Source organism: Amblyomma americanum, chromosome 8 (genome assembly GCF_052857255.1).
Source record: "Amblyomma americanum isolate KBUSLIRL-KWMA chromosome 8, ASM5285725v1, whole genome shotgun sequence".
Classification (NCBI taxonomy): Eukaryota; Metazoa; Arthropoda; class Arachnida; order Ixodida; family Ixodidae; genus Amblyomma; species Amblyomma americanum.
Window position 1 is genome coordinate 5,733,889 of NC_135504.1, and position 71,467 is coordinate 5,805,355.

Genomic DNA, 71,467 nt, shown 5'->3' on the forward strand with positions numbered 1-71,467 from the left:
GAAGCTAATGAGTATGCTTTTGCATAACAGGCTTAAAGTAGACACTGCCACATATATTAGATTCAACCTCTCTACAGTAACGCGTCTTAAACATAAGCTCACACTAGAAGATTACTTCTACGCAAATAGTACGTTTATGTTTTCCTTTTTCTTCTTGCTGTGCGGGAGTGAAACACTTTAGACGAGTCAATAATTGCACGACCAACTAATGAAAAATTCATAAAAATTGCCTGCTAAAGTATGTTGTCCGCAAACAGTGAACTACTGCTCCTCTCTTTTCCTTAAGCTTTTCTTGTGACTTGTATTGTTTTCCATTTCTCATATAAAAATCTGAAACAATGATGCTGATTTTGCGTTACCTTTTCATTTCATGCTCAATGCATAGTAAGTTTGCCCCAATATTTTCCAGTGTCTTTTTTTTCCGCGTTCAACAGTAACTGCCTCCTCGACTGCTTGTCTGCAGTCACAATTCAACCCCACTTCTGCAAAAATCCCTAAAGGGATTAGCAGTATCGAGGAATAATTATGTCTCAAGCGCATTTTTTACATGAAAAGAACATATCATGAGGCTTTTGATATTGCCGCTGAATGGAATAAGCGTTTTTAACAAACAACAATTTATTATCTGTAGTTGGTGTGAACTTGATGTCTTACAGGAACGCTTATTTGTTTCTTTATTTTCGGCGTGCTGCAACACACCGAAAAACATAATCACCTAAGACTAACATACAGGGCTTTTTATGCAGCATTATTCCAATTCTTAGTATAGATGTTTCAGCGGCTGTGCTAGCATTTTCAGAATAAGGCCATTGTACTTAGAGGAACCTTTTCTCGGTGTTCTATTTTCACCTGCCGCGTACGTGAAAAAGACACCTCTCGAAAGTTAACAAGCCAACTGCGTAAATAAAATCTTCTGCTATTAGCTCATTATTACTTTTAGGCAACTAACACGAATTATAGATTTTCATATCGAGAATAATATTGACCCTGCAAGTTTTAAAATTGAGAACAAGGAGATGGTTGTGGACGTATAGGCTCGAGAACATTTGCCCTTTTACACGCGCGAAAAGAAAACTACAGGGCTACAGCACACAGCACAGAAAACTACAGCACACGTAGCCACGCCAAAAAAGATTGAGCAAGAGCTGAGCGTCACGTTGCATGCTAGAGAACGTCATACGTGCGCGGCTGAGAGCCACGTTCTAGTTGGCGTGCCTGCGCGTGCTCAACCCCATGTTTTCCTTTTTTCTTGTACGAGGCCAAGCATTTCGCACACGTCAGCATAAAAGAAGATCCCATTTTTCAAAAAATCAAATGTAGGAACGTTAATACCTGGGGCGAAGAGGAAATATCTAATTAGAAAGAAGTCTATCCCTATGACAGTTGAAAAGTTACCTATAGCACTTTTGTTTTGCCCTGCAGTGGGTGCAGTCAGGCTTATGATAATGACGATTCGTTATTTCTCCTGTCATCAATATTACTCTACCAGTACTGTGCACGCCTTTGTTTACGTATATATACCAGTGCCCTACCCACAACAAAGCACTATCTTCTCTGAAGACCGAAACTAACGCAGCACAGCTATTATGATGGCACTGGCACATTGCCTACTGGCTCTCATAATTTTTACTTCCGTCTCTGAGTAAGTAAAAAACTTCACATCTTAAGAGCTATGTCCTGCCAAGAGAAAAACGCGGTTATTATGCTGACGAGCCTCAGAATAATTGCTGGTGAATTTTAATCAAGCGCAAGTTATAAAATGCAACCGAAGCAGTTAACATTGGGAAAATATTCAAATCAACGTCGGCTCCAATGAACTTAAAGCGGGGCACAAACGAACCTTGGGCTCGTGCTCTCCGTATTCTTGCTCTAACTTTTCTAATACAGATACCACGCTGTGCCACACAAACGCGGTACCTCATACCACATCCGGGAAGGTGGCCTGAGCGTTTTAAGTCCGTTTATTTCGTCAATGTCACCGCAAACATTCATGTAACTGCCACTACGGCACCCATATTGATACAGAAAATATATGAGCCCAAAGAGGAGGGCTCCCCGCTCCACAAAAGTACCGCGGGCAACCCATATTGAGACATACATTATATTGAGACTAAGAAAAAATAAGAAAAATGTGTCGCGGGCCGCACCACTACGCATAACAGACTGAATAGAGATAGCGCTTCTTTGCAACACCATTCTCCACGTCTGTGGCAGTGGCAATGCATAAATATCTGTTCTCACAACTTTTTCCGTCACCCCGCTCAGCGTACTTCAGTATTGCATCGAAAGTGGTCGCGCAAACCACCGTGTCACTGCGTCGGCATGGCACCCAAAGCATCCGATTACCGACAAATGTCATCTTTGTCCTCGCTTTGCATTGCTGATTTAGTAGAGATGTCTTGGGACTTTGTGTACGCGAACTAGTTATTCGAATACATGGATGTTTCTTGAATAGGGGTGGCCGTAGGTTCCACCATGATCACCATTGGTTTTTCTCCTGATTAATTTATTTATATACACTAAACGTCGCACTCGTGTTTCATAAAGTAGTGGTAAGTATACGAAAATGTCCAATAAAAGTGAGTTTTACCCGAGGTGACGAAGAAACCCAGATATAAATGTTTCACATTCGGAGATGAAGATGTTGCAGCCTGGCAGGTAGTTCTGATCTTAGGTGGTACTTCGTACGAAATAATAACATTACTCATTATTTTTTCAACTTCAAATGCTTGCTTGTAATGGTTGTGAAAGCATAATTATACTTAATTGGTAGCAGGGAACTGAACTCGTTTCAGCGGCTCGTTTGCGCAGTATTTTTGTAATAAGTGGAAAGTGTTAAAAAATAAGGTCCCATGGAAATACTTGGAAGGAAGAAAGTTTCTTTTTTACCGTAGACAAGCTGAACGCAAATAGTTAGCCGAAATAAAACGAGCTGAACAATGTGAATACATGAGAGAGCATCAATGAGTGGCGTGCGATTAGGGTCCAATGCGGGGGCCGTTCGCATCAAAAGATTGCTTTATACGAGAAAACTAGCTTGAAAGAGAACAAAGGAAGGGAAAAGATACGGCGAAGAAAACCATGCATTCGATTACCATTGTCAGGTGTATTCTAGCGGCAGACGACGACGAAGAAGAGTTTGTACCTATGCCAAAATTCTAACGCGAAAGAAGACTACAACGATCTGTCCGCTTGGAGCTTTACGCAGCTATGTCGGCTGCCGTTATCTTTTCGTCTAAATGCCTGTAAATGTATTCTTGTCGCTACATATTTGGTGGAGGTGTCGTTTTCGCCAACACCTGCAGCAGAGGACGGAGCTCCACAGCGGACGCCAGCTTACCAACCTTGCCATGCTACAAAAAGTTCCGCTGCAAGCAGCGACGCCGGCAGTGTAATCTGTCGTTCTCATCCACTCCCGTAACTCTGGCACACTTTCCGGCGCAGATGCAGTCGACGTCGATTGGCTCAACATCACAAGCGTGTTAGTACGTGCACCGATGGGAGCTGACCCTCATGCTTGACAGAGTAGTATCATCCTATCTCAGAGGTACCGCCCGCAACCAAACACTTCGCTAACCGCTCGGAAACCCGCTCGGCCGACAACTTGCGCTAGGAGAGATATGGCTTCCCAACCCTCAAGTTCGACGAGCTCCTACGATTCGTAAGGCGGCCCTGGAAGGTTGATAGCAATTCTCGGCACTCGCGGGGCGAACCAGTGCTCGAGTAAAAATTCACGTGGAGCGCCAAATGAAGACATCGCCTTCAAGGGAACGCAGTCCGCGAGCTGTGGTCTCGCCAGACGAGTGGCACACCCACAGTCAGTACAATAACACCAGTTCATTCCGGACCAAAGCAACGCTTCAAATGGGGCACATCAAAGAACAACGGAGCCCAGCATGCGCTACACTCTCGGGACAGCGCAAGGCTAAGGCTACAAGAGAACACGCGCTACACCTGAGCGCGGCAGAACAAAAATACAGATTCTAAAGGGTAGTTACAAAGAAGTAGAGTACCGTGAGACGCGGACAAGACCAGGCGGCAGCGATGAGGGCTTGAAACGCTACATGAAATCTGGCTGCTTGCGTAGCAGCCATTGACGCGAAACACCTATTCCATGCATGCAGATGCCACTTCCATCCGCGCTCTTCGTCCCGGTACGGTGCCGCCCCGGCGTCCGTGTACTGCATCGCGCTGACTCGTGCTGACCGCCAAATCCACGGCCACGCTCCGGCAGCGCTTCCGCACGAATACCCCCGTGCGCTCTTATTAAGGATTCGCCGCAACGATTCTCGCACCTGGCGAGCAACTGTTCGGTCATGCGCAATTGCTGGCTGCCCACTCACCTAGATGACTGGAAAATAGCGCGCGCAGTTTAAATGCTAAAAAGAGGCCATGGAGCCCTATACCCTTTACACCACAAATTATGATAAAATACTTCAATCATGCAAATTTAGCCACGTGTTGAACGAAATCGCAGTCGGCGCGTTCGCCTTACAGTTAGCAACAAATTCTCGATGGTTGACAGCATCATAAAGGTGTGTTACCGCTTCGAGGACCATGAAAGCTGACATATTTGTCCGCAGTTCACCCGCTTTCCCAACACGGCAGCGATATCGTCAAGATCTTCAGCTGGCAATCCTCATCACCGCCTAAAAATATTACCCGCATCATCTCCCGGGGATTTCACGGGAGTTTCACGCCATATTATCTGCCCTCCTGCAGCCACGTGATGCTGACTATTAGATGCCTGCTATTTCCCTGATCCGAACCATATTCTGCCAAGATCTTGAAAATCTCTGTCTTCAGCATGTGATCCCCATGCATCTTTACAAATTGTGACTCCCGTCATTTCACCGATCTATAAAGGACGAACTCAGCAATTTTCCTCTCGGGGATGTGACACATTAGACTGGCGGACATCCGTTGATAGGCACATTTTTTCACGTTCTCGCGTTGGGCACACCATCCGCCGATATTGTAACCGCTGTTTCTGTTTTTACACGTCAAGTTATCTAAGCCGTCGTCACATCAAAGAACTGACCGGCAGTAGAGACGCGCTACGCGCTGCCGCTGGCATCCAGACTCCCCGCTTCTGCCCCTCACGGTTGGCTCTGCAATTCCAGTCCCGTTCGCCCCATCATCGTTTTACGTTTCCTGGCCCCTCAGACGCTACCAGACGGGAAAATATGGGCTGTCATGTCTGGAAATCAGGTTTCACTGCAAATTCCGGCTCAAAAATCCTCGCTTAGCTCTTCGCGGAAGCCGTATATTGCTCAGAATTCGAGGCTGGTGGTGTCCCTCTCACAGCCCTGGTCGCTACTATTGAGCAAGTAACCATAATCGCACCAAAGCCATCGCTTTAGAAAAGTACTGAACCCTGCCAAAGAAGGGATGGGCTATGCAGAGCCCGTGTGACGATCTCTGGCCGCCATACACGCGTTCTGTTCAGCGTCCTAGAGCAGCGCTCTCACAACGTCGTTGTCGGCCTTAACATTCTTTCTGACTAATCCGCACTCATCGACTACGCCAAATGTGTTGCTGATTGTGACCTTCCTATTCCTGCAGATTCGCCGCCTCCACTTGCACCTCGTGCTTCTACTGTCGAGTCTGTTTGTCTACCCCCCGAAGCCCCCACTTACGTCTTTACCGTCCACCGCATCATCTGTCAGCTATAATGACTGCATCGTCACTACAGCTCTAGTTGTGTCCGTCATCCGCAGCATTGCGCTTATCCATGCCATCGTCACGACGTCTGCAAACCGAGCGTACTAGTACCTTCCGGTCCTGAACTTTGCCTCGCTTGTTCAGCCTCTGCTGCTAGACATGATGCTCGCCAAGCTTTGCCTTGCCGCCGAATGTCACATCGGCTGTGGCCAGCCACGTCCTGACCTCTGCTCACCAACCCTTGCCTACCGTCACACCAAGTGAGGACTACGCCAAAATTATCGCTTTTCACCTGCCACCAATGCATATTCTAAGCCTGCGATGTCTTTTATCTTCTCTTATCGCGACAGCGTTAAAAACCCCGGGCATAAATCGCGGGCATAGCAAGCGCGAAATCAAGCGCATAGATCTGGCAAGTCGTCCCCAGAGAATGACCAAAAGGCAGGTGTGCCACCTAGGTCAGTTTACCATTGCGCTGCTTCACAATCTGCCCACAGGACCGTGAGCAAACTGCCCACTGGGGCAAGTGCCAGTTGTGTTTGACTGGTTGCTCGGGAATAGCAAACTAGGCTACAAAAGACCCACCGCCAAGACCAATGGCGCGTCGCTTAACCGTCATTAACCGTCGCTTAACTGCTTCGCCGACATTTCAAAGAAGCTTCGAACTCGAAAAAGCTGACTGCCTGCGTAACTCTCATTCGACCAAAAACGGAAGTGCGCATGAGCCGTTTAGAATACGCCTGATTCATAAACAGAAACCTTGAAAGAAAATTTTGAGACACTGTCTGCTCTCTACTTTTTGTCGTTCACAGCTATCTAGCTCCGTCATCTTTTCCTCTTTCCATATTGCATAAAATTTCATCCACAAGAAAAGTGTTGCAGCTTTGGTCCACCCCAGCCTACCCCCCTCCCCCTCCCTCCTCTGTTTTAAGAGTACGCCCCCCCCCCCCCCCCAAAAAAAAAAGCATCTGCTTATGTTTACGGCGATCACTCATGTAGTAACCCATACCTGAAACCATTGCGGGGTATTCCGAAATAAATAGGGCAGTGAGGGACGCCTCAGTGGAGGGTTCCGAAATAATATAAGCCACTTGAGGCACTGTAACAAGCGTTGGCGTGACACAGCTGACTGGCGTTTTTTGTATTTCGGCTCTTTGGAATAGCTGGGATCGAACCCACGACTTCATTAAGCAGCCAAACGCGAAAGATACCGAACCACGTCGGTAGGTGCAAATTAGGCGACGTCTTTCCACTAGATTACAAGAAATTTGGAGAGAGACGTAACATTTCTTTGAAACCTTCTTTTGTTGACATTCGAATATTTTCATGGTAAGAGCATTACACTTGATTAAAAGTACCGTGTAGAAACACGATGTCATCCCCTGTTGGTGGCGCAGCAGTCTTTCCTTTATCAGATTGTGGTCTCCTTACAATTTCAGAGCATCGCAAAATCAGCCGAAAGATTCCTGCGTTGGGGAGTTCGTAAGTATTATGTTTGCTTCTAAAAATGCAGGAACACAGGTAGCAAACGTATAGTCCATAAGTTTGATTCGAGGTTTTTTAAACACATACACGAACTGCAACTGGACGCTAAAAAACTTAGAAGCGGGGCAGTGATTGTTTCTTCTTTTTTTTTTTTGCTCTCTTTTTCGAGGTTTGTGTTTTAATGCAGTAGGTAAAGAAAAAATCTTTCCTTATGGTACAAATCAACTGCCCTATTTCCTTCACATGTCTTTATGTATATCCACTTCCCATATCTCCAAATTCACATTGTCTATTTTCTTGTATAATCCTTCATATTTAAATGTCTGTCTTAAGGCATTTCATGAGGGGTGCGTCGTTGCAGCGTGTCAATTAATTTTTTTTTTCAATAAATGGCTTGAAGTGAGCTGAAGTAAGTCTTTGTGACGGGCTAGTTGGTGCACGATTTTTTTAGAAAAGCTGTGCACTAAATGATCTGTGCTGGCGCACAGCATTTCTACAATAAGTGAGCTGTGTTACTTTGTTCAACGGCGTCTGCAGGAAGGCGATGCTAGCTCTTGGTCGTTTGTGAAAATAAAGAGTTTAGATGGAGTTGTTTGCGCATGTCTTGGGTACACCTTATTATCATTAGGGTGGTAAGAAAAGCAGTGGGCATATACATTTACGCAATTTTCAAGCACAGTGTAGTACTTTTCATGAAAACGAAATTGTCTGGCTGTTTTAGCCGTGAAACGATAGATGGAGGTTTAGATTCTGACTTGAGATTAGTGAGGTTCGAGCACAAGAAGTGCTCATAATGAATCTTGGAGCAAATTTTCGGATCGATTCAAGAGCGTGTGAAATATTTCGTTAATGAGGGCTCTGAACCGCCTACGCTTATTGAAACTTTGGAACAGATTTCTGTTAATAAGTAAACTGTTTAACAGTGAGAGATACTTGTCGCTGGTTATGGCGTAAGAATAAAGCACGCGATTGGCGTCGTTCGCAAAGTTGGAAATGTGCGCTGATTAAAGAAATAAGAAATTGTGGCACCAAGGTATTTAAAAGTTAAGTGTGGAGATTGCGTAACGAGAAATATAGGAGGCTATACACCGCAGCAGACACAGGACAGAGGGAGGTGGGAGGTGACGACACAGGGCGGTACCGTGCACACTGACCTTCGGGGTTCAAGGAACACATAAAAGAGCCTACGTCTGGGGACACGTAACTTTGGAGTGTAGATGTGTAGTCCAGCTCGTCCTGTGTCTGCTGCGGTGTATAGCCTCCTAATGACTCATCAATTGACCTACACATCTATCCTCCTAAGTTAAGAGAGATATATTATTCCAGCGAGTTATGGATTGTGCAGAAAAACGTAATTAGGGAAGTTTCTTAGCATTTCTTAACATGAACAATTAGCCCCACCACAATTCAATGTAGCCTTGGTCAGCTTGTAATTTTTGCTTGCCATTGTTATTTGTGGTAGGTCGATGAATTAAACTGTCATCAATCAGTATGAACAGCATTAATTTAAATTATATACAGTATAGGGCTGAGTGCTGCACCTGGTGGCGCACCTGATGCAACAGGGATGAAAAAATAGGAATGTTTATTGCATATAGTTGAGAGTGACCGCGCATTCTGTTGTTCCTTCTGGCTGTACTCGCGTTACTTGCGCTGATTTTTGAAAATAGATCTTTACCAATTCGCCCATCCCACCGAACATCAATTTAGTTAGATAAGTGCAAAGAACAAATATCCGCACTTCCGCGAATACTGTGCACAGAGCCGAACGAAGGCATTGTTCAGGTGCGCCTCAGCCCTAAGGAACACGTGGTCCAGGGATTTTACGCAACAGAAAAGGCGGTTTCATGTGGTCACGTTGTTAAGGTAAGCCTTGAAGCGAATTTATTTATGCGTATGGGTATGTGTGGAGTGGAAGTACTGCCCTTGTCATTTCTTCGCCCTATGGTACTGCACTATCGCATGTTATAGTTTGTGAATCTGTTATTTCAGCTCTTTGTTCTAGCCTGCTAGTGCAAAAAAACATGGCAAACACATTAGGAGGAATAATTGACTGAAACGTTTTCGCCGCTTTTTCGATTAGGCCCCCTGCGAAGGCAAGAACTCAGGAGTTCATGTGGTGAGGGATGCACCTGCAGATTTCCTGGCCGACAAGCCTTAGGAGATGGCTCAGATGCCAGTGGATGGCAATTCCATGGGCCACTTACGAATAAGCTTGCCTGCTTTAGAGAATAACCCTTGGAATCTCTTTTAAGGGGCTCTACTGAAAATGCCTAATAAAAGAGAATACCACAACAGCGTACCTTTCAATTATTTCTTCAGAACGTAAAGCGTCATTTCCAACACGATCCATTTCATAAGCAGAAGAAAAACAGAAGGCTTCAAGGCTACGCATACTAATGTCATTCAGTAGGGTTGTTCACAAGTTTTCTAACCTATTGCCGTAGTGCGGCTATACAGCAGGATTGTAGTACTTCGGTATGCACGAGTATTTGTACCGCCCCCGCAGGGTGAATCTGTAATATTCGGATGATGGTGAGTTATTACTCACTGGCCTCCACCCGAGCGCAGCCATACAACTATATACAAAGGAAAGCTATACAGGTTTCTCGGAAACTTCGCAGTTTAAGAAAAATTCGTCCTAGTCCAGGGTTCTAACCCGGGACCGCCGCTTCTCCGGAGCAGTCGCTCTACCAACAGAGCTAACCAGGGCAACAAGCTTCTGGTAGAGCGAGAGTGAATTGATCAATAACTCCTAGTGGGAACTGTGTTGGTCAAATGTTTAGGGGAATAAGGTGGATTCCCCTAAACATTTGATCAACCATGATGACGAGTTCCAGCCTAACAGCTTCGAAAAGAAATGTACGTTTGGCTCACCAGTGTTCTAGCCATGTGTGGCGCTTTTATTTGTCTGAGGAAAACAAGATGCTGGTGGCTCAAGCGACGCGGAGGAATTGGACCGTTGAGGACGTTCGTCGGAGATCATTCTACTCTGGCACCAGCCTCCCGCAGTCGCTACTCCCGGACTGACCCCACCGGTGGAAATCTGCAGTTGCTTTTACCTGCTTTCCGCTCTATCTTTCGCCTTTCTTTCTCCTTTCTGATAAATTCTCGGTATCCTCCTTCCTTCATGGTTTTCCCTATATTCCTGGCCCCTTGGGATAACCTTCCGTGGCTTTCTGTGATGAGTTGCAGATCTAGTACACATGGTCTGGACCTGCCCTTACTGTAACAACCCGAATAGAAATGCACAATCCTGGGAGACCTTATTACTCAACCACGAAGCAGAAGAGCAACACAAAGTCATCGGTCTCGCCCTGACCGCCGCCGAGTCCCAAGGGATTCCAGCTACGGTTAGGGAATGAACGGGGGTTTAGGATAAAAACTTCTACTCCGTCATTTTTGACGGGTGCGAATTAAAGTTATTTCTCTCTCTCTCTCTCTCTCTCTCTCTCTGTGTGTGTGTGTGACGTGTTACGACATATTTCGTGCTACTTTGCTCCTGACCAGAGTGAACTAGCGATGAGGCTACAATGCAATGTTTTCGAGCAAAAGCACTAATCGAAGAAACAGAGGAAATTACACGTAAAATGAAGATTTGGAACAAATGCAGCATCAGTGACGACAAGTCGTCCCTTTAGGTATATGGATCATATGCTTCTAGGGCTCACCATGTTCACTGTATACAGTTTTATCGTTATTTAATCCTGGCTACATACCTGAGGCTGCTTGCAGTGGTTACCATAATGCCACGAAAATCGCTTTTCATTGAAAAAAGAGCATGAATATCCTTATTAAACTGCTTGCTACACTACAGATCTAGACAATATTAAACATTACTGTTTCTGTGCTTAATTGTTGTGGTATAAAAAATTAGTTTAAGGATAATGAAAGAATTTGCTATTGGCATCACCTAGCTTTGTGGAAAAGTACTTATTAGGCACTCTAAAAATTATTCCTTTCATCTGTGTTCTTGCAGTAAACAAGTTCATTTTCTTAATGGAGACTTCCATATAGACGATATGACCCCCGCGAGTGCTTGCCTTCCTCGAGGGCTCGGAGGTCCTCCACTGGTATATCGGGCCTACTCTGCCGTCAACCTCGCGTCACATGCAGGCGACCTAGTGTGTGTGAATGCGCTGTGTATGTGAGCCTGCATCGGGACACACTGCCTCCTCTTTATCTCCCAAGACGGGCAGACTGATCAGATTCCCAGGTGTAGGGTAGCATAGCGGGCGCTGCCTAGTTAACCTCCCTGCCTTTCTGTCTTTCTCTCTGTCTATCTCTCTGGTGATTCAAGAATAAACTCAACCTTCGACGATCATAAAAGCCAGTGACTTCTCCACTCTAAAGCATTGCCACCGCTGGCAGCGCTTGCGGATGACGCTCTTCCTTAGTGGGATCCACTTGCCTCTGTACCGGCATCTGCCTGCAAAGGAACCACGATGTGCAAAAATGTACCTGGAGTACCTTTAGATTTATCGGCCACATTCAGTGTCTGGACTCAAGTGGAGCTAAACTAATAATCGTCTAAACCTAACCAAGTGCCACTGCCACCGCTATATAAGAATGGAATGTTTGGCTTCACTTTGAGCTTAAATGAGCTCATGACGAAAGTCATGCAACTGAACAGCACAGAAGGTTCTATCGCAGTAAAATTCTTCCCCTTTAAGCTAAATGATGTTTAGGTGCCATGCCTTTGAGATACCATGATGGAGCTGGGAACAACAGATATGCCCAGAAAGGAATATAAGATCAATATGTCGTCTTTTGCGCTGATAATAAAGTTGTCTTATACACTACAAGTCCGCATGTTATATGCCTTCTGCTGAAGCAACAAAAAGCCGGCCAGTCTGCCACTTCATTATCACGACGATATTAGCGTTGAAAAAAGTTCGTGTCTGAATTAAGCGCTTTTTTTTTTCAAACCTCATTCAAGAGAATCAATAGCGCGGGCACACCTGGCGATATGGAACTTGGCGAAAAATAAAGATATTCAGCGAGAGTCAAGGTTCGCCAGATCCACTCACCGTGTTTTGCCCGAACTGCTCCCCGTCCAACAGCTCCTTCCGTAATTTCCAGCAACAAACACGCCATGATAAAGGTGGCTACAAGAACTTCTACCATGTGTAGCATGTTGGCTTTGTAGAACCGTGTGTTTCTTTTTATTCGGGAAAGACGGTGAATAATACAATGTGCCAGTGGACGCGTAGTGCTTGCTCGTTGTTCTCCCTACTTTTCTTGAGCGGAAACCCTAAGATGTCTAGAGAACGCGAATCTCGCCTAAACTTACAAACAACACGTGCGCATGCGCTTTTGCTTTTATTGTAACCCGCACCGAGTGAACAGGTACCGCCCTAGACAATTGTCAACCCAAACAACAATTTCTGAGCCTAGAGCGTCGCATTGTCTCCGTGGCTGTTAACCGTTTTGACTGATGTCCTTTTCTGCCGAAGGCTCTACCTTACTTTCCGTTACTTTCCACTGCAGAGTTCTCTGCTAGAAACCAACACAATGGTACTGTCCTACATATGACGCATATTGGTAAATACATATTTTAGTGGTACAAAACACAGGAACGGCGTGTAGTACCAAGTCATGCAAGCTGAGCATAGAAAATAAATATCGCCGCTATGTTTTATCCATGGATACACAATATTGTGGTCGTTCGTGCAAACGACCTGTGTTTCAGCCATATTCGGCTGTTGGAATTTGAAATACCTTCAAAATGCGCTAGTTCATTGTAATCATTTTATGAAGTAAGTCTTAACCACTAATTGCGGGAACTGCTTCTAAGATTAGTAAAGGAATCGAGCCATTCATAAAAAGTTGTTGGTATCTACAGGTTTCCGTCTAAAATAAGCATTAAATTAGCGCTTATTGTATACACATTTTTTATGCCTTAAATTGAGCACTACTAGAGCTAGTGCATGCTTATAACTTCGATTTACGGCTACTCGCTGTTGCAACCTTGAAGGTTGCATGCAATTTTTGTTTGATGTAGAGTTTATGATGTGCAGAATGTAGCAGGACTGAGTGGAAGTTTATTCTTTGCTGCACACAAAAAAATTGCTGTCAGCCTGCCTAGAAAGGACTACATAGACAAATTGCAGTGGTTACAATAGTTTGCACTGCAGCATTTCTCCACTTCGAATACAACGCGACGTAAGACCTACTTTACTCTGCAACGAACAGCCGGCCTCTGCCGAAGCAGCTAAGACCATTTGTTGCCTCGCGGCACTAAACATGTAACAACCATTGACTGATCGCTCTTGCAGGATAAGTTGGAAGGAGATTGAAAGTCAGTCTATGCATTTCGCCCCAGAAAGACGAGATGGTTTCAGTGAAGCTACTTGTATAAAAATAAATGGCTCTTTCCATCCCCTCTCTTCGGCAATGTTTTGTTACTTTTTATTGAGTAGGAACGCTTCCTAAACATTCACCTGTCCTACAATACCAGGATGCTATTAAGTTTTGGAGCTGAATAGAACGTTCTGGAGTGTTTTGAGGCAGCAGCATTCAAATGAAGATGAGAGGTGCTGTCCCGGAGCCGAAGACAAAACGACCGTCTCGATTGCCAAAGATGTTCGATACGATGTTGTTATACTAGAGTAAGACATCATGTTGGGGGGAGGTCAGTTCATATATTCAGCGAATGTAAAGCTGCGCAAAAAAGACAGGACGTGAGGAGCACTTCCTGTACGTGTCGAAACACGATTCCTTCGTGATACATTCTATCAGCCCTAGAAGTCACTGCATGAGTGGTAACTTTCTTTTACTGCTTGAAGGCTTCTTTTGTGCATCGAGACAGCAGACGAGAAGCGAAGCGAGGAGGGAAGAAAGTCGTGCCTCTTCTTGAATACCTCCAGGCCACAAAGTAGAGTAAATTATTAAAAGGGGCTAAGCAAACGGGGCCATTCACATTTGGCGCAGAAGTTCGAAAGCTCGTTTTAGAAATCAGGAACACACAAATTTTTTTATATGTAGAGAGAGCATCATAGCATAAATCACTAGAACCCTATTCATAGCGTCACTGCATTAGCTATATCGAAGCCACTCATGGCGGCAGGTTAGCTTATTTGTCTTCTTTGGGTGCTTATATACCAGAGCGCTCGTAGCTAACCGCTGAAAATAATCAGCGGGCTTTCGTGACCCGACAGCGGTGCAGGCTTGAGTTACGCAAGGCAAAAGCTAAAGCCATGCCGGCATGCTTTAGACGCCGTTTGCGTCAGACTGCAAATACGTGTCAGTTGTTGGCGCTCTTGCTAGTTTTCCTTTTATAGAGGAGACTACCCGCATTGTGAATGTCTGCGATTTGGGACTCTCCGGCGGTTCTTTTTTTCTTTTCCGCTTCCATGGGTAGTGAATAAAAAGCGTTCAAAAGTGCCACTCAATAATAATGTAGTTATTTCCTGCGTTAGTTATTTCCTGCGTGTTATAGAACACCAAAATGCACCCTTAAGTTCAATGCCGCTCTTTGTGCAAGATTATCCAATAGACTTGCTTTGTTCCTGTGTTTTAGTACGAACTTGCTGTAGCTACGCAGTAATGTGCCTTTAATAAGTAAATTTGAAGTAGAAGTAAGATACAGTGTCAAAAGGCCAAAGGTATTTGTTAACAGCATGTATTTTCTGTAGTTTAAGCTAACGAGAAAAAATTCGAGATGAAGGCCAGGAACTACATGTCGGTGGTGAGCAGGTGAACTTGTTCCCAATTGACCATGGCCTATTCAGTGGATAGCCGAGCGATCGTATCCTATGCTGAATTTTTCATTTTCATATCGTGTCGCTCTTCTTTCTCCCTTGAACTTATTATTGCTGCTATCACATTAAAAAAAAAGCCTGCGCCAGGTATGACGCCGTTATCACGGGTGAAGATGGAATTAAACTATAGTTTCGTTTATAGCGTTTAACGTCCCAAGGCGACTCAGGCTATGAGCGACGCCGTAGTGAAGGACTTCGGATAACCTCGACCACCTGACGTTCTTTAACATGCACTGAAATCGTACAGAACACGTGCCTCTAGCATTTCGCCTACATCAAAATTCGAACACCGCGGTCGGTATTGAACCCGCACCTTTCGTGTCTGAGTCGAGCACCGTAACTACAGAGCGACTGCTGCGGTACACAAAATCGTTTATTACTTGTGTGAAAAATTCGAGACGGAATGCCAGAAAAAATGCCGTCCAAACAAGCAGACATCAAGAATACAACTCAGTTTCGGCTCATTCAAAGTAGTGTAAATGAGCCTGCTATGAAACGCAAAATCACAGCGGTAAAGAGAGGGGAAAAGAGCAGAATAGGTCAGGGAAGGAAGGAATAAAGGAAGTAATGAAGGAAGAGAAGGAATGAAGAAGGAAGGAATAAAACTTTTTATTGCCCGGTAACAAATGCGAGTCGTTGATATCCTAGCTGGAATCCAGAAGGCGAAATGGGCATGGGCATAGATTGTAATGCACAGAGAGCATGACCTTTCTTTTCTTATGGTAACGGAGCGGATAGAATCATGTACACGGGTGCACGAAATACGAATGTTTATGAGTATAAATTAGCCGCAGCTGGCACACGACGGGCGTATTTGGTGGTCCGTGAGACCGCCTTTCTCATACAGGGGACATACTTAGTTTCTGATCCACCTCTTAGATAGGTAACGTCAAGATCACAAGAGTCTATTGATAAAAGTTCAAAACTGCTCAAAAAGAAGAGGACGGGCGGTAAAGAAACGAACACGACACCACAGGTGCAGAATGCCTACTGTTTCTTCAAGGCAACAACCCAGGCAACAATTAGATTGTGTACTCTGTGATGCATCACCAGTGTAGATCATACTGCACGCTCTGATAGCCTTCTGATAGCATCATCCACATTTCTATTCTACACCTCCATCTACAGCCCACATTTCATTTCCAACTCACTTGTAAGCGGAATGATGCTTTTGCTATCGCCCATCATCAGATAAAAAAAATTGCGCCAATACCCTCAACAAAACAAAGTGACTAACCGCTTTCTATGTTGATTTTATTTATCTATACGCCATGCCCAACGACCGACCTTTAAGCTGCCACACTTGAGGAGCACCGAACTGCGCCACAAATCATTTAACGACCGACACGCAGCGAGATATGGCAGTCAATTTGTTGCGTTTAAAGCCGGTTATTTGTCCTGAATGGGCGGCGTTTCCTGCATCGCGTAACCGACTAAAGCGAGTTTGTGAACTGTTTTCTACTTCACATTCGTTACCCCTGCTGGATATATCATTTCCAGACAGTTCGTTTCGCTAGAGGAAGAGTATTTCGTGAATACGGCATGCATTAGAATAAAATGCGAACAGTCAGTTGTTGTCAGTGCCGAGAGAGCTTTGGGCTTGCTTTCACTTAGGAGCGGGCAGCGAAGCGTTGTAATAAAATAAGGAAATAAAACAAAGACGCATGTAAAAGCAATTTTTTTTTGTCGACTCCTACGCGACTGTGCGGATGCACCTTCATGTCCTGAACGCCGCGATAACGAGGCTTCTTCGTCCCGCATTGAACTATAAATAAATAAAGCTGGCAAAGCGGACCATAAAAATCCCAAACTGTTGAATTCATTCGGAATAGTCTGCATTTATCGCTCAGCCTCCTTTGCCGCACTTTGAAAGCAGGCAAAGATGTCCTTCGTTGGAGTTGCTGCTCCGTACATAAATTTAAGCACAAAGAAGCGAAAGCCCCGCACGGTAAGAAGCCGATCGCTGTCTTAAAATTCATACTGTATACATTTTGAGCCAAGTTGAGGGTTACTACAAAACAACGTGTCCCTAGCTACGCTGTAGGAGGCGCTTCACTTTGCCGTGATGCTGCCCAGCCTCATGATGTGCGTTGCCTCTGTCGCTGCTTTGGGTCAGCAAGACGAAAAGGAACTACGGACAGAGTGGGAAGCCTTTAAGGCCAAGCACGGTGAGTGTACGCCGCCGTGGTGGCAGTTTTTCTTAACAAACATTGCTTTGATATAGATTAGGCCTTTGAGCTTGTTGGCTTTGATGTAGACGTAATGAAGGGCAGAGCACATGACCGCAGAAAAGGGGCCTCTTGCTGTCTTTGCAACGCTTTGAATGGCCAAAGACTATCCTTCATAAGCTTGCCTAAAGCTAACACTTCTAAGCAGAAAGAAAATACTGATTACGATTTTCAAATAATCCACAAATATCGATATGCGCCAGCTGATATTAAACGCTGTTAAAGTTAGCGTGTCGACTTACTATGGAGAGTGGCTTTATAAAATTACGAAAACCACCTGAAAGCCAAGCATCATGCAAGGAGATGCTACCAAAAATTATCACCATCCCCCTGCCTCGAGGCTATTCTTAGTAATACGTCATTCCCTGTTTTACCAGGCAGAAACTACTTAGAAGGCCCAGAAGACGAGTTCAGATTCAAAATATTCGCTGAAAACAAGCGGTACATCGAAGAACACAACGAAAAATTTCACCGAGGCCAGAAATCCTACCGCCTCACTATGAATCACTTTGGAGACATGGTGAGTACCGGAAAGCCTGCCTCGTAAATGATTAGTCGTTACGGATCTGTAAATAACTAATGCAGAACTGTACGCAGCATGTTCGTTGTAAGCTGAATTTCAACAAAAAAACGTCCGACCGCAGCAGCGACTAAGCTACCATATCACTAGCTCTTAAGCGACAGCGAAAAAATAAGTGCAAGATCTTGTAAGAAAATGGTTTGACCAAATAGCGGCTTAATTACATGTTCCGAGTGATGCCTTGAGTTGGCGGTGAGAACGGTAAAACCCACTGTTGTGAGCCCTTGTATAGTTCACTAGGACATTTCCAAAACCGTCCTGTCCGTTGCAAGAACCCAAGAACCAAAGCGTAGGAATCATTCCAATATTGAAATACCATTAACAACTCAACATTACATTATTTGCAAACACTGTCGTAAGGCCATCAAGACGTAATGGCTGCACACTGCGGTCGCGTGTTCTCCGTTGATCCGTATGCGTGTCATCTGCGCCCCACAGTTCTGTCTTGTCAATACTAACTTGCGAGGCGAAAACCTGAAGGTCAAACCAAACGCTTTCAATTAAACTGAAGATAGCGCTGGGTTACCACGAATTTGGGATGACAACGGTTTAATTCAGTTCTGCCACAACGTGTCGCATGACAACAGACACATTGCTGTATTTTTTCCTGAACAATTTTTCCGCGGTAGTAACGAAACTTCGACCTGAGAACATCTTTATAACGCACCACTTGGCTACGGCGCGAGGTATACACGCGTCTTGGCGCATTACTTATAGCCCTATAAAACGAGGTGAGGCAAGCGTGTAGTGAATTTGTCAATTTTTGAAAATTTTCATGTTGGTTGAACAAACGTGGCATTTGACAAAGAAAACCACGTCATTGATCTATTTTAAACCGCTGGGAAAATAGGGTTTCCTGTAGATTTGGGCGTGGGCGAGGACGACACCATTCGCCTCGTCATGGCCCTGGCCATGAGTCGAATGTAATATGGCCTCCCATATCACAACGTTTATCGCACGGCCAAGAGCATAATCGTTATCCTTATGTGTAGCCTCTTTAAGACAGTTCTGGGCTTCCTCATGTGTACATGCACCTCTAGACTCCTTGTTCTCGGAGTTCACAACATGTTTTCGGAAATCCAGGATATTCTTCTGAACTCTCAACTGGACCCGTGTCCACATCAGCTAAGAGGGCAGGGCCATCCTTTCAAGAATCGGCGGACCGTAAGCCACCAAGATCTTGGCGCTGAACCGGATTCTCCCCATCGCTATCAGCTGCCGCCTTCACATGAACCACGAGTTGTAGGCCCCCCGCCGTCAGCCATGCCTTCGCAGCTTCCGTAGGCAATACTGTCAAAACACCATGGTCATGTATGTGGATGTGGCTTCCTATGCACAGCCCAAAAGATATGCTTGCACTGCTGTCAATCGCGCCGGCACCCTTTTTCTTGGAGCGTCCTTCAGGGCACTGGACTCGGCGGCCGCCGAAGCGATCGCCATAGCCATCACCATACAAATGAGCGACGCTCAACACCCGGCACGCACATTTTTGCAGACTCCCAAACCGCCTGCACAGCCTATAGGAGTGGTCGGGTCCTGCGCACGGCTCTCCGCGTTTTGGGCGGCCATCTCCAACATGATCAGGTCATCACCTGGGTCCCAGGACACGCCGGTCTCCATAGCAATATTAGGGTCGATGCCTTAACTCGATATTATAACTACTGAGTGGAGCACACTACCCCCTTTCCATCCATTTTTTCAACTACTAGAGACCCTCCACCTAAATCAGCGTTTCTACCCCCCTCCCCCGCCACATAAGCAACTTTCTGCGGTAGACTCCTAGCAACTAAGACTCATACAAACATTCACTCTCCACAATCTCCACCGCCTACACCACATTCACCCAGCATGATACGCAGATACATGTCCCTGGTGTGGTGATATTTCTATACTCACACTCTTAAATGGGCATGCAAAGCTAAACCCAACAACTTAAAGCCGCGCAACGCGGCTGTGGACCAATGTGAGGTGACGCCGTCCAGCGGCACCCTGGGAAACCCGGAGGCGCTATAGTAGGCATCGCTAAAGCATCGGTGGAGGATACTGGAGTCCTGCACTGAGGACCCCACCCACAATCCTCTCACAGATCTCCTGTCACGCAATAAATGTTTATTCTCTCTTCTTTCTTTTCATGCACTGAGCTCCACCAGCTGGTAAACATTGACTTTCGCTGGTATAAAACACGGCGCCGATTGTTGGCAAAAAAAAGTGTAACTGATTAGAACTGGTCTGCTGCGTCACACCATTCTTCTACTATTAGATATCATCCTTTATAACAACTGTGCTGCATAGCAACTATATATATATAGGTGATTATAGAAAACAGTAAGAAATTCTGCGCCTGCAGCCGTTCTTTTCTTGATGCTGAAGGTTCTTTCTACACTTTTTTTAACACTCATCTGCGCAGCACCATAACGAACGTATGGAGTCACACAAATGCGGCGTCTACACCGAAGTGGACGGACGTGCGGCAGAGTTTTTGGTGCCAGCGAACCTCAACATTAAAAAGCTCCCAAGAAGTGTGGACTGGCGCAAGAAAGGTTACGTGACGCCAGTCAAGCAGCAAGGCGGCTGCACCTCCTGCTGGGCATTCAGTGCAGTAAGCAGATCCTGTGCACCTTACTAACCCCGGAGGCTTAACAGACCAGAATGGTTGCTTGGCGGGCTAGTTGGTTCATATCTAACATGTGTTGCAGCGCGAACCACAAGAAGGGACGACGACAGACAGAGTGAAAAGAGCGCTGACTTCCAACTATTTATTTTCCTGATAGGCCACGCATTTATACACATTTGAACCTTCAGCAGGAAAGGGCAGGCAAAGCAATCAGCATGAAAGGCATAGGAAATTAGGACAATCACCATCGATCCAGAAACTTCAGCTCTTTCTTGGTTAGAACAACTGATGGCATGCTTACACACCGTGTTTTCGGCCCCACTCAAACTATCAGTTCTGTGCAAGAAGACTAACCCGTGCTACAGCAAAAAGGAAAAATCGTGCATGATTAGACACCAGAATCAGTTTGTCACTTGCGACGATGGTGTCGTATATCGCGTTCCGTTGTCCTGCGGACGCGAATACATTGGACAAACCGGCAGGTGCATAAATACCAGATTGAAAGAACACAACAAGAATGTAAATGATGGTGACCAGGGCCATCTTAGCACGCACTGTCGTAATTGTGGCAATGAGTCTGCACGTCGCCGCAGAAAACCTTGCGCGCCTGCGTTCCAAAAAAGCACAATCGTTGCTCGACACAATGATCAGTGTGTTAGGGAGATAATCGAGGCGGCAAGTATTGCTCGTGCAGAGGACAGGTGTGTAAGCATGCCATCAGTTGTTCTAACCAAGAAAGAGCTGAAGTTTCTGGATCGATGGTGATTGTCCTAATCTCCTATGCCTTTCATGCTGATTGCTTTGCCTGCCCTTTCCTGCTGAAGGTTCAAATGTGTATAAATGCGTGGCCTATCAGGAAAATAAATAGTTGGAAGTCAGCGCTCTTTTCACTCTGTCTGTCGTCGTCCCTTCTTGTGGTTCGCGCTGCAACACATGTTACTTAACAGACCCCTCGATAAGGGGTGCCTTAAATGCACTGCACTGACAGGCACATAACCTTGGTCTCCTGGAGCTTCATGACTCACGGCTCGAACTTATGTAATGGTCACTACGTAATGATAAGAGTCTGCCAAGTAAGTTATTTCAATGTGCTCCGTTCTCTACAAGAAAATAGAAGAGTTAAAAAAATGGTGATCTTAAAGCCACTGCCTAATCCATAATGCACTATGTACCCCCAAGACACCACCAAATTATTTGAAATAATTGTTTCATAGCCATCCAACGCAAATACTAAATTAAGTTGGAGAATTAGTTGATTTTAATTGCTCTCGACAGTAATATAAAAAGTACGAAACGCATATTTTAATTCGGAAAATGGCATTTTTGAACCGAATAGGTACTGAGACTCTTTCTTTATGCCATACCTCCGGCGCCCCTATATCCGCCTTCACGAAATCCAGCACGTGGCATACAGTATTTTCTTTCAGTAAATAATCAGTCCACGTCATCGAAATCATATTCCTTTGCTCTCATGTATTCAGCCATTTGTTTAGAATGTTCCATTATTTTTGCTTAGTGCTCAGCATATTAATTGTTAAACATCCTTATTTCGGTTTGCATACCAAAACCGGGGGAGAGCAGGCAAATGTATCAACATCTGACGAAGGCCCACCCACGCTGTAATAGGACTGCCATGAACTAATCACGCGCGCAACCTGGACACATTTCTTATTGTGTAAATAGTTTGTACATATTACTTCTCCCCTTATCCTCTCTTCCTGTCCCCTCACCTCTTTCATTTCATTTCTCCATTCTGCCTGCTGTCCTTTATTTCCGCTGCCCCAGCTCAGGTGCTTCAGTATCAATGGCAGATGCCGGGGCTGGCAAAAATCTTATCCTTCCTTTCTATTATTATTTGAATAAACCACTACTACTACTACAAAATAAATGCAAAAATCATCGCACGAATATATGCACTATACAAAATGAAAGAGATTATACGAGGTGAAATATGCACAGAAGTACACAATGGAAAACAGGCTGTGTATAATACGTATTTCCGGTAAATCAAATATAGAGGATATAAAAATATATTACTCTAAGAGAAAATAAAATACGCAAAAGTAATACGTATATGAATACAAGGCATCAGAGGGACAAACGTCTAGACAAAGTTGTCTTGAAAAAGAAAATTTGAAACTCAGAAAGTGTGGGTGAAGAGTTGTGCTTAGGTTTCTAAAAGTAATCTCACCATGCGCTTTTTAAATATATGATCCCTACAATTTTCGAGGGCTGAATTAAGATCTGTGTGTAGATATGTAATAAGCTAAATATGAGGTGTGTCAGTCCCTCAAAGCCATAGTTTGTACGAAAATTCGGGACGTTTTACTTCCTGTGACGTAGACTATATGATATTTCTTCAAAATGTTCGACGTGGTTGGCAATTGTTTTGTGTGAAAATTATTAATAATCAAGTTGAATTTTTAGGTTGATAATAATATATATCTTGAGCTTACATGATGCCCTACCTGCAGCCCACAGTAAGTAATATCCATATTAGTTCTCAGTATATCGAAAACGCAGTTACCCTCAGCACTGTGGTCCAACAAATTTCTCATGCATCGCGCCAAAATACACAAAACGCACGCACTTTCAAAAAGCTTGCCGCAAAGCGACCCCCACCACTGCACGTATTCGTCGAAATAGCCAAAATTTGTTGGGCCACATGGCCGAGGCTGTCTGCTTTTCCGGACTTGATGTGGATAGTACTTACAACAGGCTAAACCACTCTGAATTATTGAGGATACTAACAGTAATACTTAAAAAGTTGACTGTTCAGTATGCCTTCACCAGCGTACTAGTCACCTCTTTTACGTGCATTCTGAAGTGCTATACAATTGACAATATTTTAAAAATGCGCTCTTCTTACTGAAAACACTTTTAGTTCCAAATTCTAGAAAATCACAGATGAAACACAGGGTATAAATTAAGTGCAACGTGCGCCAGCATGCCGAAGGGAGGACTCGAAATCTTTCCCTGCTTGAAAAGCAACATGGACTAAGAGGCCGTGGCCAACTAGGCAAAAACGCTGACTTTGATCTTCTCAACAGGGTACAGAAACTGTCAGTAGAACGTTTTTCCCTCCATGGCGGTCAGGTATCCTCCAATGAGTGGTGGGTGTCAGAGCTCTACTTGGAAAGCGTTTCGTGCGATTCCGCCTCCTCATTTTGTAGAAAACTTTCACGGGAAGCAAAATAAGCCTTCCGAGTACGGTTCATTTCCTGGTGGTCCCATTTGAGAGGCATCCGATGGCATGAATTCAGAGCCATATATTATGTTGCGTACAGCTGTCACGCATTTTGCCCACGAACGTAGCGCAGGTGGAAAATATCTGCCAGGAAAAAAGAGTTGACGCTTATTTCTACCGCAAGAGAAAAGTTGCCAGGTAGCACTAAAGACTAGGCCACAAAGAACGAAGCTGTTTGCCAAGCGAACAAATCAAGCAAGTGCCTGTTCGCTTGAATCATACCAAGCAATTCTGGGCAAACGCATTTTCGAATGACAAACCATTTATTAACGCATTTTTTTCACATAATGTAAGATTTCGCAGTTACAATCAACATAACAATCAACGTAATACAATACAATCAACATCTGCAGATCACCCAACGGAGGTCTTGAATTTTTTTCTACTAACAATTTTGCTATCATCAAAATTGTTTCCGATTGCTATTCCATGGCAGTCTTAACTGTTCGATGTGACCAATGGAAACACTCTAAAAGAAAGATCTTGTTCCATATCAGAAGAATGGATCATGATCTTCTATATTACTGTAAGAGTATCTTGCAATTTTTCAATTTTCAGAATTTTTGTCCAGAATTGCTGGACATGATTGTTTTATTGGACAGCTTTAGAGTGAAGGACAGGGTGAGGTGAGGTGGGCACATTAGCTGCTCCACATGTATTTGCTTCCGCATCAGTTAAATTCAGATGAGTACATGATCACCTCTATGAGCACGAAAGTACAGCCAAGGAGAAGACGCTTGGAAGTCACCAAGATTATCATTTCTCAGCGTCTGGTATGAGCCTCTGTTTGAACAAAAAGTGTAGTCGCCAGTGATGTGATAAAATGCCGAAGATAAGCTTTCGATGCATATCATATTTGCATAGGCCGCAACGCATATATGAGCATCTATTTATTTCCTGTGTTTCAATTGGCCAATTTTATAAAGGTACCTGCGTTGCCAACCATGCGCAATTCGTGCAGCTTTCTTGAAATGTAACGTCGATTGCATCGAAACCGGCTGAACTTTTTATCCAGGTTGCATAACAAAACCGCTGAACAATCATGCTAAAAACTCGACCAGAGACAGGGTAGCATTCGGAAAGCACCCTTTTTGTTCAAGGGTTAATAGCGGTTCCCAAATGGCGCTGCTTTAATTCATATTACTCACCAGGTCATGGGCAGCACAGGAGTTCATTTAGGACTCTGTGGCTCTCGTGTTAACTTTCTGCATTAGAACAAATTTCCTAGAGTCTAATTTCTAACCAGAGCATCAGCATCGTCAGCCTCTAATTACACCCACTGCAGGGCAAAGGTCTCTCACAAGTCTATCCAATTAACCCTTTTCATTGCCAGTTGCGCCAACCGTATCCCCGCAAAGTTCTTAATCTCATCCGCCCACCTAACTTTCTTCCGCCCCTTGCTAGGCTTGCCTTCTCTTGGAATCCACTCCGTTACCCTTAAAGGTGTATCCAGACGAAGGACCACGCACCTGTTTTGGCCCGTGGACTAGCAGTCACGTGGGGTTTTGCTTCCGGCCTACGAGGTCCGCGCATGGTCCGCGGGCCGGATCGCGCGTGAAATGCGAGAGCATTTTTTTCTGCCGGCGGACCACTGACTTTTTAGCCCACTCGCACACATCAAGTCTGGCAACTACACCACACTGGTCTTTCCCGACTGAGTGCTCCCGGCAGTCGAAGCGACACCAGCGAAATTAGTTTTGCTTCCACTGTTAACATGTCACCATGGTCGGACGACAATACGTTTTACTTTTTAGCCTTAGTACAGCTTTATGGCTCGTTCATAATTGGGCATTCGGCGGCGAGAGCGAGCAAAATTAGTCGCAAAGTCGGCGCTCGCGACGTACACGGATATGGTTAGAAAAGAACAATTGACGCTGACTACGTGCCATAAGCGTATGCACTCTCATGTACGCTAAACGCAGGTATTTTCGGAACGTTGCAGCATTTCTCACATTTCCCACATTTAGTTCAGCGTATGCAAACACAGACGGAAGGATACGTTAAGTCTTGTGGCGCCAGCTAGTTGTTAGGACGGGTAACTATTTCTGTCAACAAACGTACGCTCCACTTAAGCCTAGAAGGGGCACAATCGTCACTCTAAATAAAAAAATAAAGCAAATATTTCACTCATACGTCTTCTTATAGGCGAGGTGAGACCAAGCGAGAAGTGAGTGCGCCATTTATTGCCAGTGAAAGCAACAAAAAAGGCCGTAACAACGATGAATACAGTCCGAAGCGAGCGGTCCTTCTTGGAAGCGCGCCGCCTTATTTGCCGCCGTGGGAATGCTACCTCCTCCTCACCGCGGCAGAAATCTGTCCCGTAGTGATCGAGCTTTCCGCTGGGTATTTAGGCGAAATCTCTGCCAGGGCCGCGGATTCCGCTAGTTCTCGCCGCCGAATGTCGAAGCGTGAGACGAGCATTGCTGCAGGCTTATCACAGAGGCTTGGCCCGCCTTGTCGTCTGCTCTTTTGGTCCGTCGTGTGGATGCTGTCGCCGGCCAGACCCGGCCGGGCAACGCGCGGTCGACCCCACGTGACCAGTCCGCGGGCCATTCCGTGGCCCACCATCTGGACACACCTTAAGGACCAGCGATTATCTTGTCTTCGCAGTACATGCCCTTCCCAAGCCAATTTCTTTCTCCTGATTTCGACTGTGATGTCATTAAACCGCGTTTGTTCCCTCATCCAAACGCGGTTTTATGACATCTTGCTCGAAACAAAGAGAAATGAATAAAAAAAACTACTAAAACTGGTTTTTGTTAAGACGAAGGCGTCAAAAATATGCGCAAACAAAAACATTACAAAATCGTTTTCTCTGAAACGAGTGGGCTGAATGATTACTTGCAACAACCACTCACCGTGAGACTGAGATGATGTGCGCATAACTAGCGCTGCAGAACTTATTTATGCCATTTTCACAAATTGTTTCTCTTTTCTCTAGACGGGATCTCTCGAAGGTCAGCATTTTCGGAAGACTGGTGAGCTCGTGTCGCTGAGCGAGCAAAACCTTGTCGACTGCGTTCACGAAAACTACAATGCCTGCTACTTGGGTAACGCCTGGACAGCCTTCCGATACATATGGGATAACGCAGGCGTCGATACCGAGGAGAGCTATCCGTACGTCGGAAGGGTAAGTACGCTTCTTGAAATTACCAAACAAAGTAAATGCCGCAAGACCATGGCATCCGCGGCCCTACATCGGCAGATAAAGCCCGCTCTGTTCAAGTCAGCTGTCAGTGAATTTTGTGCCCGCTAAACATTATTTACCACGAAGATACGTACTCTTGGCAGGAATGCACAATTACCATGCATTGTTCTAATTTTAGAAAGTTTGGAGGTAGTGTTCTGATCACCTATGAAAAGTTTCCCGCAGGTCATTATTACTAAGCCATTTCAGAAAGCAATCAGATGGCTCGTGGCAGTCAGTTTTTGGAAAAAAAGCTTTTTAAGTGAAACAAATTGCCTGCATATAGTCTGTATGCCATATGTCCTTTGCGGTGTATGTACCACTTAGGCACAGGTGGTATCCTGTAGGATTCATTCCATTATTTCAGTGCCAGTAAATTTTTTTCTGCTGGTTTCGATAAAGGTTTAAAGCTACTGTATTGTCCATAAACTTGTAATTCAAAGAACATCGCAGTGTCTTCCCGCTCCGTCATCATCTGTAAAAATTTCTGAACTGTAAAACGCCAGTTCACTATCCATATGTCCATTTAAAAGAAAAGCCAAGTTATGGTTAGAAGACCTAACCTTTCACTGTTGATTTTCTTTTTGTTTCTCAAGCTTCAAATGCAGCTTTTCACCCAGAATACCGCCGGATGCCACCGCATTTAGTCTATCGTCAAGTTGGAGCTTCGCGAAACGGTTATCATTTTCTACTTTGGTAGAATGCACTCCTTTAGTGTAATGCACTCCTAGCGATTTGTGGTGCACGTTATGCATCGGTAAGAACTTGGGAATTTTCCGGCCTATTTTATTTCTCTGTGCACAGTTTAACAAAACGTAGTGGCACCAATGGTCATTGTAGCGAGTTCCTCATAAAGTATAACTCATTAGGTTATTGACCACAAGCAAGCATTTCAAGCGTCTGAAAGCAACGCGGGAGGTTGTCAGGAGACCAGGGACCACAAACAATTTTGCAGTAAAAAACTGTTTAGGAAGCTCACCCGTGATGGCCATCATGCAGTCGTCGTTGTTGATGTCGCCTCTGAAGCTATGGCAGTCTTGTTGCTTTCATCTGTTCGAGTGGCACGTACCCACAGGGGAGGGGGGGTATCACTCATCACGCAGTCAATCGCAACGGATTCCGGTGCATGAACGCGGGCGCTCCTGGCTGCTTCGTCTAGTTCGCGGCTGAAAGCGTCGCGCGGAGCTGGGCTATCTAATGGTCCGCTCGCCGGTTGAGCGCTAGCGATGGTGGGGACGTTGTAGCTGCGTCACGCGACTAGACCGAGCGCACTTCCGTGCGCCCGTGCCCACTTCGTCTCTTTTTTTTTCTTGCGGTTGAGAGCGAAGCACAGAACAGCGCCCGTCCGGTGTTTCGTGTTTCTTCTTCTCGTCCTCGATCCGTTGCGCTGTGTCAATCTGTGTCGTAGAAAGTATGAACAAACTAGACTACGCCAGAATTCTCTTAGAGAGCAGGTGCCATGACCAACGCGGGATGATTCGACCGGCCGCAGCCAGCAGCCGAGATTCGGCATGCTCATGAGCGTGAGAACAAGCGTAGCAGTAGCACAAGCCAGCCGTACGCGAGGGAAAACGCAGAGCACCAGGGCTACACGGTCAAACCTAACATTATCTCCTGATGAACGCATCATATTTTCTGGACTAGAGGGAAGCATCCGCCCTATGGTGTTCCTTAGCCGTGCCAGGCCAGAAGTGGAGCCGCTGTCTAGCGTGCTCGCAAAGTCGAAAGTCGGAGGCAACGGGTGACAGCTTTTGAGGCGAACTGCTCGTGCTAAGATGTGCCTCAGCCACTGTTGCTTATTGAGGCAACAAATTATTTTCTATGCTTAGAAAAGAAGTTCTCACAAAATGGGGCACAAGATGTCGTAGAACGTAGGCTAGTTATCATATACTCGCTGCCCTTTTGCCGTCAAACAAAATGCTAGCAGCGACACTATGAAGTTTCATTAGGAATCGTTGGCTACTGAGAACACGCTACCAATAAATTTAGTGCTGAAGGTGCACTAAGCACGCGGCGTACATTTTCACAAATTGTCTCGGTTGTCCCAAATTCGTTACACTGGGCATTAAAGGGGACCCTACTCCTCTCTTCCTGTCCCCTGACCTCTTTCATTTCATTTCTCCAATGGGCCTGCTATCCTTTATTTCCGCTGCCCCAGCACAGGAGCTTCAGTATCGATGGCAGATGCCGGGGTTAGCAAAATTCTTTGCCTTCCTTTTTATTATCATTTTAATAAAAAACACATATTACTACTACTTTAAAGGGACCTAGGTGGCTTTATTCGTAGAAAATATGCATGCGCATGCGGTGGTTCTGTTACAAATCCTCTTCTCGCAACTGGTCTCTGTTGAGTGGCGTGAGTCAACAGCTGTTTGCATGCGGGTGAAGCACTGGAAAAAAAAACTGAACCTCGCTCTCTGTGCGTCCAGAAGCAGCCGTGCAAATTCAAGAGGGCCAACGTGGGCGCCAATGTGACTGGCTACGTGATGCTCAAGCGACGCTCCGAGAAGGACCTGAAGGCCGCCGTTGCGACTGTAGGGCCCGTCTCCGTGTTCATAAATTCCAATTTCACGCCAATATGGCTATACAAAGACGGTAAGAAGAATCGGTACAACCTCGGTGTGTTTTTGTAGTGCATGCCTGAGCGTTTTATTGATTTTTAAATCGCGTGGAAAGAGCCGCCGTGGTGGCTCAGTGGTTAAGGCGCTCGGCTGCTAAGCCGAAAGACGCGGGCTCGATCCCAGCCGCGGTGGTCGAATTTGGGTGGAGGCGAATGGCTAGAAGCCCCTGTACTGTGCAATGTAAGTGCACGTTAAAAAACCCCAGGTGGTCGAAATTTCAGTAGCCCTTCACTACGGGGCGACAGTGATGATGTCACATGTGTCAATTAAACACCAAGGACCAATCACAGCACGTCGCCAAACTCGAAAACCCATCCATACCGCTTGATTTGGGAGGCTCCGATAGTATCGACACCGCCACCGTAAAGGGCAAGCGCAGCAGGGCGCATCAGCGTGTCAGGTGGGCGGATGAGTGTATAAATTAAAAAACGAAAACTCCTTATGGCCACGACCGGGACTCCAGCCGCCGGCGGCGCGAACAGATCAGCTTCGCCAGCCACTGCATTAGACAACTACACAGCCTCGCCGCCCTCAAACGCCCCACATGTTGTCCTCGTCAGGTGTGAGTCTCTCGCGCTGTGCTTTATATGTCGTCGTCTTCATCATCTTCCATCCCTGCTAACATCACTCCAAAACCAAGAATACGCAGGAGCCTGCACACGCAAGCCCATATTCGAACGCGTGGCTGGTTTGGACGGTAAAATAGCGAAGGGGAAATCGCGACACGGCGGCCGGGTTTGAACCCGACTGCGAAGGTTCGAACCCGACCGCGAACCCGACTGCGAAGGCCGCGTTTCAATGGAGGTGAAACGCAATGGCGCCCGTGTGCTGTGCGATGTCAGTGCACGTTTAAGATCCCCAGGTGGTCGAAACTATTCCGGTGCCCTCCACTACGACACCTCTCTCAGTCCCTCCGTTATTCCTTCCCTAAGGCGCGGTTCAGGTGTCCGCCGAGATGTTAGACAGATACTGCGCCATTTCCTTTCCCCAAAAACCAATCTTCTTTCATTTTCCCCCGTGTCAGTTCACAGCTGCTCCCGGTTGAGCATGGACTCGCATCCGAGAACTCCAGCCACAAGAGTTTGCAATGGGTGCAGAATATGTGCAAAGAGGGCAATACTTATGAAGTTTTTTCGCCTTTACGCGATGAGGTTTAAAACGTAACCGTAATAAATTCTCGTTGTGCTGAAACCCTTTAGTGTGCTTGGCCAGAGCACGTCCTGAAAGGCATTCGGCTGTTAAACGAAAGATAAATAAAAGATACGTGCCTTAAAATTGCCAGCTGATGTAAAATAAACACTCGTTATCGTAGGAGAGTTTCTAATGACCTCTTCACTGTGTAGGTATCATCGATGATCCAGAATGCACGAGCGATGACCTAGATCATTTCGTCCTTGTGGTCGGCTATGGAGTCAAGCACGGAAAAAAGTACTGGCTCATAAAGAACAGGTAGTGTGCCCTATAAGGATAAGAATTAATTTGGTGCCCGCTATGAGAGCAAGGTATGTGTTATGAGGCCAAATATAACTGAGCTTTGTTTACCACACGATGAGCGTTAGTATACTGTAACATGCTCTGATCAAGACCGCTATAATAACACACAACAAAATACACGTTATTCGCTTGCCAATATAAAAATCCCATACATAACTGCACTAGCGGCTGTAAGTTTATTTTGATTCTCTTTCTCGCTTCGTTTGCAATAAACTCCTCTGTGTTGTTGCGTTCCTTTAGTCCTGTATTTTTTTTGTCTAGTTATCTGACTCCTACAAAGTAACACGAAGCATTAACTATCATTGGTTCAAGACTTACTAAACTATCCCTCAGTGCACTATAATTACAAACTACCCCTTCTTCAAGTCTCACTGACATGCACTCAGGCAACAAACTGAAAAGCGGCTCGCACAAATGTTCATATACATTTTTTTCTTCAGGGTCCAACAGGCATCTTAGAGGGCGATGGTATTGAATAATACGATTCAAAATGTGTTTGTGCACGGCAGGGTGTTAGTATTAGTTCTATGTAAACCGAAGTTCTAAGTTAACTGTGGTTACCTAAGAGGAGAGTATTTCTGATGAAAATATCGTTTCACTCACAGAGTGCATACGCACTAGGCGCAAGTGACATCGGAAAAATGTCCTACATAACTACGATAGAAACTTCGTGAAGGTGATCGACGGCGTTGAACCTCCTATGTTTTTTGAATAAAAGGCGCGCACTGTCCTTCGTGAATGATATGATTGATTATATTCTGCTTTTTTTATGAATCAAATGCGCTTGATGTCCTAAGAATGTATCTGAATGGCAATGTTTTGTCTCCTCGTTCATACACTGTCAGAGTCTTCTGCTTTAAGACACTCTGCCAGAGACTGCTCCTTGAAGCACTTTCAAACTAGAGAGCGAGAACGTTACAGTGCTGAAAAAGAAAAAGAAGGTGCTGAAGCACACGCTGAACTGGCGCGAACAGAAACAAGTCCTGAATTTGAAGCAACTAGGCACCCGCTTCAAGCATCCTCACTGCTGGTTATGGATTTATAAATAATGTGCGCGGGCAAATCGTCTTTCTTGGTGCAATTTAAACTTACAGATCTATTATTATTGATCTTAAAGACACTGTTATAACTGTCTGAGTGGAAAACAGTTGTTTTGTTGCAATCGCCTGCAGGGATAATGGCTCGTGTTATTCTTAAAATCCACCGCTTGTTAGATGAAAAAATCTACTTCTCGTTCCGCCTCATTTCCCACCCTTGGCATTACGAGGTAAAGGGGGCGGTACAATAGCCATCTTCCGAGAGTTTATTGTGCATTAGTCTCGCCTTGTGATGCTTGGGAGTGTTTGCTGTGGCGCCTAAGTACTGATATTTGTGGCTTGCAGCTGGGGCCCCAACTGGGGAAAGAAAGGTTATGCGATGATCGCCCGCGACAAGAATAACATGTGCGGCATTGCATCGTATGCTTCGTACCCACTTGTTTAGCGACGAACCATGCAAGAGAAACAACAAATAAATGACGCAGAGAACTGCTCGGAAACATTATTGTCGTCTTTTATTTCATGTTGGTTCTTTTATGCATCCGTTTGAAAGTGAGTGAGTTGCGCCGCCCTCATTGCCTCTTGCTCCTTGCAAAGTGTAAGGTTACGTACGTTCACAAATGGCGCTGGTCGAACCTTTGCAGGGATTCTTTGCCTTTCCAGTGGAAGCCGCATGTACGCTATATAAATGCATTCCAGTGGAAGTCGCATGTACGCTATATAAATGCATTCATAAAGTTAGCAAAGTGGTTTTGCGTTTATGTGTAACGTTACACAAAAAGCTGACAGAAATCGACGTTAAGAACAGCGTGTCAACGATTGATAAAAACCGGAATGTCACGTTGCTCTAGCATTTGGGTGCTATTTGGGCATAACTCTGGGTAAATTATTGCAGTATCGGAGAAGTCTCATTTTCAGAGAATACATCAGTGCCTTCTGTCAAAACGAAGCTTCCCCTTCGATTCCTTCCCTTCCCCTTCCCTTGACACTTCCGGCCAAGCTGTTGTCTTGCTGTTGCGCAGAGGAAACGCAGAACCAGAAAAATTTAGATTGTTTTCGTATTACCGCATGATTTTGCGCTATGAGATCGACAGGAGAGAGCGCACTTCAATCAGGATTTCTGTGTAAATGTCTCAAGGTGTGCCGCTGGTTTCCGGCATTTACACTCAAGGCTCACCAATAGGCTCAATCGTCGGGAACAGTTGGGGATAAGAGTTAATGAAGAATACCTAGGTAATTTGAGATTCCCTGATGGCATTGCCTAGCTAAGTCACTCTGTGGATGAGGTACAAAGCATGATAAATGAATTAGGAAGGCAGAGCCGAGCGGTAGGTTTTAAAAGCCTGCCGTTTAAAGTTTGCGTTCCCACGCGCCTGTCCCTCTCAGCCCAGACGGCTTTTAGAAGGCAGAGAATGAATACGTACGGCTCTGCAAGATTCTGTGTGGTGAGTAAAAAGCTAGAGAGACTAAATTCTCAGCAGCGGAGTACTAAAGCTCACCTCGGAGTAAGAGTTTCATCCTCAAGTTTTGAATTGTTTGGTGCGCAATATCTTAGGGTATGACCAGTGGTATCCTTTTCTAAAAGACACAGCCGTGTTGAATTCTCAAAACCATCGCTTGCTTAAGAGAAAAGCTGAGGCACTCTAAAATTCAGTGCCTAATATTTTTCCTCTCAAAGCAAATATGTTGACCCTGTATGTTTGTCTAGATTCATAGGTACGCCCTCCTTTTCTGGACGTCATCAGCTAGCGTCATCTGCCGGTCGCCAGTACCGAGCACTGTGTAGCTAAAATATATTTCAGGCTTGCAATATTGCGAAAACGAGAGCTCTGAGAGATTCTGCGCGAATACCGGGATTGTCGTGGGCAACTCTTCCTCTCCTGGGTGCAAAATATGAGCTATAAACTGCTGCCTGCGCTGTAACCATGGGCAGCAAACACCTTGTATGGTCCTTACTGCTTTATAACAAAGAATGGAGGTGGGTTCAAAATAAAAACGTTCCTGCAAATAAAAGAAGATAGCGCAATCCGTTGAGCTTTCGCGAAAACGCTCATTAATAACACAAGCGCTGTCATTTTCTCGCTCTGAATACGTTGTAGAGCATGCTTAGTCAGGACACAGCGCACAAAATGCGGTCCACGATGGACCGCGGTCCATTATGGGGGCGACAACGTTGTTTTTCTTTCAAGGAAGCTTTTATTAGGAAGCGCAGCTGTGGCTCAGCTCACATGAGCCATGATATACTGAGCGAAAGCTCTGTTAAGCATGGCTAGAAACTGTTTTGCTTCGGTTCATCTTTATTTTTGTAATACTTCAGTGAGACCAAATAACGTGATGCATCCCGTACCACAAGTGCAAGAGCAAGCGTCCAGAGTGGCGAAGATGACTGCCAAGCGCAAGAGCGAATCACGTGGCACATCACATGCCACAGCGAGCGAGGAGGAGCGGCCGAGCAGCAGCCAGCGCAGCGGTGGACGTGACTGCCAAGCGCGCAGCTATGGCGTCGATGAAGAAGATCAAGGCACCTGCCACGCGCGATTTTGCACATGTGCGCCTCCCGTTAAAGTTCAAATCCAAGAGCCAGATGACCTTCAGGCTCAGCATAGGAGGGGTAGAGCTTTTCGCTCTAAAACAAATATTGCAGAGACACTGTTCTATAATAACTCCTTGTTTACTGCTAGTACAGCGAAGGGCCTTAAATATATGCCAGAATAAGTGCGTAATTTGTGCCTCTGCCTAAAAGGCAGAAGGCGGGCTACTGAGCTTGAAGCGGACGTCCCGTTCGCACTCATCCTCTGCCGGAGGAGACATCCTGGCTGGTGGACCGTGTGCTATCCACGCAAAGTCCAGGTCCGTCATCATCTCAGGCCTCAGCGTGTCCGCCTTCATAGGAGGCACGTAGCGGCGCGCCAGCCGCCTCCTGAGCGCTTCTAAGAGCGGCTTGGGGAGCGAGATGTGCTCCCCGTACGTTAGCAGGTCATGCCTGCTCAGGTACCTGCGCGTCGAAACAAGCGTCGCCACGGTCAGCACGTCCGTAATTGCCGAGAGCAAAGAATGTAATGCCGATCGTCACAAGCAAGAATACAAACAGAAAGCAGCAATATTTCCAAGTTGCACATCATGGTGTGAGTAATAAACAATTGTCTCGGACATGTGTTCTATATTCGCGGTGGCTCAGTGTTTATGGCACTCGACTGCTGACCCGAAAGACGCGCGTTCGACTCCGCCGCGGCGGTCGAATTTCTATGGAGGCGAATTTCTAGAGGTCCCTGTACTATGCGATGCCAGTGCACGATAAAGAACTCCAGATGATCGAAATTTCCTCAGCACTTCACTACGGCGTCTATCATAGCCAGAGTCACTGTGGGACGTTAAAACCCCCTAAGCCATAAACCATATAATGTTCCAAGGACATGGCGCTAAATGTGCCAGGTACACCACGAATTGCAATACAATTGCGCGACATGCGAAGTGAAGGCCTCATGGAGTGGCACGTGGTGTCTAATGTTAAAAAGCTGCACATGGGCTATGGTAGACGTCTTAGTGAGAACGGGGGTGGGGAGGGGGAGGTCAAGTACGCTATCCAAGAGCAATTAATAAACATCTCCTTCATAAGCAACAACGCAGGCTTCTCAACTGCGGCACAGCAGCGACAGAAACGAACCTGTCGAAAGAAAGCAAGGAAGATAAATTTTCATTTTCGCTTTACACCGCCTTTCCCTCTACTCTTCTTCAACAAACGTAGCGCCATCCATTCTTCAAGAGAATTTAATATCAGTGCTAGAATTGGGTTTAAGCGACAAAGGACAGCGCACCCTTACCCAAATTTATTTATACAGTCGAAAGACTGTCCATAGACTTCTCTCCATAAAGTCTATAGACTCTCTCTCTCTATAGACAAACCCTAGAGAACAGTGCATTGGCAATACAAATCCTATACACAGTCTATAGACAATCTATAAAATTATGGCCATACACTTTTAGCAGGCTTTTTAGAGAAAGTCTATAGACTATAAATACACGAAAATAAATATCTATTGGAAGGAAATGAGCCCATAAGAAGTCTATAGACCATTTTTGTAAGGACAGGAAGGAACGAAGTTGACAGGACAGAGCGCTTCAACTTTTTTTCGTTCCTGCGCTGTCCTCTGCGTTTAAAACGAATTTCACTAATGCCCCAACTATCCTGAAAAAATGTCATCGCAAGCTCAGTGCATTCGTCGAACAATAAATGTGAACTGCAATCCTGCCTTCCTACAGACCGGATGATTTTTTTTAATTATTCGCCTGCACTATCGAAAACAATGTCTGCGATATGGCAGCGGATGATTCATCACAGGGTGGCTACAAACGTCCTCTGATTATAAGGAGCGGAATATATGTTTGTTCTAACAACTCTACTGAGGGAACACGAAAGCAGAAAATTGCTTTCTGAGAAAAGGAAAGGGTGCGGTAATTGTCTCACATATCGGTGGTCACCTGAACTGCGCCGTAAGCGAAGGGAGGAAGGTGGGAGTGAAAGAAGAAAGAGAAAAGAAGGTGCCTTACTCGGGTGCTCCGGAGAAATTTCTACAGTTGTCTGCTTTAGTGCCATTCGTATTTTGAATTGTGTATTTCCTTTTTTATTATTGTGTAGCAGCCTAGGAATTCCCCTTCTTTCCTACTGTCCTCATAGCTAATTATGCGTGTTCTTGTGAAAAAGTCTCTACGAGTTCGCACTCCAAGCACACTTTTGAAAAATTCTAGAGGACAGTAAATCTCCGCCTTAAGAGTATGACAATAGGTTCCTTCAGCGTCCCAGAATCCTCTTTGCGCATCACTTCGCCCGACAGGGACACTGTCCTTTCTTTCATTATCCCTCAGCGATTAGCCTACTTTTAGGAGTACAATGCGATAACATTAGAGATCCCTCCCGCGCAAGTACTCTTTCTCTGATGCCTTGGTTCTGCTTGCATGCCCATATGTGCAGAAGTGTTCTTTATCTGCTTTACATTAATATAGTGCAGGAAGTCTCGTACGACTGCTAGCTCAGTGGTGCAGCGATCATGCGACTTTGTTGTAGCCCGCGTTGACCGAGCTTCCAAAGGGAATAATCCTTCCTTCGTTACGTCCATTATTACGTTATAACGAGGTTCATAGCCTGTCTAATCTGACCTGTAATGGAGCGAGTAGATGGCCTCAAAGGCGCAGAAGCGGTGCGCCATGCTGTCTCTTATCAGGTCTCGCACGGCCAGCGCCACCAGGCGGTCCAGCACCGACAGCAGGATGTCCTCGGAGGTGAGGACGTACGCGATGAGCTGCATGTATATCTCCACCACCTGACGTGCGTCGCAGTGCACGAGAATCTTGGAGAGCGCAGCTGAGGCCAGTTCTGGTTCTTCTCGCAGCATGTCCTGCGCCGCAGTAATGCGGGAAGATGTTGAAAACGGGAACCATCGATCATGCATTTACTTTTGATGGTGTTAGTGCCCTAACTGATCTTTTCAAAAAGCATATACATAGTAACCCAAAACAACAAAGACGACAGACCAGAAGACGGGACAAGCGCTAACTTTCAACTGAAGGTTGGACAGCACCTTGTAAGCATGGCCGAAATCTAGATCATCCGAACGTGTGCATGTTTCCATTCTGTTTGATTAAAACTTCAGTGTAAAGTTAGGGCTCCTCCAGTCTTCTAGTACATCATCTTTGTTGCCCTGCGTTACTATGCATATGCGAAACCAAACAGCCCAATTTACTATTATTTTAAAGAAATTATTATTGCCAGTGGACCTAATAACACTGCATCAAAATGCTTTACGGAAAGACTATCGCCCTCCTCCCTCAACCCCCCCCCTCTTTTGACGTGATTAATATATGATTTGGTGTGACGTCCAAATGTAAATAGAGCTAATATTACTTAGCAATAGCCGCTTAGTTTCATGTCGGGGTATATCTACTTGGAATTGCTCGAAATCGCGTAAACGCACAAGAGATCATGTTTCGTGAAATTAGAGTCACTTTCCATGTTCAAGCAAATAACACTGGCAGGAATGAGTATAACTTACACTCGTCCAACCTCTTAGTGGCTCTGGCTGCAGAGTTTAAAGTATCAGCGATGCACTTCAAACTTGGCATTGTTTTGCTGCACATAGTTTTCGACTGAAGCTGTCTGTGTATGTGTGTGCGATTGCGTGTGTGCGTGCACACGCGTAAGTGCACGCGTGTTTGAGCCCTTGCGTGGGTTTGAATCCTTGGAGAAGGTCTTAGTCATCACATTCGTGACTCGAATTCCAGGCGACGCCCCACTGTGTAAATTTTCAGTACTCCAGTGCCAGAAATCTGAAATTGTACGCACTAAGCAAACGCTACGATCTAAGTCATGAATACGGAACCTGTAATAGTCGGCATTGTTCCGAATCATAAGGCTTCATCAACAAAATAATTTTATGGATGCGAACGCAAAATGTATGTGCACTGCGGCAAATTCTGCAAATTAATAAACTCACTGTGGTCTGATGAGAATCCACCGTGGGGCAACATAAGCGTTCTATAGCCAACAGAAGCTACGACGGATATGACGCCAGTGGTTGAAAAAGGAAGGCGAACCAGGCCTGGAAAACTATTTGTTACACGGTTCTTTCTGAGCAAAACTACCAGCCCCAATTGCCGTACCAATATTGTACTTCACCTGGATGGTCATGCGTGCCATATAGAACACAGTGGACGAGGACGCGTTGACGAGGGTGCGAAGTAAGGAGGCCAGCAGGTGTTCCAGGTTGCATGGCTTCAGGCGGCGGCAACGGCGGGCCACTGCACTGCGTACTACGTCCAACGCGACGCGAACCACGTGTTCGTTGGTGCTGAACAGGTAGTTGTGCAGCACCAGCGCCAGCTCGTCCAGGAAGTCCTCCAGAAGAACCAGCTTGGGCGCGTCACACTTTAGAGAAGCCAGCGCCACCACACCGTCCGCCTCGGTGAAGCGGCGGAGATTCTGCAGCACCTGGCGGCACGAGCAGCATCTATTCATCCTATGAGTCTGTCGCCACGTAGAGATGCGCCACGGTAGGAAGCCCGCTCTCTCGTGGTTTGACGAGGAGAAAGCCATCGCGGTTACAACTTCGCTGAAGGCTTCCAGTGTTCTGCATATCTTTTTGTGTTTCAGCTACCATCATGGCATTGCCCCAGCGCCAGGCTGGATCACATGAACAGGTGTTTTATCTTGCGTTACTTAAGCTTTCATTCCTCACAAGCGTACGTTGTAAAGGCAGAGCGCTGTAATGTCAATTAAGTCTCACTCGTACTTGGTGCGCTACAAGATAACACTGTTCCAGTCGAGGCAGGTCTCTAATCAAAGAAATAAAAAGGAACATACAAACCAATAAATTAATTCGCAACGACAGTGGATGTGTTAGTTTCCTGCCTCTACTTTCTCTTTCCATAATACCCTGGCAATGCTGCGCTGCAGTGGCTTCTATTATTCACTCCAAATATGTCACTGCGACGCTCACTTCCACTTCATTAAGCCCTGCCGGATGCAGTAAAGTATGATAGCACATCTGCGTACTGTAAGCTTGAGCAACTGTGTTTGCTGCATGCAGCCGCCGGACAAAAGAATTGATGCCACAGATGATACCAGCAAAATATGCTTGACGCATGAATACTAAAAGGAAAGATAAAGACCCCTTGTCAACAAAATTAGCTGCACAATGCAGGTAGCGTTGATGACAAAGTATGTTTCAGATGGCAGAGAGGTGATTCCTTCCGATTGGACGAGATCTACTGTGCGAGCAGCCGCCAAATAGCCCGCATGGAACTTTGGCTTCAGTTTAACCCCATTGGCAGTTTGACCCCGACAGCTATTCTGCCGACGGCCGGCACAGCAGCCACTCCCCTCTTGATTTCCTTTTACCTGAGCGGCACGCCTCCGTCGCCTGCGACGGCGAAGGACGACGGAGTCCAAGAGACGCTCGTAGCGCCGGCTGCACTGCTCCATGCCTCGCTTGGACGCTTGGTGCGGACGATCGGGAGACGGGTTGGATCCGGCAGCCTGCTTCTCGTGGCCGGCTGGGCAGGCGGCCGTAGCCGCGTGCATCTTCTTTCTCCCGCGACGCGCATGGCTGCATCTTTAGCTGATGATCCGAAATTCACTAGAAGGGGCCGCATTTGCATGTTCGATGTCCTGCGTCTTTTAGTGCAGCGTTTCACGACAAGGTACGCCTTGCCTGCATCACTTGCGCCTTCATCTTTCCCTTTGTCATGGGACACATAAAAACGTTTTCCAGGGTAACGATGGCACCCACAGAAAGTGCGGCAGCCATGGAGCCATCACGCTGGCATTTTTTCATAAGATCTCAAAGCTCGCCGTGGAGACGTTTAGTCCCATCCGGGGACAAGTGTGCGGGACGTGACACCTCCTTGTGCAGGCTCTCTGATTGCCTCAAGTGCTCCTGAACCATATTCGGTCTCCTTGAACAAGGTGGTAGTTCGTCATCATCATCGACATCAGCCTGACTACACCCACTCCAGGGCAAATGCCTCTCCCATGTCTCTCCAATTAACCCTCTCATTTGCCAGCTGCGCCCACCCTATGCCTGCAAACTTCCTAATCTCATCCGCCCACCTAACCTTCTGCTGTCCCATATACTTCGCTTGCCTTCTCTTGGAATCCACTCCGTTATCCTTAAGGACGAGCGGATAGTGCGAGTATAATTCCTAATTTTCTAATTGACATTCCCCATTTCCTTCAGTTTTCATTACCAGTTTTATGACACATTTTGAAAAGTTTCATTTGCTTTTCTTTTGTGCTTCTCTTGAAACAGAGCAGCAACACAGGAGAGTTCACGAAATTAAATTTCTTTTACTCGTCATTGGAAGCTGCCGCGGGGGCTCAGTAGTTGAGATGCTCGGCTGCTGACCTGAAAGACGCGGGTTGAATTCCGTCTACGGCTGCCACATTTCAATAGAGGCGAGGTGCTAGAGGCCCGTGCACGGCTCTTTAAAGAACGGTTCTTTATACCGTATAATTTAAAAATAATTTTTAAAAACCGCTGCTCGCAGTAGCTCGCTACTGATTAGCACGACGCCCCTCACCACGTCTCACCAACCCAGATGACATCAGTAGGTAGACGGCGCAAGCTTGAAGGCTGGCTCTGCTTTAATTTTTTAAGGATGGCGCTCATCCAGATAGGTATTTATACAAGCCTTATTACGTGTCATTGATACTAGACCATGCGAATAAGATTAAAGAAATACACTGTAAAACTCAAACTTTCAAAATGTCTACTTTTCCCTAAACGATAGGTGAATGGACCAAGCTTCCATCCCATATCGTGTCAAAACAATCAAACGAGGTATTTGCAAACTCTGTATCCCTTTTGAAATAGAATACTAATATTTGTGTGTTGTTTGCGCGTGTGCGTGTGTTTTTAAGCGTTCTCGTGAAGTGTATTCATGATGTATTGATGGTGCTGCCGATGTGCACGGAATGTTGCGCTACCTGTGTTATTTTGATTGCCTCTTTGTTTTTCCCCCAGCTGTAATGCCCAAGGGCGCTGCGGCTACTGTGATAAATAAATAAATCATCAGGAGCTGCAGCAGCAGCCTATGTCCACTGCAGGGCAAAGGTTGCTCCGTCCCATTTCGGTTTACATTGTTACGCTCCTCTGTCATTGTTCCCGGCTTCCCTGAGACTTAGGCAGTAGCAACAGGAACAGTGACAAACGACAAAAATAAAGAAAATCTATATCAAACTTCAGGATATGCGGACACAGGAAAAAACGAAACCGCGTGAGCGCTATGCTTGTGTTGACGCACCAGGGTATGTGTGAAAAGTATTTTATTGTACACTCCCTAGAAGCAGCGAAAATAAAATACTGTCAGTCCTATACAAAGTGACAGTAAATAGGCACACGAAATGAAGAATGCTACAAAATATTAAAACGAAGGACAGTAATAAGCCTTGGAACAGAACGGTAACGTTTTTCCCCTCACATTTTTCTGCATAAAGATATGCAATGGACACTATTTGCTCCTATTGATAAGATCGGCGATATCGCGGTCACTTGCGCAAGCGCTCACGAAGCACACAACGCAATGGAAACATCAGTAGAATGGCGTTCCCGCGAAAAGCAAGCGGGAAGCTTTCATGCGCACAGTCGTTTCAGGGTCGGTGAAGAAACGGGCGGTAAGGACGAAACACAGGCCGCGTGTCGCGGTAGCGGCGAATCGTTCGTGGGCGACAGCCAGAGTTACAAACGGAGCGCGAAAGCGGATGACGTCACGAAGCACGTTGTGAGATATAGCTGAAATCTCCTACGACACGGATGACGTGGAAGCGGAGCAAGCAGGCTGGTTGGTTTCGCGCGCAAATACAGCGCGCAACTGATGCCTCGTCGACGCGGAGCCCTACGCGCCAAATCGCGTCGCTGGGCGTCTGCGGAACGCACCATTATTGCTGGTTCCGTGCCGTCGTCCGGTGACAAGGAAACGTGATATCGGCAGAGTGAGTCCTCGTCGTCAAGGTAACGAGGGAAAGGGCGCTGCTTCCCTCTCTCGTTTCCGCTCACCAACTGAAGTTTCACCGGAGAGCGGACAGAGCGTCTCATTTGTCGTGTGGGAAGCATGGCTTCCGCACCTTCGGCCGACGCGAGGGAAAGTGTACCGGTCTGTGCAGTGAGTTGTCATTCGTGCAAGGCGCGGGAATATGATGCCGAAGGTGAGATGTTTGCTTTCTTTCTGTTCCTTTACTTAATGCGTGATATGAAACCTCCTGCGTTTCCAGACGTGGTTTAGAACGCGACAGTAAGGTTTTTCGTGTACTGTAAAGTGTTCGTTGCGTGCACAATTGAAAGCGTTTTTCTTTTTGTAACGAGATAAGGGTTACAAAGGTGAGATTCAGAGGTTTTCATCTATTAATAAATAGAGGATACTGCTTTTTATATTTCATTTAGAGCATGCGTAGAGTGCGGCTAGCAAAATAAAAATCATTTCTAACGCTGCGTTAAACGAAATTGTTGTATCCCTCGTTAGAATTTATTTATCCAGTTTGTTTTTTTGTAACCTAGTAGTTTTCAGTCACATTAGAATTCGCAAGAACTGCGTTGTTGTTTTTTTTTTTTGCTATATCATAAGTATGTGGATTCCACTATCACAGTCTCCTTACCTAACCATAGTTCTTATTTTCCAGTTATTCATTTTTCTTCATTGCAGCTGTGTTATATTTCTGAGAGATTGAAAAAAACCCTTACGCGGCAAAGCATTCATTAATGTCAGAAAATTAGGTTGTGCGAGTTTACCGACAGTTCCTCTTCATGATGCCTGCATTGTAGTTTTGTAGTTTTCAAATCTTGTCAGGGTTTCCAACCTTCAACGTTTTTACATTAAACTTTTAGCTTTACTACTCCGTCTATAAAGAACTTTTTATGTAGCTGCACCCCTCACACAGACCCCCTTTATTCGGAGGTTTAAAAAAATCGTGACTTCGAGGAAGTCCACGTAATTGCTGTGCGCCTTCAAAACAAGCATCCTAGAACTCGCTTGAAATCTTGGAATAGTAAGATTGCCAGCACAGGCGCAAACACCACAATTACCAACCAGAATTATCTCAAATGTCCTTGGCACAAGAATTATTTTTTCGAATAAAGGTGCAATTGAGAACTAAATTTGATCCTGACAATTGCTGTGCGCATCTTTGAAGCATCGTTCTTGCGCGGCAAATGGAGCGGGAGGGTGTTAAAAGCTGTGCATCAACTCGGAATGCTTTTTCGACCTTGTAAGCAAGCAATGCGCTTCATTTTGCAGCAGAATGTAGCTCCAATTATGTGACATCAATCTTATCAAACTCAGAAGAAACGGCCGCTCCTCCGGGTTCCCGGACAATGACGTCATGCTGGCTCTTCGTTTCTTAAGACCTTCCTCGTGCCAGTATTACGCCACCTTTTCAGAGAAAACAAGGCGCATTTTGCCCCTTTTTATAGCGGTGCCAGTTTGTGTAACATGTCTTTTTAACAGTTCTGCCTTTTATGTAGCACCGTTCAGTTGTATCTTGCACCGTTATTGGTTATAACCTATACAATAAGATAAATAAAACAGAAGGCATGAAAGCAGCTTACAGCGAATGATCTTTCCGGACGATTTTCCAGTTTTGGGGGGCAAAAATGCCTTGTAACCAACCTACCGAGATTTTCGCGCCATGCTTTGCTCCATCATCCAAACTATTCTTTTTATATTAGAGTTAAAGGCATTAACTGAACAATCCCGTCTTGAAATATAGCTGGAAAACATTTGTGCGCTCTCACGTTCCTCGCCTAGGCAATCACAGTTGAGTGCTGGTACTGTTTTTCATATATATTACTGGCACATTGGCAGAAAGCGTGGCGGTTTTTTTTTTTTTCAGATCAATGAAACGGCTCTCTCTGCACTTAAAACCGAATGATATCCCTTTTATGACCGGATATGACATCCTAGCCGCAGCTGCAAACAACTCTAAAAACCAACTTCAAGTTCCATTTAGCTATGCCGGCCACTTGTTATCTTCAGAGAGTACATCTGTTTGTAGAGTGATACAATGCAGCGACACTATTCTTACTTCATATTCATTCAGCGGTGTTCGTGTAGGCGTTGTAGCTGTTCGAAATGTCGTTCACGTTGCCCCAGACCTATTACAACACTGAAATATCCGCCATCTCCTTTGTCCACTGCCAGCTTAGTCTGCTTGTTATCCGTCTATTTTTCGTTTTAATCCGACCCAAGGACGAGGAAGAGGGGAGAGGAAAGGCGGGGGCTTAACTGGTAGATGAAACCAGTTTGCTAATCTGACCCAAGGTTTGCTCTAAACAGGAGACAAGATAGCGCGAGTTACCAATGGGCTCAGTCAGAGATAATCGTCGCCTGAGTTCTGCGGTTTTCCGTCGCTATCTTTGCCTCTGCCCATTGTTCAACCAGCATTTAATTGAAACCAGCTAGCCGAGCAGTAACTTTTCTAACATGTCTTTTCGTGCTTCACCGATTAGCTGACACCCGAACGAACTGAAGATAATCAGGCTGAATGCAAAGTGGAGTGCAGCTGAAACTCACATGCAACCCCCATCGCACGTTCTGACACGCCTGAGTAAAAGGGTCTACCATTTGAGAACATTAGTCACCGGTTGTTGTAGATATGGGCAGCAAGAAGCACGCTGCGACCATCTTCTGAGTTCATCGGCAACGTTCGCCTTGGGTTGAACATTTATCGATCAATGCGAATGAGTCTCAAAAAGAACGCAGATGTAACTTAAGTGATTCCTCAAGGGCCTCATGTTGAGATATTACATCAGAAAGGGGACGTTACAGAGCCAACAAATATAATAAAATGCACGACGAAATGAACTATTGACATCTATTTTACTTTAAACATCGTCATTCACCATGCCACTTGTATTTGTTGTTAAATGTACCCCAAAATTTCGCTCATTGGTTCTTTTTGCGACAGGCTACAGGGACATCATGACGCGAGCAACGTTGACCTACCTGCATCTTCCCGCAAAATAAGTGCGTGGTCTTTCACTAATGATCGATAGGAGAGCGAGAGGTCTGGGTTTATAGACGTTCTTTTTCTGTTCAAGCAAGCAGTCAGAGGAGTTCGAAGCTTTTATCGTGAAACAGTGCGAAGATTGCTCTTGTAGAAACCTGCCGTCACAATTATTTTTAGATAGTCTATAGACTCTCCATAGACTTCTGTTTATCAAGTCTATAGACTGTATATAGACAAATCCTGTAGACAGTCTGTAGACAATCTATAGATTTATGGCCATACAATTTAGTAGAATTTTGTCTAGAGACAGTTTATAGTGTATGAAAAGACAAAATGAAATATCTAAAGGAAGGAAATAGAGTCGATAAGAAGTCTATAGACTGTCTATGGACGATTTTTAAAGGGCATGCAAACAATAATTTTATGGCTTACGCTTAATGCGCTTTCGCTCAATATCTTCTCTAATAAGCACTGATTTCTATGTGTTTCCTTCCGTGTCACGATTGCGCTTGCCCTGTTTCTTAACATTTTAATATGTGTTCTTTTCATTTAACGACTCTGCAATTGCTCTGTATGATAAGCAAACATGCATGTTGCAGCAAAGCATTTTGTGCAGCCCCTCCATCTCTTTGATTCCTGTCCTTGAGGCGGAATATATAGAGAACTAAAGATACATTATCATATGCTCCCACTGTACACTTTAAAGGAGCCACTTCATTGAGATTGCACTTTACTGCCACGGTCACTTACGACAACGTGAGGTGTTCAACAAGTATTTGTCGTGTCTTTGACATCTTTGCAGAAAAAAACGCAAGCGACGCTCCTAGTGGTACTCGAGCAACTGAACCAGCACACCCAACTGTCGAGCCACACGTGTGTGACTTTTGGAAGGAGTTGAGTCGAGACATCGTCGAGAGACAAGCGTGGCGAGTGGAGGTCTTTGATGAAACCAGCGCGCGCCAGCTAGACACGTACGCCAACGATGTACGTCATTACCCAATTGAGGTGAGCGTTTCATTGAATAGAAAGCGCTCCACGTACCTTGGCAGACGATTATGAAGTTGGCAAAGAAGCCAAAAGCTTTGTCTTGTTTCACCTCCTTTCTGTTGCGGACGCAATACAGGCAACACCCATAGACCCCTACACCTGTACACCATACATATGTAAGAACTTTTATTTTTCCGTAACAACGTGGGCACATCTTGCACTTTAAATAACAGGAGAGAGTATTTATTGGCGCCGAATAGGATATATGTTTTGAAACAATTGCTTTCAGCCTCCTTTCATACCCTCCTTTAATGACGGCCTGAAACAAAACTGTGTTTTGTTCTTACAGCTGAGCTACGCGCTGAGTACATGACACAGAAATTTTCTGTTTATTGCCTCTGGTGACCTACTGCCTGCCGGATTGTGAAGGTAAAATGTTTAGGGGAATCCCCAAGGTGCAGTTGATTTGTAATAAGCCAGCAGTTACCTATTTTCATCCACCCAAGCGCTGCCATAGGGTGACAAAGGAAAGCTATACAGCTTGCACAGAAACTTCGTATTGAAAGAAAAATTTGTCCTAGTCTGGGGTTCGAACCCGGAACCACCGCATCACCTTGCGCAGTCTAGTCGTCGGATTGTCGGAGCCGTGGAGTTAGGCAGCAATAGGGACTACCTTTTATCGAGAAAAAGCAAGCGACCACTGCTTGTGACCTTCAAATTTTTAATACTCAACAGAAAAGCCAACTGAAAAAAGGCATAAAGTAGCGAAATTCATAACTTGTACCCCAGCATCTAAACGCACCCCAGAAATATTAATTTCAGTAATATATGAGCAGAGCCTCATGTCAATGGTGTCCGCAATTGCTTTCATATCAGCTGTGTTCTTGTCCTGGTTGCTATTTTCTCCTGAACAAAAGGTACGGCGGGATATTTATGCAAGAGCAGGGCGTGTTTATGCTAATCAACGTCCTTGAATCTCATGCTTTTTAGGACAGAATATAAGGAAGAAAAGACCATTTTTAAAAAAGCAAGAAGGTAATTATGACACGAAAGAAACGCAATGCGATTCAAAGCAGTTCACATCCGCAGCTAATTTTTATCCAAACAAAATTTCAGTGCTCCTCACTCCTTCAATAAAGGGCACCGTGAGGAACTCAGTGTAGAAAAGTTTATGGAGAGCTTGAGAAGTTGACTATGAACTTTGCATAGAGTCACAGGGGGATGGGGAGTTTACGAACACAAAGAAATATATATTCGCAGATTGATGACTGTACAAGCGTAGGCGCCTAAAGGCTACATTAAAGATACTAAAATGCGGGGCGTACATGATATGCGGTAAAGATAGCACATTGAACCGGCATTTTCTTTTCTCAGTGTCCGGTTTGTTTGTTTGTTTGTTTGTATGTTTGTTTGTTTGTTTGTTTGTTTTTTTTTTGCTGAGACCTTTCCTGCGTTCCTCATTCACTTGCCTAGCGGTAAGCTTTGTCGCAATATAGGGGTTTTATAAATATCCCGTGTGTCGACGAAAGCGGGCCGCTGTATTGCCAGTCGCTTAAAAGTCATCTCACCTGCCGAGTATGCTCAGCAGCAATGGTGTTCTCTACTAAGCAGATGGTCGCGGGTTCGAATCCCATCCACGGTAGCTGCAGTTCAATAGAGGCGAAGAACAAACACATCCATGTACCCTCCACTACGCTGTCTTGTTGAGGAGATTAAAGCCCATTCACGCAAATACCAGTTCATTTCTTTTTATTTACGACTATCATTTCACTCCTGAGTATCCATGACAAAAACGTATGATTAAAGCTTATAGCACACCAGGGCAAATGTTGGGCATAGGTCACAAAGCATTCGGCCGTGATGCTTTTGGGTGTGCCGGCGATGGTTCGGCTACAGTCATTCATCATCGAACGAACAGCGAAAATTTATAAGCGTTGCCATCACCGGCTGAGCAAATTTCAGAACTTGAAGCCATTCAAATTTTTAACATCACACGTCAGAATTTAGCATGCTTGTCTTTTCAGTGCCAGAAGTAAAATCTCTGATTGTTTTTCAAGTCTACGCTGCCAGCGGAACGGGGAAATAATTGCTATCTGTTAGGAACCACTTAATATTCGATCCAGAGGTATGTTGCAAAAGAAAACATGGTGATTATGTTAAGCACTGTTCGAAAGCATCTGCAGATTGGAACGCCTCGTGGCGTACGAGTACAATACACTAGGTATTATGTAAAAATACTCAGAGCATAGAGTCATAAGGATATCGCAAAATTCTTAAAAAATGCTCAAAAAGCTTCTTTGTTGAAGTCGTCCGAGAGGATAGTACTTCGCAAAGGTCGAGATGAGAACGGCGTAAAATTTGTACGAGCGATAAAGGTCATTATTGCGCACAGTGGGGTAAGTACCAAACCGCACTAGTTTCTAGGACTAATAATCATTTGGCTGCAAAAATTAATTGCTTTTCAGGAAGAGCGGATCCGTATGAAACAGCGCAGAGAAGGGGCCCTGACATTCAGATCAAACCCTCAACGCTGGTCTAGGCTTGTCATGGATGCCCTCAGGGAACTGGCTGCGGATACATCTGGACCTGCCACGGCTACACTGGCCCACTCTGGCCTCCTGGGGGCTTTTCGCGACTTCGCCACTCACATCCACTACTTTCAGGTACAAACGTCAAAAACGAAAACGCTAATCGTGCTGCGTGGTGTCAAAGCACTAAAAGAAAATTGAGACTGTACTGTTTCGTTTCTTATTTTTAAGGCGATTTCTCCCATACAAAAATTTTGAAGACAGTCTATGGTTTGTCCATAGACTTGTCTATATACTCTATAGACTCTCTATAGACAAATCCTATAGAGCGTCTTCAGGCAATATAAATGATATGAACTGTCTTTAGACAATCTATAGATTTATGGCCATACACATTTTGATTTTTGCGTATAGACAGTGTATAGGCTATTAATAGGCAAAAAGAAATATCTATAGGAAGGCAACAGATCAATAAGAAGTCTATAGACTGTCTGTAGACCATTTGTATAGAGACTATAAGCGCATAGGGTCAACTAAAAACTATAAAAGGTGCATAAAACTCCTCAATAGTGGTGTGGAAGGGGAATGTGACCCTGTCCGCTAAAAAAAACACATTTTTCTTTCGGCGTGTGGTGAATTGCACCACTCTGTGTAGTATGAATCGAACAATGGCTCGCTATCGGAAAATAACCTTGCCATTACAAGGAATTTGGAGTAGCGCCTAGCAATTGTTGCTAAACCTAGCGGCTTATTAAGCTATGCTATACGGCCTGTCGGTCGCTATCTCATTTTTCACATGTCAAGGGTAATGTCAACGCGCTATTTTTCTACGTTTGAAGCCATGCGCCACATCGTGGCAGGCAAGGCAACTAGAAGCGCTTTTCCAGAATTCCTGGTAATGGCAATTGATTGTAATGTTTGTAATATACGTTGTTTGTAATATACATTGGGCAATTGTAATATACATATCGAACTTGTATTCATTTGCGACAACGGCAGGCCGTGGCAGACGGTGGCTCACTAGTTATGGCGCTCGGCAGCTGTCCCGAAAGACGCGGGTTCGAGCCCAGTCGCGGTGGTCGAATTTCGAAGAAGGCGAAATTCCAGAGCTCCGTGTGCTGTGTGATATCAGCGCACGGTAAAGAACACCGGGTGGTCGAAATTTTCGTACAATTTCCCTGGTCCTCCACTACGTCGTCCCTCATAGCCTTCGTCGCTTTAGGACGTTAAACCCCTATGAACCGAACCGAAGCGATTTTTGGCAAAGGCACTCCTCTGGCAAACACCTTGCTTCTCGCTAGAAGCACAGATGATTACATATAAAAGGAAACTCACTGTTCCCATTACAGCACCAAGCATGTATTTACTTTTCCATGGAACCTGAAAAAATTTTGAATGGGTCGACGAGAATACGGAGTATGAGGGGACAAAGTACGCACAAAAGGTAGGCACAACTACGGGTCTAGTCGCTGTTGATTCCCTTGTACTATGAACCAAGTTGTCAAAACCATTGTATTAGTTGTAGCGTCAATATTCGACAATAATACTGCGTAAAAGACATAAAAACATGATTTCTTACGCGTTGTCATAAACTAGTTATTTTAAGTTAAAGTTATGTGTTCCTATGTCGATTCGACCTCACCGTAACAACCGCTGACATTGTACATTTTTCGTTGCTCAAGCTATTGCTTGCACATGTGTTTTATCTTTCTGTGCTCGAATTTGATTTTTCCTTTTTTCCCTGAAATACTCCTTTTTAAATCCCAGCTGTTTAGCTATGCGCACGAAAAACGCAGGAAGGATATCCACCGTTATAGCTTTCTATACAAAGCCATACGTACGACATGTCTCGACCACGAGATTCAAGAATTCGTGCAAAATTTTTTAATCCTATTTTCTTTCTTAAGAATCAAATTAAAACCACAAGGCGGTTCTTTCCAGCCTTTCTATGCTTCCAATACAAATTTTTTTTTGTTTTCATGCAGATGCGAAAATGGCATTTCGAGTGTCCTCATATGTTCAAAATGCAGGTCACACGACGCGTAATGGAATCGGCGGGCGTGCGTTTTTCCGTAAACGCCAACTCGTCTTCATCCATCCATGACGTGGACAAGCTAGACCCAGTGGTCTTGACCGGCTACAGTGAGCGGTGGGAAGATGTACGCGACACCGCGCTCTGGCGGGCATGCTTCGAGGCGCACTGCGAAATAAACACACACCACCAGCAGAACGAGCTCTGGCACTCTGACGATGGCGAGAGAAAGTAAGTTGGTAGAAAATAAGGTTCTTGCGTTGAATCTGGCAAGACAATTGGGGTTCATCTGATGCGCATTCGAAAACCGCCATAAACGGGAGACGGTAAAAGACAAACATAGATGCAAGCTCCGGCTGTAATATTTCCTGTAGTGTAGGTCATGAGGGCTGTTATAATCTGGCTTGTTTAGAGAGGTGCCTTATTGTCTTCTAGGTAACGCTGTGTGCACTGACGAAATGTTGGAGGGGGGGGGGGGGGGGACTGAAAAGAACATGGGCAACTAGTCGGCAATCGAACCCATCACCCTTGCGGTGCGATACAGACATGCTACTCCTAAGCCATAGGCACGTACTTGGTTAAAGGAGATCTTGTGGGTCCTGTGGTGTATCACGGGGTCTAGTATGCCTTCTGTTGTATGCTAATTAGTGTTTGTAAATAGGAAGAGTTGATAATTAAGAAAGAAACTAGGAAATAAACATTAACGCTGCCGCGTAATACTTTTAAGGCGGAGCTTCCGTCTATTTTTAAATTTTTGTTGCTGTTTGTCTATGCAAGCTCTCACGCTATAAAAAAATTATTCAGTACGGTGCGCATCACTTGATTAAACAATGAACTTAACACTTGAATTTTTTTCTGGTTTCATTTAACCCCACGCGAAGAGAGCAGGAGTGCAGTAAAGCCCTGGCGGAAATGGTGTGTGACAAGGCGTCCCGGAAGTTGCAGAAAGAGCTCGAAGGCGTCGTTTCACCGGAAATGTGGTTGGTGGAGCCGCAGTTCTACCTCGGGATGCCCGATGAATGGTTCGATCGCGCAACAAAAATGGCGAAAACACTGGCCGAAGCAACTCCGACCTCCGGAATGAGCGAGCTTGTTACGTGATTCTGCGGGAACAGAGACATTTTTGTGACTAAATCCTAATCGCAGCCGGCTCGCTGCGTTTACATTTATGATGTCTTTGGCTCAAGCTCACACTGTCAGTACAGACATATCCTTCACTATAACCACGCCTAACGACGTTGTACACTAACCTTCGTATGGGTGGTACCCTGCCCCGCTAATTTTGTGCATCTCCGGGACTGGAAGCCCGAACAAGTCTGCATACAGCGAGTTTTCTGTGTGCCTTCTGTGTTGTGTGTTCTTTATGACCGGATTATTAGACAGACAGTTGGAGTTCACGTACTTCCTGCCCTGTTATTTATTAGATTTTGTTTAAATGGTTTCAACGGGTGCCATTTATCCCGAACACTAAATGGCACCGACTACAAAGCTCTTATTCCTAGAAGCTATCGTGCCTTATTTTAGCCAACAACCCAACGATACCAGCCATATGTGTGCATATATACGTGATACCAACGATGCCAACAATGTGATACCAATGATACCAGCTCTCTCTCTCTCTCTCTCTCTCTCTATATATATATATATATATATATATATATATATATATATATATATATATATATATATATATATATATATATATATATCATGAAATCTCAACGACGACTAGCGCAATTGTTATTGTTTTTGTTGTTTGGCCAGGTCTACAAAGCGACTCTGTCAAGCTGCTTTGGTTGTCTTAATAAAAAGCTGTTCTTGTCTGCACTAAGTTATACTTTATTTTATTTCCAAAGCAGGTTTCTGAAAATATAAAAGCTTTAAGCTAACTTTGAGCAGCCTTCAATAGGGACACAGCCACTTTGTGAGTCGGTTCAATGCAGCTGCCTAATTTAATTTTCTCGCTGCAAGACCTAGGGCTGACCTCTGGCATTGTCCGACGGAGGTCTAGTGAACAGTGGCTGGAGTCCTTGGAATATCTCACGCTTCCTAAGTTTAAGCAATCGCATAAGCTACTTGCGCGAACGCTTGGTACTAGGGACTTACACGTCGAAAGAGGCCTTTGCAGCGCTCAGGACAACCCAATAACAGTGGAAACTGTATACGTCCATCTGGACTAACTTTCACTTCCTCTTTACTCAAAATCACGCCTTGATCTCGTCAGCATAATATGTATTAACAGGACCAAGGTCGGGATCATCTGAATTCGAAATCAGCATCTTTGTAAGTGCCTTGTCTTCTTCGAGTGTAAATTATCCCGATTTGGCTTAATCCCTGCCGGAGCAAATAGCGATCTTATAAGTAATCTCTGTAGATACACTGGACCTGTGTTCCCGCTGCAAGTAGCGTGAATAAAACCAGGCAGCGTGAGTAATCTGAATAGAATACCACTGCCCCTAAACAGCTTCCACGAAAACACTTCGGGGGGACTTTCCCGTCCAACGGTAGGGATGATAGAAGTGCTTTGTGCGAGTATTATCATAGATAGCCTCACCGACCCGTACAAAAGACAAGGTGAGTCAGGCGCATATCTTATCATCATCGCACAGTGACTGAGTTCGTTTTGTCAGCAACAGCTTTATCCCTTGCAATATAGGGCCTGTGGGACTTATCTTCACGGATATGTCAGGAGAGTGTGTGACACCGGCTTTTGCGTTCCTCTGTATAAACCGTATCCAGCTTTTTCTGGAGAAAGAGTGATGTTAGATGTTGGCGCGAGCATGGTGTACGCCATTAAGCAGCAGACTGCTTAATGGGCTCAGGATCTAGCCGCCCGTCTTACCTAAGCTTGAGTTAATATTCGCTAATGTCATCTGTGTCCGATAAGGGCCTGTGTCCGATAAGGCCTGCGTTTTCCGCAGATACTTCCCAGATGCCCTTCGCCCTGGCCGCCGTCATCATTTCATTTTCCACGTACTGCAGCGCGTCCTTTTCCAGTGAGCGTACCGCGTCATTCCAACGGCCCCGCACCCCCGTCATTACAAACATAAATACATAAATGGAGAGAAAACAGTGCCAGGAAGTTTTTCGTTTCTGAATATTAAAATATCACGTCGGAAACCTGTGCATTTATCGGAATGATAAAAAATACTGAACATTAAAAATGTTTTAAATGCTTTAGACTGCAAATTTCTTTTCAACATCGCGTAAGTTAGGTATTCGGCGTATAAATAATTGCTGTCGATGTACGGCGTTAATAACTGTACGTGGTTCTCATGTAACTGACATAAAATTTGCTATTGCTGTTTGCTATGCTAAAAGAAAGATGGTGGAGCTTCTCTTCGAAGGTGGATCAAATTTATCAGAGATTGTCATTCGGTATAACCTTTATTCATTTAGGGCGGATAACACCAAAATATTTTTAATAAACTAAATTACCAGAGAAGAGCTTGAAACGCTGTTTGGTTGAGTACAAATAAACATTTAAAAGTATAATTGTTTTTCTAGTACCAAATGCAGATGCATGGTTTTAATTTTGTGATGATTATAGTGAATTTTTATGGTGCAAGGGCATCTGCGATCAAAGATCATCATGGCACAAGATATATTCGTTTCCTCAAGGTGCGGTCAAAGACCCATTTCTGAAGAATTTCGCCCTGAATAAGCCGAGCACCAGGCCAGGGGAAGGCTGTACCCATGGTACCGCCGGTTGGTACCCGGCGGCACTGGGGTTTGAACCCCAAAATTTTAATCTTGTAACTATTTCTTTATTTATGCGTCATTTCACAAAGCTCTCCGAAATTCCGCCTGTATGTTTTGAGCGTCCAGAATTGTGGTCGTCAAAATCAGGCCAAGTAGCGCTATATCTGTGTACAGATGGAAAACAGCCTGTTCAGGACGTGCTTCGGTTTGCACTCCCGACAAGTATGGATAACACGTGGTTCAAGAGAGGTAGCACATGAGAATACAGAGCCGTAATCGCGTGATCACTCGCAACTAGTATGTGACAAACCGGATGCGATTGATAAATATCGCGCATACTTAATGCCTCCACCGGCACATGCTTAACACCTCCACGTAGCCTGCATGAATAAAAATGTATGTTGGTTGGAGCATGCATTGTACCATACAGTTGTGCTAGAGTTGGCAGGTTAGTGACTCATACATCAACCTTCTTATGTGTCCTTGGCTATATGTCACTGTCCTAGCTAGCAACAATGAGTTGCCATATGTTACGGGGCCATAGCATGGCAGCTTTAGGGGCTGCAATAAACATATAGCATACATCCTTCATGTCATTCCAAACAAACTGTGTGAGATAACATGCTTGCACTTCTGTGGTTACCATCCTTATTCCTATAGTAACATAAATTTGCGTACTTTAACCATTATTGTCACTGAAGCCAAAGATGACTCAAACACACACTGTGTGACGGGCACCAAATATTATGCAGAACAAAACCAAATGGCCACGCCAATTGGCTCAGCATGCTTAAAGATATAAAAGAAGGTTTCAAACAGGCGCGGAACACACCACCCGCACGTAGTGTTTGTCCCATTTCGTGTGCATTGGCCTCCATTCTTCTTGTTGCAATACTAATTTCTTTTTCTCACGTCAATTGTGGAACACATCAACCGCCAATCCATTCGTTCGCTGTGTTGGCCCAACGATATGGTGCATATACCGCGCGCAGCACATCTATTTCTTCACTGATGAACTGTTTCACTGAAGTGTATTTGATGCAAAATTGTATTAGCCAAACATAAACTCTTAGTGTAGATAAAAAAAATTTTGCAAAAACGAACCTATATCTCAAAACATAAAGGCGCTCAAAAATACCCCAGTAGAGAACATTTTTAACAGTGCAGCTGCAAAATGTGCCGGAAAGATGAATGCTCAAGCTCCCTGTGTCATTCAGCTAAGCAAAAGTCGAATCAATCTCTGTGTCCGATGTGCCATGTCAGGCAGCAGTCTTGAGGCATGGTGAAACTGAAGTATAACTCCCACGTCTTTCAGAAGACGTTCGTTTTTTGTACTTTATTTCTCTGCTTCTGCCTATTTCGAGCTCTTGTGTCGTCCATTTCGAAGAGTTCGAGTACAAGCTATAATCTAAAGTTTAGCTGGTCGTATCGGACTCGATGCTTCCGGCCAACACCCGTTGACGTCACGAGAGAATCTCGAGATGGCGCAACTCTACTGCATTTGCGATGGATTCGAGTGGGCGGCCATGACTCTCAGGGGTCGCGACACGGCTTCGGTTTCATGGCGTTCAGAAAATGCAAACAAGGCAGAACGTATCAAAGCCCTAAAAACGGAAGCTTTATACGCCCATTTATTTAAGAAATGGTGCCACATGCGCAATGCCGCCGCAACAGCTTTGATAAGGGGCTAAGATTCATCAATTACGCGTTGTCGACGCTCTATGGTCATTCGTTGAGAACGCGTTGAAATTAGGAAATTTTCGTCCCGAATTATAAATGCTACTGAAGTACAGTGCTGAAGTTTTGAAAGTAGAGACTCGCAGTTTTAGCAGTGCAGAGTAGAACACCATCTGACGAATTCGCCGAAAAGATTATGGATCTGATAAGACAATATTTTTGCATGACGTAAAGCCTATATCTGAAACCGGACAATTGTTAGAAGACTGCAACAGGCTTGCAATAAAAAGTTGCACTATATAGGCTTCACAGCACCTTTTGCAAGAAAAGGCGAAACAGGGGACGTCAATAGACGTTTCAAAGAACAACAGCGTGACGTCAGAAACAAAAAAGCGACTTCTAACGCTCCCGCCGAACACCAGCAAAACAGGGGCCACTTGATTGACTGGGATTCCGCGCGCATACTTGAGAAAGAAAAATCGTTATCTACTCACCTGCTCAAGCAATTTCTTCACATACAAATGACAAGCCAAGCGATTAACGCGACACGGGGCGATCTACCCGAGATATACATCCGCACGATACGTAACATTTTTCCTACATAAGCAGCAGCCCATCTCGTTTTCACCCTGTTGTGAACAAGGCACCCGTAGTGGTGCTGAAACGTCAATGCTTTTACGTTTTTCTTATATGACTTTGGCGGGAGCTCGTTTCTGGATATGCTGAATTTCCCTCGCCAGACAGGTTTCCGTCGAACCCTCAACTATTTAGCTAACAGCCCTCGTGTTAGGGCATAGCCTGTTTTTAAAGAGTGCACTGCATTTCATTTCTTTATAATGGTGCATGATAATCGAGCATAAAAAAGAGACCTTCGTTTTGAATGAGGTGAGAGGCTGTCATAACACTTTGTTTCCCTGTGTTGGGGTCCGCTCCTTGTACCTTAGGCTGTGCGGACCGTCCGATCCTTTTTGTTTCCTTTTTGAAAAGCTCGAACTAACGAACATCACTGCTCGCAGATTCACGGCAGCGTAATCAGTTATGGATGACAGAAACGACACAGGAGCGAAAGGAAATGAAAGCGACACAAAAAGGTTAGGGAATTCTGCCTCGGGGAGGAACAGAACAACACGAGCGCTATGTTATTTCCTATGTCACGTGATTTATTTAAATGCTGTAAAACTCATCGCTGACAAAGAAAAGTACAAGGAAAGAAGCGCATATTTCCTCCAAGATTGTACACAAGTGGCTACACGTACTACTGGAACAGACTCAAAAACATAGTTCGCCTGGACAGAAAGCTAGATTAGGAGAAGATAGAGCCTAAGAAGTGCTGGAAAACGGACTGAACAAGGCATATAAAAGACTGGCGTCTCTTTTCCTATCTCTATTATTTTTGGCCCCAAGAAAAAGGCCAAAAACATCATAGGCCTGAAGGGAAGAAATCGGCAACGTGGCGGTGACTTGCGCAGCTGCTGACGAACCACACAATGCAACTGAAACCCGAGTGGGTAGACGTTGTAGTCAGGAGCCAAAGGAATTTGATGTGCGTCACTGCAGCTGTTGCGACAAAGGAGGAATATCCATCTTTCTTGTTATTCTATATCTCAAATCTCTAGTTTAGGCAACACACATAGTGCGGCCTACGACGTGTACAATTTACACCAAGGCTGCCCACGACTGATTACTACGCATCGCGATGTCCTTCCGCGCCCGCTGACGAAACTTGTTATAAAAGTCTGAACGCTTGCCGCGCAGCTCAGCGGTGACGGCAATGGAAAGCGACTAATGCAACAGCGCATGAAACAGAATGGCGACTCGAAGCGGGCAGCGTGGATAAGCTCGAATCTACGACGCGGGGCTGACGATATGGAAGAGCGCCAACAAACCGTCCCCTTCTCCACGCTAATCCTGCGGGCTGTTAATGCCTCGTAGTACACGAAGCGATTCGCGTCAAAGGCATCTACGTCCTTGGAATGCGTTATAGCAGCGGCCTTTTTCCGCTCGCTGCCGGCCACATGTCACAGTTCTTAAGTGGCGTGGAAGTGCGACCCATGCGATGTGTCTTCGTCGTCAAAGTAAAAAAAAGAAAGGGCGCCACCACCCACTTTCATTCACACCCACATGCGCAAGTTGTATTGTAGACATCCGCATTTGCTGCGCGAGAAGCATGACTTCTATAGCAATGCTCCACGAGGGAGAAAAAGTGCCGACCCGCTCCACGTGTTCGGTTTCTTGCAAGCCGCAAGAAAGTGACAACAGAGATGAGCTGCGTACTTTTTCATACCCAGCATTTCTGAACAAAATTATTTTTGAGCGAGAAACCATTTATGAACGCAATTTTTTTGCATAATGTAAGATTTCACTATAACAATCTATATTTCCGCAAATCACCCTAACGCAGTCTTGTATATTTTTTTCTATTTTCGTTTTTACTGTAGTCAAAAGCACTCTCTGTTGCTATGGCAGTTTTAACTGTTCGATGCGATCGCTGGAAACAGTTTAAAAGAAAGGCTTTGCTTCTTATCGAAATAATGGACCATTACCTTCAATATTTCATAACACTGTCTATAAAAATTTTTATTTTCAAAATTTTTGGCGAATAAAACTGGACTTGTATTTCACGATGTAAAACTTGCAGCCTTTGTGAACGTGGTATCGAACGCCGCAACAGAGTTTTGATTATGGACAGGGTGCTTTGCGGTATGCGCAACTAAAATATTGCTGGTCTAGCATTGTCGCAATGTCTAAATTTTGGAAAGGGTGGCCTCTAATAGTGAAATTAAGAAATGCATTTGTATGTTTTTATTCCCACTAAGCCACTATCAGCCTTAGTAAGATGTAAATCAATTTTGATAGTTCTGCTCATCTCGTATTGCATTTGGAGCTCACTACTGCCTTGTCCTAGCGTTTTAGTAGTTTTTTTTTTCCTGCAACAATCGGGAACCGTATACTCTCTGCCTACCTGGTTCTTTTGTTGAAACTCCGAGGTTACTTGCTCAGGTTGTCGATCACTTCCTCATTGTTACCGTCTTTTTTATATTAAGAACTAACACTGGCTATTTACTACATTGCCTCTTACTAAGCTTCATAACAAATGTCACCGCCCTTTTGAAGCAACATTGCTTTATCGGGCCCCTCACAATTATGTGATCACCGCACTACATCTTCCATAACATCCTTACAGCTTCTATGCTCAACGGTGGCTCAGTGGCATATGCGTTCAGCTACTGATCTGAAAGTCGTGGGTTCGATGGATTCGAGTTGTGGGAAAAGTTGCTTTCCTGACGCTGGAATACGGAAAGTGTGTGCGAATTTATTCAAAATGCGTACTCGTGCCGGTGAAGTGATTGTTGCACGGCAACATGAATCTCCCAAGGAAGAAGTGCCATTCATACTCAAGAACACCTTTTTTAAAAGAAGCTTACTCACTGCAGGACTGGTTGCTCGTTATTTGAACAAAATAAATTTTCTCCATGGAAGATGTTGAAATGACACATTTTCACTGCGCACGAATTGCAGAAATTAATATTGTACTTAATGCTTGATCAGGATACTTGAGGAAATATGGCTATTGCATCCGCAGTGCGTAAAAGCTGGCTAAAGCAGCTAAGTACAGCTGGCTATAACTGCTAGGAGACACGTTGCAGCATTCCTTTCTGTGTGCTCTCATCTGTTAACCGTTCGACACTACGTTGCGTCTTTATTGCTTTCACTTTGAAAGCCCGACCACCAGTTTCCCAGTATCAGGACATGCAGGTTAGACGCTCCGCCCGAAAGGAAATGCCTTACTTTTCACATTAGAAGACATAGTCCAGAACAGCGGGATAGAGAAAAGTGGTGTTGTGCCGCGCTATGTCTTCTAATATGCTACACCAACAAGCCCAAACTACCACATTGTTATGATACAACTATTCGCGTTTCTCAAAGCTGTGCATCACATCACTTCACTTTATTTTCCTTAAAGACCCCTTGCGGGGTGTTACATAAGGGGTGGGTTTTTATGAAGTACAGGTGTTCAAACTGTCATGAATGTTCCAGGGCAGGTGATGGCAGCGATATCGTGGGGAAGGCCGTTCCAGTCAGCTGCTACTCGGCAAAAAAAAAATGAATTAGAGAAAACAGTGGTACGGGCACGTGGGCGCAAAACTTGAAGAGGGTGACTGATGCAATGGGATCTGCGCGGCGGGGGTGCGCAGATGTAGGGTTCTTGTCTGAGTGGCGAATAAAAAAACTTGTGAAATAAGACGAGACTGGCAGTGCGACGGCGAGCAGAAAGATTAGATAGACCTGATTGCAATTTTAGAGATGATATGCTAACGTCGTATGAATACGAGGAATGAATGAATCTGGTGGCCCTGTTCTGCACAGCTTCGAGGGCGTTTGTTAGATATGCTTGGTGAGGGTTCCAGATGGCCGATGCCAATTCCAGTTTAGTTCTGATGAGTGAAATGTATGCTTGTAGTCTTACATGTTGAGGGGCATCCCGTAGGTGACGTTTCAAGAAGCCAAGTGTTTTATTAGCTGATGATATCAGGTTAGTCACATGCAGACGCCAGGATAAATCATTAGAAATGGTGATACCTAAGTATTTGTACGACTGGACGAGGTCGACAGAGGAGTTAGAAATTGTGTACTGGAAAGCAAAAGGATTTCGGCGGCGGTGAAAAGACATATACTTACATTTGTTAGGGTTGAGTGTCATCAGCCGCTGCAAACACCAGTTTTGCACATGGTTTAGGTCAGCCTGTAGGGATTCTTGGTCAGAAGGGTTAGTGACTGAACGATAAATAACGCAGTCATCAGCAAACAGACGGATATGACAAGATACATGCTGGGGTAGGTAGTTAATGTAAATAAGGAATAACAAAGGACCGAGAACGGAACCCTGCGGGACGCCGGAGGTTACTGGAAGCGGGTGGGAGGGCTGATTATTAATGAAGACAGACTGAGAACGATGCGTGAGGAATTCTTTAATCCACGCGATGATGTTTGGATCTAGGTTCAGCTGAGAGAGTTTGAGAAGCAAGCGTTGATGAGGTACTTTGTCGAAAGCCTTAGCAAAGTCTAGGAATATGGCATCAGTTTGTAGGTTAGTGTCGTCAAGGTTGGCGTGAATGTCATGAAGAAAAATGGCTAGCTGAGTTTCGCAGGAAAAACCTTTCCGAAATCCATGCTGGGACGGATGGAAGAAGTGATTGGAATCTAGGAATTGTATGATTTGGCTGTAAATGACATGTTCCATTAATTTGCAGGGTACACTTGTTAATGAAATAGGGCGATAATTAAGAGGTGAATCAGTAGTACCTGCTTTGTGGATGGGAACGACCTTCCCCACTTTCCAGTCGTCAGGTATGGTTCCTTCAGACAATGATGCGACGTGCGAATTTCAGGCGCCCCTTCCGACCCTCTGGAACACCATGCGGTAGCGCTTCGCCACGCGGAGAACTTCTCAAAAGGTCGCGTGGCTGGAAATATGACTTTAGATTTTTCATTTGTGCTTGCGCTGAAAATAACCTCGTCACTGCACTGCTGCTGCACCAGGGGTCTTTCAGCGTCATAAAGCAGCTTTTGCTTGCATTCATGGAATTCATGCTCTTCGCTTACGCTAAGCATTTGCACTTGATCGCTGCTTTGGTGCAAGTCAACCGAGCCCGAGCAGCACTTACTTCTCGACGCACCTGCTGCTATTTATCCTCCCCGTGCGCTGTTCCGAGAACCGTTAGGCCATACGCCAGCAGCTGTGCTATTTTATTTTTGAGCGGCTTGGTTGCAATGCGACCACGCGCCTACATCTCGAACTGTCGAGCCTTTCGGAGGCGCCTCGCTGGCGGCAGTTCAGGCGCCAGAAAAAGAAGCCTCCTGGCAGTGAGAAATGATGGGTGCAAACAGCAGGAGAGATCCATGCCTGCCGCTGGGGTGACAGGCCAGTCCGCGTGAGCAAAAACGCTGCTAGTGGAGTATGCGCATTGTAGTCTAAATGTAATTATTTTATTGTTATTGTAAATAGTGTTATTTAGAGTAAGCACGGAACGAAATGCTTTCGTTGCAAACAGATTCAGCATTTCTTCTTTTCTACATATAGTGACTGGATTCGGTTGTAAATATTTGTTCGTATGGCTTTCATTTGAATGCTGGACAAAATTATCTGGGTCGTAATGAGGTCAGTGCATCTCCAGCCACTTCATTGTCCCAACAGCGAGTTCCCTTTTTAACGAGGCATAAAAACTTTGAAAAACTTGGCCCCCAGCGAAAGCTGACCATCATTCAAGGCGTCCGCATCTGCGGGGGTTGTATTGGTAGGGCACCGCTGTATATACGAATATGCTTTTCAGGAAACTAACCGAAACGTTATTTTCAGTTTTTAGAATTATAGTATACGTGAATGTCATACTTTTCCTGTTTAGCGTCGGGCGCCTCTTGATTCATAAATATCATTGTTTCGAAAAAGCAATGCCCTCTAAAAATCATTATTCTGTGGCAAAAACAGTGCTGAAACAAAACCGGGGAAAGAAAGAGAACCCAGCGGCTGGGTAAATTTAGCCACAACGTGTCTTTTGCGAGCTGCGAAGTAAAATCTAAAGAAATGTGTGGAATGAGCATTCAGATGTCAGCTGGCGATAGTGTCATGTTTTTCACCCTGGTCCGTTTCAGCCTTCTTTTGTTCCAGAGATAGAAGTTCAGTGCCGTTGTTTCTTTTTTTTTTTGGGGGGGGGGGGGGGGGTCGAGGGGGGGGGAGTGTCTGGATTTTTCAGTGTTATCGGTTTCTTCTAACAAGCAACATGTACAGGTATCTCTCGGGCTCCGGTGTTCGTCAGATGGAGAATAACCTGCTGACTTTCCTTCCAAGAGGGCTAAAGCACAGCTCAGTGTGATTATATTTCTTCTGTTGTGTACAGCAAATTCGCTTGAAGCACTGGTGTTGTAGGCGTATTCGCCTTGGTTCGTGTTCGTATAATCTGCCTGAATGCACATTCAAATGCCTCAAAAACACAATGACCACTTTCCCTTTTCTTACCTCATTTTGATGAGGGGCTCATTTTGTCTGCAATAAATGCAACTTCTTCCTCAACTGAGATTTTTGCCTAGAATAATCATTCATGTGTATTAAAACTGACGTTTGAAGCGTCATTTTAATGTTGTTGATTTAATGTTGTGCGGTTGAAATACTGAGATGTTGAATTGTCGTTGCGCTGAAACTAGTTTTATTATTCCCACTGCAGCGATATCTTGTATTTGTTTTTTTTTTTATTTCTACCGACCTAAAGATTTAAAAGATCAAATCTCGATTGCTGCCTAATGTCTTTGTGACAAACAACTTGATACAGACCATATTTAAGCTGAAAAACATATTCAGCGATTTTGCATTCTAGTCGCATTCATGTTTTATTTGTGTATATTTCCTATGTGTTCATTTGGTGGAAGCATTTCTTTGCTATGAGAATGCTAGCAGTATTTTTTAAGTGTATCTTGCAGCATAAAAATAATTACACTATTAATGTCGCATTCATTAACACCACAAAAAATAAACATAAGAAATCCCGTAAAATTTCCTTCTTTTGGAGAACTGTTGGTTTTTTGAATAGAGACGGCTAGGAGGAGATACAAGTGGCAGTCTCCGTTTTTTTGTTTATTTTTCATGGCATTATGTTTTTAAGCTTCCATGTGATTTGCTGCAAGTTATTTGTAACAAAAACATTAGGCAGCGTTCGCGCTTTCATATTTAAGTCCTTCAATTCGTAAAAGTCAAATGTAGATGGCGAATATCACTGCAACGCGAGTAATAAAAATGGTTGCAGCAAAACAGCAATCCAGCGACATTTCAATATTTCAGCAGCCCAACAATAGCTTAACAACATTTCATATTTCAATGTTAGATGTCATGAATTCTAAGAGAAGTATCATTGACTAGTCAACAAGATATCAACAAGAATCAATGAAATCTCAGTGATAAAGCATGGGCCAGTTTACTGGAAATTTGAAGGCGGCCGCAGTATTCTCACGACGGTGTCACAACAAAATTTCAGAAGTTTCTCAACACTTACTATAAATACTTCAGTGAATGTTCAACAAATTATTTTTTAAGAGAAAATTAGGAAAAACATTAAAATACCAAGATTCTGTAGGCTTTCTGTGTTTTATAATTGAGAAAAAAAGCTAAGGAATTTCATTCTATGTTATGAAAAAGTACAACGTCTTTTTCATGCAATGAATTACTTATTTTTGTACATATTAAGATGACGGTCACGGCCCCAGAAATTTTGTTCGTCAGAAAAAAAAACAGCTGGAAAGATGCTGGTGCGTAATAACGCCACAAACCAGAATTTTTTTTTTTAAGAAATGAAAAGTAGCGTGGAAATTCTGGGCCACCTAGTGTGGAATGACCCAACTTGCTCTGCGCCTTTTTCCTGCAGTAATCCATAGTATTCACATGAGGCGTATGCCGTACTCTCTCAAATGCAGAAACGTCCAAAAGCTGCTGTGGATGTCAGAATAATGCAATTAAATTTCCTCGTAACTTTAGCGCGCAGGCTGATCGCGAGTTCGAGCCAAAGCGCATGCATTGTCTTTGACAGGAGTAAACTGTCAGAGTTGTTTCCTGCGAAACTGTGCAGCAAATCTGTTGCATCCGTGGAAATTCCAACTTTTCCAAGAACTAGAACGACAGCACCAACCACTTTCAAGTGACATTGCAGGTTAGCAACACATATTGAGTTACATACCACTGCTTTGAAGAAACTCATCTGGCTCTAAACATTTGAACAATGGTGTAAAAATTGCGTTAGCAATTAATGGACTGAGTGATAACCTAGCACTTGCCGGGCTTTTTTCTTACATAACCTTAAATACGTCTCCATTTGCTGCAAGACCAGACAATGAATGTTTGCGATGCGTTTGTATTCCTCTTTTTACCTGCTTTTTATTACCAGCTTACATTTTTTTTTAAACTTGTGCAGCAGTCTGTGGCTTATATGTTCCAGAGCTTAACGACTCAGTTCTTTTCCTTTCCGCTTCGCTCGAAGGAAGTATGTGGGCGGAATTTCTCTGGCGGAAATGGCTTGCGACAAGGCGTTCAGGAAGCTACAGCGGAAGCATAAGCTCATGGTTTCAGCGGAAATGCGGTCGGTGTAGCCTCAGTTCTACCTTGGGATTCCCGAAGGATGGCTGGAATGTGCAAGGAAGATAAAGAAACACTGGCCGAAGCGACTGCGAGGTTGGGTTTCAACGAGCCCTTAACGTGGCTCCACGGGGAAAGCGCCGTCTTTGTGACAAAACTGACATCCCATCAGCTCGCTGCGTTTAAGCTGCTTAAACCGTTGGCCCGCGTTCGAACTGTATATTGGAACATTTTCTTGATTGTAGCCAAAGCAGAAAGCAGCTCCTTGCCTACCGTGATATATGTTTCGCGCAGTCATGTATATTTTATCCAGCGGCAGTAAATGGATAGCAAATATCTTTTTTACATCAACTAGGTGGGCAATGGAGTGGTGGTTGGAGAATAGCGGTTATTTCGACAAGGGTGTAGTTAACTTATCTCTTTTTCTGTTATTTCTGAGATTACATTGAAAGGGTTTTCATTATGTCATCTACTTTAAGAGATGGAGGGCACCGACAGCTAAACCTTGAATCTCTGGACGTCTTACCCTGTTATGAGGACAAAAAGCGACGAAGCCCATGAGCTCTGGAGCCACATGATTTGTTTTTTATTTTCGATTATAAGTTTTAGCAGATGAAAACTTCGGCTTCTTTTCAGCCACTAACGTGCATTTCGCGCAATATGTACTTATAAATAAGTGACGACTCACTGAAATATTAGGACTATCTTCAAAGGTTTAAAAGGGTGGTAATGAAGATAGTTTGGCTACCGCATAAATAAAATTGTATTCATGTTTGCATGAAAGGATGCATGGTTTTTTAAAACAAAAGTTTCCACCCCGAAAAGCTTGAAAGAGGCGTTGGAAATTTTTTAAGTATCGCAAATGAACTCGTCATTAGCATCTTAATTACCGCAGTTTTTTATATACAATCCCCAGACGCCGTGCAAGTGGTAGGAATCAAATTTGGCATAAAACAAAAGTTTTTAGGAAGGTTGTTCTTCGCCCGCTACAATGCCCGAAGAAACCATTTGCGGAATTCGAACGTAAAATTCTATGCGCATGCGCTGTTTTGCATCATCCGGGCTGTTGGAGCAGCGCCACCCGTCACTTCCCGCCCCCTCTCCCTCTTCCATCTCGCACTGCTCACTGTCTCTCTCATATTCCATAGAAGTAGAAAGTGATTCATCTCTGCCCAATTTGCATTTAGTCCCAATCATCTGTCTCGCCCTCTCTCCCACTTCACTCTTCTCTAAAAGTGCAGTTCCTTCTTTCCACTTCGCCCGCCCGAGGCCTGCGGGAGTTGATGCTTGGGACGCCGACGACGACTCTAACGACCATGGCGGGAGATTGACAAGCAAGCTAATACTAGCTAAGGCTTTTAAAACGATGCGATTACGCCAGCAATGACTGGAGCTGGTGGAAAGGAGCATAGCTTTTAGCGTGCTAGGAAAGCGGTGAAGAGTAATTTTCAATTCTCTGTTCGATTAAACACATTTGAAAGAATGCGCTTCGAAGGAGTGTTTCTTAAGATGCATTCGTGGAGTAGGTTGCTTGCAAATCAGATGCAGCCGCAATTTTTTAAAACGTGTTTTAGACTCGTTTTTTTTTTACCTATTACTTCGGCATTGTTATTCGAGACAGTTACGCAAAACCTTGAATTTTTCTTCGGGGAGTGGTGAAAATTTTATCCTTGTTTTATATCCTGGGTGGTGTTACGTTTCGAAACATTGAGCTTCGAGACAGGGGGTTTCGGATGGACATCCGCTGATGTGGGAAAATTCCTCCCGGCTGCTCCCACGAGTTCGCGGTGCTCTTACGTTTCGAATTCTTATGTGCATCTAGAGAGCTGCGTTGAGAGGCTCGTCCGCTGCGCCGCAGAGTTCATCACGGCCATCCGCTTCAGCCACAGCGGCATGGTATCGTGGGTCGGAGGCGACGGCGGGCGCTGGTGTTCTGTATGATTCACGGCGGACGCGGCCGAAGTTGTTTACAGCGACCCACGGCCCCTGTATACACACCGCTTTGACGAGACGTCTCCTCTTCCCCTGTGCGCTACTCTGCGCGCGAGTGCCGCTTCGACATTCCGTTCTCACGGAGAGCTGTGCTGCCGGTATCTTACTTTCGCCCCCACTTGGGTCGCCTTCTGTGCTGATCATCACTGCTGCAAGAACAGCCTGGACGCCGGAAGTGGCGAGAGTGTGTCGGGGACGTCCTGGTGGGTGGTTCCCGAAGAAAGTGCACGTGACCCAAACGATAGTGATTGGACGCTTTCCATTAAACTAAATTCCCGAACTAGAGACCTGGGGACAGGAGATCCCTTTAAAACGAGCCGCAGTGCTCATTGTGAGGACCGAAATCTCTCTGATCACCATGTAAATAAATCTTTGTTAAGTCTCTTTGTTGCTCGACTCGTCTCTGCATCGGCGTCAAACGCTATGCCCGAGTGCCTGCAGCCCGACTTCTGACTCAGCTCTTCGCTACCCGTTGAGTCCGCTATCGGAGCAGACGCAACGCAACAGTGGTGTCCATTCATGTATTTGCAGAGCCGAACCTCGTTATAACGAAGACCAGCAGAACCTGTCCAGCAAGGCTGTTCCTTCGTTTCAGCCGTACGTGACCTGGCTCTAAAATGTTTAAGCCGATGTACCTGCCACCGTGTACACTGGGGACAACCTAGCCGACACTTTGATGGCGCCAGTGTGCGTTTCAGAAGGCTTACGAACGCATGCTGGGCGCCTCCTACGCGATTGAGCTCACTAACCGAATATGTCGGCCTTACCGATGCGCACCTATTTTCGACGGACAGCATTGTCGTCAGCACTTAGGAAATGGGTCTTGGAGAATGAGTGGTGCGGAGGAAAGGGGGCGAAGTATATACCGAATGTTTAGCTAGCTCTTTTCTGTCGGCGTTGAAACCAATACGAACCTCACTTTTTACGGCACGTGGCGGCAACTACGTAACCATCACCGTTTTGGTTTTCTTCACCACTCAACGCACGAGCACGCTTGTCACGGCACTTCAGTGCAGGAAAGCAGTGTCTTGTGGAGGCTACCCTTCTTCACGCCCGACGCAAATGTTTTGATGATGGCCGCCTACTGGTGAAGGGAAACTGTTCTGATCTCTCGTTTTGCTCAGCCTTGTCAGGCCAGCATAAAGTCCACAGGATCAAGCAGGCGAACGCATTGCTAAATAGATGTAATCGCGTGACCACGTCATGTGAAAACCACCGCGCACCATGCGAACAAAGCGGCAAAGAGTTGCATATGGCACCTCAAAAACTCAGCGCGCTAGCAGCGGGCCGCTTACAGCGAGAGTGTTTGGAGAACAGGCACGCTACCGTGATTGTGGCAGATGTGTCCAAGTACAGCAGAGCTCAACATGGCTATACAGTGCACGGGCTAGGACTGGCCGGAAAACCCGGACCGGCAAACGCCTTGTTTCTCTAGATCCGGGTTGTACCAGGGCCGAGATAGGGCCCGTACATGGAGAGTCTGTGTCTGTCTTGATTCATTATTGCAGGGTGAAATGCACTTGACGTATTTTCCAAGAGACACGGATGAAACAAGCCCATGTGTGCTGAAACAAGCTGTTACTCAACGCTCATTTATTTATTTTCGTGTCTGCTATAATTGCGTTTTTCTCAGGCTCAGAAACTGACAGGCCAAACTTATATTTTTCCTCTGACCACTTACTGGAAGTCTCACAAAACACAATGCCGACGGCTAACATTTGCCAGACAAATCTTCGTTGAAGCGCAGTAAGAGAAAGTTCAACTACGTCGTTATGTAAACTGAGTTTAATTAAACTCACTCACAGTGCAATCCCCTGACAACTGTGGATGCACACGCCCGGTCACGTTGAACCATATGAAATAAATAGTTAAATTCTCTTTTGAGAGATTCGGGAGCAACAGCGAACGCCCCCTATCTTAAATTTTGAAACGAAAAATCTTGCACTGAGGCGCTCTTTGTGGAGCTGTCGGAAACCTGAAAAGCGTCTCCTCCTAAAATGCAAGGTACCGTTGGTTTGGGCTGTTTCGGCTAGTAGCGAGAACACGCCATGTGTAGATGTACAGAAGCCCGTATGTTCTAAACATAGTGGTTAATGGTGAAGCACCAGCGCCACCTTCGAAGTGAGTGGGCAGTTAAGATGTAATAAAAATAAAGCCGTGATGCCATGGCGTATACGTGAGGAATACCGGGGTAAAAAAAAAACGAGCTCGAACGTCCCCACACCCAGCGCGACACAACAGAAAGAAGACACGACGAGTGGCTGACTACCAACACTACTTTTAGACGGTCAACTCTCGTTCTGTCTTTCTTCGCCCTCGTCTTCCATGTAGCGCTTAATTTCAAGGTGTTAAAAATTGAAGCGACCCAGGCATTTTTCCTAATACCCGAGGTACAATTACTGGAGACCGACTCCCTATTTAGGAGCTGTTTCTGAGTGCTCTAGCGCAATGGGGATTGGGAATTTTGTTCAGTTTTTCTCGTATAAAAACTAGAAAGAGCCCAATATATTTTAGCGAGAGTCGTGATTTATTATCTCAAGGCCGCAACACACAGCTCAGACTCAGAAGAGTGGCGCAAGAGGGGACTGCTAAACTAGCACATGAAACAAGTTCTAAAATATGCATGTGAATCGTATGATAAGCTGGATGCCTGCTGTCCACAAATGGCATGAGAGTGTTGTCAATAAAGCTGCATTTATGGAGTGCAGTTGAGCTTGTTTATTAGAAGATACGACGGAGAGACAATTTTGGTTTTACGGCCTTGATATTATAGGTTATTAAGGTCCCAAAGCAACTGAGGTTCTGGAGGAAGCCACAGAGGACAACTTCACATAATTTCCATCACCTGGGGTTGTTAATTTAACGTGCACTGACGTCGCACAGCACACGAGCCTCTTGGATTTCGCCTTCATTAAATTGCCGCCCCCGAAGCCGGGACCCAGCCTGCGTCTTTCCGGTAAGCAGCCGAGCAACATAACCACTTGACCACCATGGTGGCGAGCACAGATATTTTCATTACAACGATAAGAATCTTCGGCGACCAAATAAAACGTACCATCCAGCGTCCACACAATTCGAACACGTACAAAGGTACTGAAGAACGACCAAAACTGGTAAGAAAATCCTAGTCATAGTTAACGTTGAAGCAAATACTTGCTCCAAGCGATTATCCATATACATTTTAGCAAAACAACTGACCTCACAATAGACAGCCCTGCGACAAACAAACCCATAGAAATAGTATCGAAGCATCGGGATTCTGCGAAGGGAGCAACTCAGGACACATCACACACAACACACACTTCTACAAAAGCAGTATCACAGCAAAATATTTCGAAATATAGCTGAGTACAAAAACAATTTCAGCAGCAATTTGCACTCCTCAGTAACCCATAGATTTCTCCATAGCGTTACCGAACACCTAGAGAGATGAAGCACATGTACAATATTTGTCAAAAATATGCAGCCCAAGGAGTCTGCTTCTGAGCCCTGCAGCATGGCTCCTCTTGCATACTCAGGAACCCTAATCTCACGAAGGCGGGAGGAACGTAAGTCATCAACCCTCCCAAGCATTGGACTGGGAATGTGCTTAAAAGCCCGCTGCACGGCTTGGACGTGAATTCGTTAGGCTGTATATTTTTATTAAAGGCTATTAAGTTCAAATGTCCGAAATGCCACCCCAGGCTAAACCTTTGCATAATATTTCAAACATGGAACCCCTAACAAGTGCAGAACAGATTCCTTCGCACAAACTGCCTTACGAGCAAACGAGGTTCATCTGACACCTCGTACACAGGCGTTACAAGAAGCCTTTCCGTCTGCTAAAGGCATCCAGCGACATACCACTGCACAAAAAATGACTAATGCGCTCCTGCTGTCGCATTGAAATGCAAGCGGAGCTGTTCTCATTGACATTTTTCTAAGAAGCATCAAAACCAGTTGTTGGGCGAGTTGGTGCTGACGATGATCCATAACAGCGCGACAGACGGGACAAAGAAGAGGAGACACAACACACAGCGCTG

General features: G+C 45.0%; 3 protein-coding genes and 1 long non-coding RNA gene across 4 annotated transcripts; 2 read left to right on the forward strand and 2 right to left on the reverse strand.

Moving 5' to 3' along the window:
- The first annotated feature begins 16,943 nt into the window (after positions 1-16,943).
- Positions 16,944-32,371, forward strand: LOC144100822 (cathepsin L-like peptidase). The gene is made up of 7 exons (XM_077633695.1): positions 16,944-17,080; positions 17,518-17,660; positions 20,128-20,319; positions 26,523-26,711; positions 29,198-29,363; positions 30,733-30,838; positions 32,266-32,371. Exons 1-7 carry the CDS (start codon positions 16,978-16,980, stop codon positions 32,363-32,365), a joined length of 999 nt encoding a protein of 332 aa, XP_077489821.1. The 5' UTR covers positions 16,944-16,977; the 3' UTR covers positions 32,366-32,371.
- LOC144100823 (uncharacterized) lies at positions 23,618-56,909 on the reverse strand. The gene is made up of 3 exons (XR_013307856.1): positions 56,833-56,909; positions 27,748-27,818; positions 23,618-23,665 (listed from the first exon to the last, which is right to left on the reverse strand). It is a non-coding gene; the product is annotated as an uncharacterized LOC144100823 (long non-coding RNA).
- LOC144101466 (uncharacterized) lies at positions 34,225-39,994 on the reverse strand. Its single transcript, XM_077634650.1, has 4 exons — positions 39,812-39,994; positions 38,591-38,902; positions 37,075-37,313; positions 34,225-34,915 (listed from the first exon to the last, which is right to left on the reverse strand). The coding sequence occupies exons 1-4, from the start codon at positions 39,992-39,994 to the stop codon at positions 34,657-34,659; spliced, it is 993 nt and encodes a 330-aa protein (XP_077490776.1). The 3' UTR covers positions 34,225-34,656.
- LOC144100820 (uncharacterized) lies at positions 42,255-52,128 on the forward strand. The gene is made up of 5 exons (XM_077633688.1): positions 42,255-42,616; positions 46,215-46,417; positions 48,865-49,062; positions 50,958-51,190; positions 51,841-52,128. Exons 1-5 carry the CDS (start codon positions 42,523-42,525, stop codon positions 52,058-52,060), a joined length of 948 nt encoding a protein of 315 aa, XP_077489814.1. The 5' UTR covers positions 42,255-42,522; the 3' UTR covers positions 52,061-52,128.
- Positions 56,910-71,467: the final 14,558 nt, after the last annotated feature.

Excerpts from the sequence above, each read along its gene's own strand:
- LOC144100822 (XM_077633695.1), top strand. The coding sequence starts at position 16,978 with ATGCTGCCCAGCCTCATGATGTGCGTTGCCTCTGTCGCTGCTTTGGGT. Across the intron at positions 17,081-17,517 it reads AGCCTTTAAGGCCAAGCACG|GCAGAAACTACTTAGAAGGC; the intron begins GTGAGTGTACGC and ends CTGTTTTACCAG. Across the intron at positions 17,661-20,127 it reads TGAATCACTTTGGAGACATG|CACCATAACGAACGTATGGA; the intron begins GTGAGTACCGGA and ends TCATCTGCGCAG.
- LOC144101466 (XM_077634650.1), bottom strand. The coding sequence starts at position 39,994 with ATGCACGCGGCTACGGCCGCCTGCCCAGCCGGCCACGAGAAGCAGGCT. Across the intron at positions 38,903-39,811 it reads GACGGAGGCGTGCCGCTCAG|GTGCTGCAGAATCTCCGCCG; the intron begins GTAAAAGGAAAT and ends TCGTGCCGCCAG. Across the intron at positions 34,916-37,074 it reads ATCTACTCGCTCCATTACAG|GTACCTGAGCAGGCATGACC; the intron begins GTCAGATTAGAC and ends TTCGACGCGCAG.
- LOC144100820 (XM_077633688.1), top strand. The coding sequence starts at position 42,523 with ATGGCTTCCGCACCTTCGGCCGACGCGAGGGAAAGTGTACCGGTCTGT. Across the intron at positions 42,617-46,214 it reads GCGGGAATATGATGCCGAAG|AAAAAAACGCAAGCGACGCT; the intron begins GTGAGATGTTTG and ends ACATCTTTGCAG. Across the intron at positions 49,063-50,957 it reads CTCACATCCACTACTTTCAG|GTCACACGACGCGTAATGGA; the intron begins GTACAAACGTCA and ends TTCAAAATGCAG.